A 60,948-nucleotide genomic window follows, 5' to 3' on the forward strand; every position below is an offset into this window, starting at 1 on the left:
AAAACTAAAAAAAATCCAAACCCTTACTCACCTCTGTCATCCCTACCACCATGACTCTTATATATAATGGATTCTAAGTTTTAAGGTTAAGGGTATTTTAATAATTTTCATCATCAAAACTAAAAAAAAAAATCTAAACCCTTACTCACCTCTCTCATCCCTACCGTGACTTAATTTAAAAATAAAATTTAATAATAATAAGAAGGAAAAATATATAACAGAATCCTCCAATCAAAAATCAACAATCAAAAATCAACATCAACATCAACATCATCAATTATTTTATTATTAAAGTGAAAAACAAATGAACGAACATAACAAGAACAACAAATTGCGGTATCGCGGGTTGTTATATGTGGATGAGAGAGAATATGGAGATGAAAGAGAAACAAATTGGATAAGTGAAGAAGATGGATTAGAGTTTGGCAATTTTTTCAATTAGGGCTACAATAGAGATGACAGAGAAAAAGGTTGAAGTGAAATGAGAGAAGTGAGTAAGGATTTGAGTTTTTTTTTAGTTTTGAGAATGAAAATTATTAAAATACCCTTAACCTTAAAACTTAGAATCCATGATATATAAAGGTATTTCTGTCTACTAAAATCCGGTACACATTGCTAAAATGTACCACCAGAAAAACAGGCGTACACAGGCGTACTCGCGTTAACAAATATATATATATATATATATATATATATATATATATATATATATATATATATATATATATATATATATATATATATATATATTCACTTATTTTAAGGAAGCCCAATCATCCATTTTTCTCAAAATATTTTTTTTGTTTTTTCAAAATATTAAATTACTTAGTTTTTAATTTTAAAATGAGTAGTTTCATATTTAATTTTTAACAAAATAAAATTAAAAAGCTTAAGAATCGGATAGAAAAAAAAACCAAGAAAAGTAAGTTTGAAAAAGTGAAGAGAATAAGCAAACATAATAATATATTTGCGTGGAGAATGAATGAATGAAGACTTAAAATGAATTAGAGTCGTAAAAAACAGAAAATCTTACATGATTACACGGTGAGTTAGAATTGATGTTGGACTCCATGCCGGTGATGGAACTGGCATATTCTCGAGATTTATTGTTCGGCTACAGCAACATTAAAGAGAAAAACCGTTTGGCCTATCAAACTGATGTCGATTTATTCTCCAAATCCTATCGAGCTCATTACACTGTATTATCAGGCAGGCTGTCCCTACACGTAGTAGCATTCACATCTATTAAATGTTAGCGGCTGATCCAATGATGTATGCTATCATATGCCAAAAGAAAGTATAATGAATGAAGAGGATATTAAGAGCACTTATTGCTCAAATTCAATACTAATAAACGATTATGACTATGCCCAATCAAATGTTGAGCGAGAGAAGAGATTCTCTCTCACCATCATAAATGTTGGTGTTGCTATTAGGACATTGTTGATTGGCCTAATCCACAAAAATTATCAAAGACAATCAATCACTTACACATAGGAACGTTAAAGCACGCGCGTGAAGTAGAGCGTGATTGAAAGATTGAAATAGAACGTAATGTGAACAGATACTGTGTCATCTCCATCAGCCAGCATCTTTCGTTCTTAGCATTGCGGTGCTGTCACGGCTCTTGTATAACCCTAAAACAAAGCTTCATTTCTAGCATACACGTATCATCACATTATGTTATTATTCGCACATACACCGCCCAAAAGTAACAGTATTTAAGATCTGGAGAGCCAAGAAAAAAACAGCATCAGCAACAGTTTCTCTGTTTTTGTTGTTTTCTTGTTTTCCTGAAGCCCGCTTAGTAAGACGAAGTGGGAAGGAATGGGAGACGCAAGTGAAGTGAAAGGGGAATGTTCAGGCAGTGGGAAGGGGAAGAAGATGTTTGAGGAAGAAGAAAATGAAGACAAGTTGTTGGCAGGCGTAGGATACAAAGTGTGTTCCTCGGACATGGTTGACGTGGCACACAAGCTCGACCAATTGGAGATGGTAATGGAGGAAGATGGGATTTCCCATCTCGCCTCCAACACTGTGCATTACGACCCGACCGATCTTTACGGTTGGGTCCAGAACATTCTCAACAACGCGCCCAATCACACCATCACCACCAACAGTAACAACGCTGTCATTCCATCGCCGTTAATCACTGTCCCCGAGAACGATCTAACAGCGATTCCATTGCCATACGTCGAAGATTATCCACAAACAGAAAATCAGAATTGCCACAAGCGATTCAAGAGTTCTTCATCTCCGTTGTGGCCCGCGATTTCATCGGACAACATTCTTCCGGTGGTTCTGGTGGAGGAAGCCGGCGTGTATCTCGTCCATGCACTCATGGCCTGCGCGGAGGCCGTTCAATTAGGAAACGCGAGCCTCGCGTCAAGCCTTGTGAAGCATGCAGGAACCCTCGCTGTGTCGCAAGGAGGTTCAATGGGGAAGGTTGCATCGTTCTTCGCTCAAGCTCTCGCTCGAAGAATCTATGGATTCTATCCTTACGAGACTCTAGACTCTTCCTACTCCGACATGCTTCACACACATTTCTACGAATCGAGCCCGTACCTGAAATTCGCGCACTTCACGGCGAACCACGCAATCCTCGAAGCATTCGCCACCGCGGACACGGTGCATGTCATCGATTTTGGCCTGAAGCAGGGGTTGCAGTGGCCGGCGTTCATGCAAGCACTAGCGGTCCGTCCGGGGGGTCCGCCAGCGTTCCGCCTCAGCGGGATCGGACCGCCGCGGCTCGACGACCCCGATTCCGACACGCTTAGTCAGGTCGGTTTGAAACTGGCGGAACTCGCTCGAAAAATTAGGATTCAATTTGAGTTCCGCGGATTCGTGTGTAACAGTTTAGCTGATCTAGATCCGTCCGTTCTCGACATCCGAGCAGGAGAATTCGTCGCGGTTAACTCTATCTTCGAGCTTCACCGCTTGCTGGCGCGACCTGTTGACATTGAAAAGGTGTTAGCCACGGTTAAGAGGATTAAACCGGAGATTGTTACCGTGGTGGAGCAAGAAGCGAATCACAACGGTCCGGTTTTTCTGGAGCGGTTCACGGAGGCATTGTACTATTACTCTAGTTTGTTTGACTCGATGGAGGGATCGGTGGCGGCGCCGAATGAACAGGCGTTGGTGATGGCGGAGATGTACTTGGGGAGGCAGATATGTAACGTTGTGGCGTGTGAGGGAGATGAACGAGTGGAGAGGCACGAAACGCTGGGTCAGTGGAGAGCGCGGCTCGGTTTGGGCGGGTTGGAACCGGTTCGCATGGGTTCGAACGCGTTTAGACAGGCGAGGATGTTGCTTGGCCTATACCCTGAGGCGGGAGAAGGGTACAGAGTGGAAGAAAACAATGGGTGCCTCTTGCTCGGGTGGCACACGAGGCCACTCGTTGCCTCGTCCGCGTGGAGACTCGCGCCCAATGGTTTGCACCCAGTTAGAGATCAGAATGAGATGAACCAAGATTCCCGATACTGTTAAGTCAAAGTAGAGTGACTGAATCGTAAGAGAGTTCCAGAGACACAGGAAGGGTAAATAGAAAGGTAAAAAACCAACTAAAAGATCTTAATTATAATTACTCTGCCATAGGTTACCCTTCCTAGTATATTTTTTTTGTTTACCTCTTAAGTTAACGAAAGACTTTCAATATTTTTTATTCACTCTTAAAGCGTTCCCAAATATAATTTATTTGAAGTTACAACAATAGGAACAGAAAAATAAAATCCATTAAAATTCAAAAAACAATCATTTTACCCATTTTGTAAAAGTAAAAATTTTGCTATTATCATGACCGAAATTGAAGACTACAAAAAACTATATTTAATCATTCAGATCATTTATATTTATGTTGGATTTTTTCTAAAAGATCTTTTTCTTCTTTTTTTTCTTTTCTAAATTTGATCATAAAAGTAAAAAATCAATACAATTGAATCTCTGTGTTAAATTGAGTTAACATAGTTAAAATGAAGGTGAGGTGAAATCATTAATTAACCTGAGTGCATGATCATCACATTAAGCTGAGTTGTCACCACATTTTGTCACGTCATCATTTTCAACCTTTTCCCTAAACAAAAACCCTAACAATCCATGAGAGCCACCGAAAAATGTCACCATTAGCCTCCATGCGTCGCCACACAACCATCACCATTGCAAAACCATCTTCTTCCTTGAGCTAATCAGAAATTGCAAGTTCTTTCATGCTTCCATTGCATCAATCATCTCACGCCACCATGAAAACCTGTGAAGAAACTAGATTCAAAAAACTCAAAAACAGCGGCAAGCCTTAGTTGCGATCATCATCATCACGAACCTCAATCCAAAAAAACAAAAGCTCATATAACAAAAACTCAATCGCGACGCCATAATAACGAGTCTATCCATCATTGCACGAGATCGAACCACTCGCAACAACCATGGCGAACCCATGAGTCCAAAACTCAGGTCAAACGTAACCATGAGCATAAACACCTTCGCGAGCCTCATTTATTCTCCACCATGGGTAACTCGCACTTCATCGTGATGCAAACCAGCAAGAAAAGCACACTAGAAAGCGAAATCATGCACCCTAATTATGTTTTCTAATTCGCACATTCAAATCATGGACTCAATGGAAACCCAAATCCCTTTGCGTTCTTCGCGTTCCTGTAAAGAGAAAGTCCAAAAACATAGAAAGCTTCAAATCCCTAACAACCATAATCACATAAATCTCGTTCTCAATTTGATTTTCAGAAATCTCGTTCCCAATTTTAAAAACCCTAATTTGATTTTTATAAATCTCATTTCCAATTTGATTTCCAGGAATCCTAATTTCGATATTTAAAATTTAATTTCCAAAAACATTTTTATTTAATTTTTTAATCTAACCTATTTCACGTAACATATTTTGATATCATTTGAGAAGCAAAATAAAAAAATGATCTATTTGAAAAAAAAAACCCAAAATAAATAAGAAGTATAAAAATATTAAACCCAAAAATTACTGTGTAACTTTTGAAGAAAATTACTGTCCTACCCTCCAAGTCACGGGCTGTGTACTCCTTTTGGCTTTTGCTATTGGTCAGAGTAGTTTGGTAAATGAAAATTTTGGTCAGACCATGATTCAAGTTGGGTGAGGTTCTGCGTTTTCCTAAGAAATCGAAACGTTTAGTAAAAGTTGTAATTTTGTTTGTACGATACTTTTATTCTTAAATCAATCAAATCACATCATTTTGAAATCATCTCGCCGTTTCATTTCTTTTTTATTTCTATTCAATCAAATATGTTTCATATTGAATATTACTTTTTATTTATTTTTTTTAATCAACTTATTTTTCAACCAAATGAATTTCATATTTAATATTTTTCTTACTAATGTCTCTTTCTCTTCAAAGTATTTTTGCATACTGAAGGTACAGTGTGGTCAAATAATAACTTCAAAAGAGTAATGTTTCAGTACAAAGTATCACCAGCTTTTTATGTTTAATCATTTCAAAATTCACCAACATGTACGTAAATCTCAAATCGTTATAAATGAGTTTGATGTAGCCCACAAAATAAGGCAATTAATGGCACAGCTAGGTTCAAGTTAAGCCTTAAAAGTTTTATTAATTGTTACTTTACCTGTTTACGAATGCAATAAATGATACTTCAAGGATAAAAATGGACCCAAACATAACACATTTATACAGTTTTGCTTTTTCGCAGGGTTGTTAAATACTTTATTATTATTTATATACATAATACAAAAGATATAATCAATTATATATTACTTTTAAAATTTACTTAATTATTAAAAAAATTATTTGAAATTTATCTGTTTTATAATTTACTTAATTTATTAAAAAAATTATTTGAAATTTATCTGTTTTATAGTGGGTCGAGAGATTAACTATCTTCAACACCAAATTTTAAATAATTTTTAAACTGTCTAGTAATTCAAATCTTCACTCCAGGACTCCGTAATACTATAGGGGTTATCTGGTATTCCAATGCTTAAATTAGTAGATGATCATACTGTGATCAGAGTTAATTTTTAATCATGCAATAAATGTGATCACTTACATCCTTACCTTAAACCTGCATTTATAGATTTCAAAATATGTTTTTAATTAGCATTGACTTAATAACGACTCAAGAGTTGATAAACATACTTTACATGTAAACATATTTAATTTACAAGTCTGATCAATCATTAGGGTAACTACCGATCAGTAAATGATTTTTCAATAATAGTAGTTCGGTTTTTGGAGCTAACTTAGGGTATAAAGAAATTGATTGCTCAATCTACTACTAACTGAGTAGTCATACGGTACACAAGCCTCCTAAGCCCGAGCTTGAAACAACTGGCGATGGGGTTTGTGAATGGGTGATGGCGTCTGCTCGATTTGGTGGGCATGAATAGTACTAGAGGTCGTTCATCCTATTGTAAAAATGACCATTGGAAAAGAGGCGTTAAACGCTTCGTGATTTGTAAGACCCTAGGTCATAGGTGTCCTTGAATATGTGATTGCAATTTTATCTAATAATAAAAGAGAATATATTTTATGTAAGGCTTAAATTCTTACTTCGTCTCCATGTTAAGAGGTGAATTTCTGTTTAGTACCCAGTTTTAAAATGTAGACATTTGGTTCCTATGTTTTCAAATTTGTATCAATCCATTCCTATCCGTTAAGTTGGTAGAAACGGCGTTAACTTCACGCTTACGTGACTGCACTTTTTTCTCTCTCATCTACTCTTCCCTTTTTCTCTCTCTTTTCTATTTCTCTCACCGTTAACTACCTGCCACCTTTTTCTCTATCTTTCACCATTAACTTAGGAAAATGATTCTTTGACAACAAATTTTTGCCAACTATTTGACAACGCCATGTGTTGCAAAATGATTAGCTTAATTTTTAAATGGAACCGACTTGTTCATGAGGGCATTTTTGAAAAGAAACAATATTCAGAAACCCTTTTTGGCGGATTGAGTCTTCTTCTTTCGAAGTTTAGCACATTTACAAACTCGGTTTCCGTTCTCTGCCACTCTTTCGATTCTCCGGTGTGAGTCTTCTTCTTTCAAAGTTTTGCACTTTTGCGAAGTCGGTCTCCGCTCTCTGTCACTCTTTCGAATATCCTGTTTGAGTCTTTTTCTTTCGAAGTCGCTCTTCGCTCTCCACTCTCTTGAGAATCTCCGTCAGTCTTTTATGACTTTCAAAAATTATTCAGAAACACCCGTATTGTGTTTTCGCATTGTCTGACTTCTATCATTTCCCCCTATTTGGATGTTCGTCGGTGGCAACGTTTTGGTATTTCGTACACACCGGCGAGGTGGAAGTTGGTTTTCCGCGCACACCGGCGAGGCATGGATTACTATGTTGCTACTTTACTATTGTAATGTTTTTAATACTCAAGTGCTTTATGGAAATTTAAAGTTCTCATCATGAATGTATACATCAACCTTTTGCGGATTATTATTGATAAATACGTACTTGAATAAACCAAGTTCTGTAATAGACTTCTGAACAAAAAAATCGACAATAAAACAGTATTACTTTTGTGAATATTGGGGTGTCTAAACATGACTTTCCAGCCTCTGCTCACACTTAAACACTAAAATCAAGTGAAAACCAAAGGATTTATGCCAAAAAATTAAAAATTTTGACTATGGCCACCTAGGTTACCACAACTGACTCCTCTAGTACAAGTTTCTGTACAAATCTTGGATTTTGTTCGTGTAATCGTTTACCAAGCATCTATAAACGATTACAGGTGTATTCTTTGGTGCAAAAGTTTCAAGACTTCATCTAAGTTGTTCATCTCATTAAAATTGTTCCTTTCCAAAATCATGGGGTGCCCAAACATGACTTTCCATCCTCTACTCACACTTAAACACTAAAATCAAGTGAAAAGCATTGGATTTATGCCAAAAAATTAAAACTTTTGACTATGGTCACCTAGGTTATCACAACTGACTCCTCTAGTACAAGTTTCTGTACAAATCCTGGATTTCGTTTGTGTAATCGTTTACCAAGCATCTGTAAACGATTACAGGTGTATTTTTTGGTGCTGAAGTTTCAAGACTTCATCTAAGTGGTTCATCTCATTAAAATTGTTCCTTTCCTCAATCATGGGGTGCCCAAACATGACTTTCCAGCCTCTACTCACACTTAAACACTAAAATCAAGTGAAAACCATTGGATTTATCCCAAAAAATTAAAAATTTTGACTATGGACACCTAGGTTACCACAACTGACTCCTCCAGTACAAGTTTTTGTACAAATCTTGGATTTTGTTCGTGTAATCGTTTACCAAGCGTCTGTAAACGATTACAAGTGTATTTTTTGGTGCAAAAGTTTCAAGACTTCATCTAAGTTGTTCATCTCATAAAAATTATTCCTTTCCTCAATCATGGGGTCCCCAAACATGACTTTCCAGCCTCTACTCACACTTAAACACTAATATCAAGTGAAAAGCATTGGATTTATGCCAAAAAATTAAAACTTTTGACTATGGTCACCTGGGTTACCACAACTGACTCCTCTAGTACAAGTTTCTGTACAAATCTTGGATTTTGTTCGTGTAATCGTTTACCAAGCGTCTGTAAACGATTACAAGTGTATTTTTTGGTGCAAAAGTTTCAAGACTTCATCTAAGTTGTTCATCTCATAAACATTGTTCCTTTCCTCAATCATGGGGTGCCCAAACATGACTTTCCAGCCTCTACTCACACTTAAACACTAAAATCAAGTGAAAACCAATGGATTTATGCCAAAAAATTAAAAATTTTGACTATGGTCACCTAGGTTACCACAATTGACTCCTCCAGTACAAGTTTTTGTACAAATCCTGGATTTTGTTCGTGTAATCGTTTACCAAGCATCTGTAAACGATTACAGGTGTATTTTTTGGTGTAGAAGTTTCAAGACTTCATCTAAGTTGTTCATCTCATAAACATTGTTCCTTTCCTCAATCATGGGGTGCCCAAACATGACTTTCTAGATTTTACTCACACTTAAACACTAGAATCAAGTGAAAACCATTGGATTTATGTCAAAAAATTAAAAATTTTGACTATGATCACCTAGGTTACCACAATTGACTCCTCCAGTAGAAGTTTATGTACAAATCCTGGATTTTGTTCGTGTAATCGTTTACCAATGAGTTGTAATCGATTACAACTGTGTTTTTTGGTGCAGAAGTTCTAGGACTTCACCTAACTTCATCATGTCACAAGCATTGTTTCATTCCTCCATCAAATACATCAATACTAATCAAAGTGGTCACTTTATTCATTAACAATTCAAACAAAACCTCATTTCACAATGACAATAACAAAGGAAATTCAATTAACATTAATAATATGTACAATTTTGTATTACTTTCTCTTAACATTGAACAAAATATATTCCAAATTACAAACATTTGTTCATCTATGTACAATTTTGTATTACTTTCTCTTAAGAAATCTATACAAATATCACTCATATTTTATTCTAAGAAATCGAGTGTAAGGAGTCCTAAGCACTCTGCTCTTGTAATACCTTCGTGACCCCATCCTCACATAAGTCTTCATTGGAGGTGGGTTGGTGGACATGCCTCCCGGGAAAAAAAATCTAGTGTTCATGGACGGTTCTTCACATAAAACACTTTGTCCATCATCTCCGCAATTAGTGATCGGTGCTTCTCTGTCAAATGCTCGTTCAAAGTAGAAATATACTTTGTTAAAAAGGAGTGACTAACCCTCAACAACAAACAAAATAACCAAAACATAAAAGCCCTAAAACAAAAACAACAAATAATTTAACAAGGAAAACCCAAAATCCAAACCGAAAACGCAATGTACAAAATGAAGGAAGAATGCATTTACCTTGCTCGTCGAAGGACCATGGTTACCGAAACTTTCCATTTTGCACAATACACTCAACAAAGAGGACGACATTGACCAAAACGAAGAAATGTAACGAAAACGTAGAAGGAGAACGACAAGGGAAAGCGACAACCACAAGGAAGAGGAAGACCGAAAAGCAAAAGGGAGAGCTAGAATGAAGATGGTGAACGAGAAGGAAGAAAGAGAACGGTGATTTCTAATGAAATAGGACAATGGGTATATTTAGAATCTCAAATTTTCTGAAGCTCTCAATAATTTCGATGTCACAATTTCAGAAATAAAAGAAAAAGAATTGGACCAATGCAGCAATGACACCTGGCGTTGTCAAAAATGTGTTAAAATTTTGTTGTTAGAATATCACGATCCATTAACTTATGCTCTTCGTCCCACCATTAAGTACCATAAATTGCACTTTCTCTTCTCATTTTAAAGTACCCTACTTCCATTTCCCTCCTCTCCTTTTTCATTTAATTGATTTTTCCATGAAGGTTCAGTCTTCTGCGTGTCCGCTTGAAGAAACTAATTTACTTGGTTCTATTTTGGTAACACTTCACTCTCTGTAACGATTAAGATAAACAGAGAACGAACCTCATTCAACGAGTGACACAAAGCTTCCTCTCCCAATGACGAATATATGGTCACAACTGTCACATTCCTCCTGAAGCATCCCTGCATAAGAAACAAAACCATGAGAAACACAAATATCGAACGAAAACTCGTCCGAATCAGAGAAGCAAAAACCTGCAGTGCAATAAACCAACGATCTCTGGTTTTAGCGAATATAGCCACACGCTCTTCCTTGCGATGAACGAGCAACGCCAAACCGGAAGCGAAACTCGTGACGGATTCGAAGACTCTCCCGTAAGTAAGCTAGTGCTAGTCCCCCAAGTGAAGCTTCTCGAGTCTTATACCATAAGAGTAGTCCAGTTCACACGCGATCTCCACGCTCGTGCCATGTAGCACACAGTCATGATGCTCCCTGCATGCGCCCTCGAAGAGCTCCGCCAGCGTGGTGACGCTCTCCCAGGCAGAACTGAGTGGTGAAGTGAAGCGGTGGTTTCGTAGCGCGAGGCCGCGCTCGCCGCCAACGTCGGCTGGGAGTCCGTGGCGCTTGGTGGAGCCGCGGCGAGGAACAACGATACCGAAAATATAGGCATTCATTATTCTCGATCCAGATAGGTCAATTCAATTGAAAGCAATGTGGTATTATTTTGTGGTGGCGATCGGAGGAAACAGTGAGGCCCGAGAATGGCGTTTGGTGCAATCAATAATATGGAGGATCGATTAGTTTTTGGTTTCAGTTTTAGGTTGCATTGCGATCAAAGAACAAAGGAGTAAAAATGCATGAGATTTTTTAGAGTACTGTGATGGCCACTAAGGCGGAGAGACCAAAGGCTATTCTGGTTTGGAATTTCAGAACTTCTTATACAACTTCCTTTTTTTTTCCTTTTTCTTTTCACAATAAATGCAAATGCATTTACGTGTTTGAAATATATGCTGCAACCATATTCAACTAATAAATTATTCCAAATTTATGTCAAATTTAAAAAAAAAAATATCATTATTATTAAATAACACTACTAAATTATATAAGGGTTAAATATGTTTTTAGTCCCTAAACTATTGGCCGTTTCTGGTTTTCGTCCCTCTTTCAAAATAAGATACAATTTGGTCCCCATTCTTTTCGAAACGTTTGTTTTAGTCCTCGAAAACTAATACCGTTAAAAATTTGGTCCTCATTTAGTCAACAAAACGAGAACTAAAACCAAAGTTTCGAGGACTAAAACGAACGTTTTGAAAAGAATGAGGACCAAATTGTACCTTATTTTAAAAGAGGGACGAAAACCAAAAACGGCCAATAGTTTAGGGACTAAAAACATATTTAACCCATTATATAATTGCACTAGATTAATTTTTTAATCGTAAAATCTTATGCTTAGATGATTTAACTAGTGATTCAAACACGTGTGGTGTATCTTGGAAGAAAATATTGATTGTGAAAGAGAGTGTTGGCTTCCACAATAACCATGTGGAAAAATTAGGTATCTATATTTGCCAAAATTAGAAAAACTGTGGCACTGACATGTAATGTGTAACTATAAATAGGGATATCACCCTTAGTGAAATAAAAGTGACATTCCCATATTTAATCTCAGTCTATATCATTTTATGATACTTAACGGTGGCAAGAGGAACAAAAGTTAATGGTGGAAGAGAGAGAAAAAGGTGGCAGGTAGTTAATGGTGAGAGAAATAGAAAAGAGAGAGAAAAAGGTGGTAGGAAGAGAGTAGAGGAGAGAGAGAAAAAGTGCAGTCACGTAAGCGTGAAGTTAACGTCGTTTCTACCAACTTAACAGATAGGACTGAATTGATACAAATTTGAAAAAATAGGGACCAAATGTTTACATTTTTAAAACTGGATACTAAACAGAAATTCACCTCTTAACATGAGGTCAAAGTAAGCATTTAAGTCTTTATTTAATTACCATGTGATTATTAGCTAGGCCTTGTGGTGGTGGGGTAAAGATCTAGTGTACATGTATTTGAGATATGTCGAAATTGTTTGTTTAACTTAAAATGTGAAATTATAAAATTTGCAAGAAAGAATAAGTTAAATACAAGTAAAAAGAATATGATATTAGTGAAATAAGCTTGGCCTAGTCGTGTGTTTTACTTGTGTTCATGGTTGAGAAGTGTGATTTCAAACCCTGTTGAGCAAGATAGTAGTTTTTATTTTGTTTCTTACATTACTTTTTTTACCAACGTGCTTTATATTTTTTAATATGTTTGTTTAGAGCGAGCAAGTGGCTCAACCATGTGAGAGGGAAAGAGGCTTATGCGGAAACTTGTGAGACCAAAAAGCGGAGAACCTTACTTCTTTCTCCTCTTCTTTGCCTGCTTCACATTTTTTTTATCCCTTTTAGGATAAAACCCTAATAACTAAGAGCATGGGGGTTGAGAGGCAGCCAAGAGTGATTTTGCATGAGAATGGTCGTTTAAAGGCGCGAAGGGGATCCTAGGTAAGGGCATCGAGAGTTTACAAGTGGAAGTGAGGCATGAGTGTGGGTATTTAAGGTTTAGGAGGAGGTGAAAGGAGTGAAAACCCACACAAACATTCCTTCTAGAGCGAAAACAAGTGAGAATTGTGTGTGTATGTGTGTGTGTGTGTGTGAGAGAGAGAGAGAGAGAGAGAGAACACATGACGTGGTAAGAAAGGGAGAAAAAGCGCAATAGAAAGCTAGCCTAAGTAGAAAAGGAAGGAATGACCAAGGTATAGGGAGTTAACCTTGTGCTTGATTGTTTATTGTTTGAGAATCCAAGTCTTCACTTCAATACTCAGTAATATTGTTCAACGGTTACCTGCAAAAGCTACTATGATGCTTAAGTCAGTAAATGATCATTCGGTGATCAGGGTCAATTCTCAACCATGTAATAAATACGATCACCTACCTCCTTATCTTAAATATGTATTTATAGATTTCGGAATGAGTTTTTAATTAACATTGGTCTAATCATGACCAAAAAGTTGATAAACATACTTTACCTGTAAATATGCTTAATTTACAAGTCTGATCAATCATTAAGGGAATTACCAATCGATCAGTAATTTTCTAGTAATTGAATTATTGGTGTATTGTATGACAGAACTCCCAAAGGATTTGGCACCACAACGCCGACCAGGCCGACCACCATGATCAGATTATCAGCGATAATGACTCATTAAGCCCATAAGGAAAATTAAGGTGTGATTGGGCTGTCATTAGGCCAACAAAATGTAAAGGTCCATCACAACTACTACAAATAAAGATATCATATATGGCTTCACACATCATGCACACAATATGCATTTTTAGCCATTTGAATGGTCACCTATTGACTTAAGCATCAAAGTGTCTTTTGTAGGTACCCTCCACATGCTCTAGATGAGTGGGACAAAATGTAGTCAAGCTTCCCAACAGCTCAAAAAGTCTCCTTAATAGCCCATCTAGTTTGCTACAGTGTTCGGTCAACCTCCTATACATCCTTCTTGGTCTACTACAAGTGTTCGGTCAGCCTCCTGCACTTCCTTCTCCGTATGATACAGTGCTCAATCAGTCTCCTGCACGTCTTGTCCAGTTTGCTATAGTGCTCGGTCGGCCTCCTGTACGTTCTACCCGGTCTGCTATAGTGCTCGGTCACTCTTCTGTATGTCTTGTCCGGTCTGATATAGTATTCCTTAAGCATCTCCTGTAAGACCCTTGAACCTCATGAACTTACCTAGTTGTAGAAAGTTTAAGTTATAATGTAAAAATAAAGTGTTGTCAGACTTGACATGGTTCACTATTTTAATTATAACTTTTTGTGGAAAATATCAATTTAGCTGATTCTTCTTTTATTAGATAGTAGACTCAAAGAGCTTCGATTTGAGTACTCATATGCGTATTTTCGACTTCGGTAAGGGGTCAACCGGACTGTCAAAGTTGCGATAAATTTTGCTGCTGGGGATTTGCGTGAGCAGTAAATTTTTTTTGGATTGTAGACAATGTGAGCTGGCTTGGCTGCGGTTCCTTTTGTGGGAATAATTTTAGGGACCCTTTCAGACATTCTCTCCATGTTTTGGGGCTGGAAAGGAGTATGGGGCATTGTTTTATTGAATTATCTTTACTAAATAACAATTCCATGGGTCCTTGTGTGTCTAGGAATCATTTCCTTTAATTCCAAAGCTGAATGGGTGTTTTGGACATAAGAGTAAGGCTCTTAGTGTGAGTATTTCGAAAATTCTAAGTGTGCTAAGTGTGGAGGTTGTCTTGGCTTGTGCAAGAAGAGAGGAATTCAAGGAAACTAGAGTTCTACCAAGGTTGTGGAAGAGATCAAGTTAAAGTGGTCAAGGCTAAAGGTAAGGGGGGTTTAACTTGGGATATAACATAGTGTATGATGGGTAGAAGGTAACCATATGAAGTTGTTGTATGCTTTCTTCCTTGTGTGTTGGGATTAAATTTAACATGTTGAAGCATGTGTTTTTCTTCTTGGTTGTAAGTTTTATGAGTTTGAGTATAACATGAGTTTTGAATATAAAACGCAGAATCTAAAACTGAACTGTTGCGATTTTTCCCAGATTAATTTGAGACCCTTCCCGATGTCCAAAATAGTTGTAAGAGTAGTCAAATTAAAGATATTTGAGTCTAGTTTCCAGAAAATCAAGAATCAACTCAATTGGAGTTTGATAGAGAGAGTAATGAGTAAAACCGTAATCAAAGGTCAGAACTGAGAAGACCAGAGTGTGGTTAAATTTTCCGCTTTTTAATAATTTTACTGCAGTTAGCCCTGTAGTCCACAAATTTAGATTTATATGTCCAAAGAAAGATATTTGAGTCTAGTTTCCAGAAAATCAAGAATCAACTCAATTGAAGTTCGGTAAAGAGAATAATGAGTAAAACAGCCATCAAATGTCAAAACTGAGAAGACCAGAGCGTGGTGAAATTTTCCGCTTTTTAATAATTTTACTGCAGCTAGATCTGTAGTCCAAAAATTTAGATTTATATGTCAAATTAAAGATAATTGAGTCTAGTTCCCAAAAAATTAAGAATCAACTCAATTTGAGTTCGGTAGAGAGAGTAATGAATAAAACAGTAAGCAAAGGTTAAAACTGAGAAGACCAGAGCGTGGTGAAATTTTCCTCTTTTTAATAATTTTACTGCAGCTAGATCTGTAGTCCAAAAATTTAGATTTATATGTCAAAATAAAGATATTTGAGTCTAGTTTCCAGAAAAGCAAGAATCAACTCAATTGGAGTTCGGTAGAGAGAGTAATGAGCAAAAGAATCAGCAAAGGTTAAAACTGAGAAGACCAGAGCGTGGTGAAATTTTCCGCTTTTTAATAATTTTACTGCAGCTAGCCCTGTAGTCCAAAAATTTAGATTTATATGTCCAAAGAAAGATATTTGAGTCTAGTTTCCAATGAAAAAGAAATGAACTCATTTGGAGTTATGTACAGAGATTTATGAGTAAAATAACAAGCAAAGGTCAGTGTGGATAACATTCAATTTTTACTCGTTGGGAATACTTATCTACACTCTTTGGCCAAGAGTGTGGGTAAGAGGGTATTGTGATTTCTCTTCCATTTTTGGAAGAGGAAAGAATGAATTATGAGAATGAGAGGAGTGAAAGAGATGTTGGGTGATGTTTGTGAAGGTAAAATTGTGCGAACAAGCGGTCTGTCATTTCCTTAGAATTCTTGTCGAATCGATGGTGTTCGTATTGCGATATGATAGTGTGTTGAGTCTCTGCGGAGACTGAGATTCGAGTGTCACCCTTTCCTCGTGCGCGGGGACTAGAGAGGGTTGAATGTCTCGCCCAATGACTTCGGCTCGTGTGAGTATAGTGCTCGGTGGGTGCGCCTAACCGAAGTTTTTACTCGTAATTCCTTGAGAGGTCGGGGAGATAGGTCTGAAGTTGCGATGGAAGACGGCTCGAATCGCCCTGTTTTGCGAAACAGGTTTGGTACGACAAAAATTCAAGGAAACAACAGAAGCTTGAGTAAATGATTGAGTCGTGAGTTTAATACTGTGGTGTATTGTAATATTGTGACCTTGATAGTCTGAGTAGTGATGATCTGAGTTACGAGTTGAATATTATGTTGTATTGTAAGGTCGTGAATAGGATAGTCTACGTTGTGATATTTTGATACTGAAATTATATACTATGTTAGGTTCTTCGTTACTCACCCTGAAATGTTGTGGTTCTGGTTTCCACCTACGATGATCGTACTTGTACGGGAGTAGATGGCGTTGCAGATGAGGCAGAGATGAAGTAGCACGACGAGAGTTATGGGAATAACTATGGGGAATTTATCATGTTTTAATGTAATTTTATGTCTTTGAATAATGGATTTGATATTTGTAAGGTTTTAACCTTATGTTGTAAGACGCTAAAACTTTTGATGGTTTAGTTTTGTGACGTTAATATAAAAAAAAATTTGATGTAAAATTTTGGATTTTGTTATTTTTTAGTGGCACTCCGTAAGGGGTGTTACATCTCCAACCTCGAATTTGGCATAAGAGCCACCGAAACAAATGGTATTATATTTCTTTGTCTAATTTACGTGTTCTGCTTATGCAATAATAGTAGTTATGAGTTTTTTAGAAAAGGAATTATATGTATTTTTATCTTTATTTTGCTGTAGAAAGTTTAATGATATTTAACGAAAATAAATATCATACTATATAGAGATTAAATTATATAAGTTATATAAAATATATTCATAACTATGCAAGCTAATTAATTATTTTGTTTATAGAGAATGTAAAACTTGAAATGATATTTAAGAGGATTGATGTCTATTAAAGAGAGAAAATAATAGAATGGAAACGAATAAAGTTTTAACTTGAATATGTAAATTGGAGAGAGTATCCAACTACACTTCCCAGATCTCCATAATACTCAACACCAAAACACTTAGGATTGTCATTCTGTATGCTTGTCTGATGTATTGGAGGTCCATAATCTTGTCTTGCATTTTGAAAGAAGACGTGTCTAAAATAACATGCATGACTATAATTTCCATCTGGAAAATATCCGGATCCCATTGGAGGACTCGGAGTGTTAGCATAAGTTATTGTTCTTCCACCCCAACCCACTTCATCATCATCAGCTGAACTCATGTTCGAGAACAATTTCGATGGAAAATGTCCAATACTTTCACCCTTGTAATTTAACCACCAATTTTGTGTCTTTGAGTCCTGAAATATATAACCTTTATCAATTATGTCTAACATTACATCTCTTCTTATAATGACACTTTTATGCCATCGAAATCACCTGTGAAATAGAAATTAGAAGCTCAATCATTGTTCCACCATAGGTAGATATTTTTTCCAGACGAGAACCGAGATATTTTTCTGGATGAGTTTGAACAAATCCTGAACAATAAAGATTGTAGCATCCTGTTTTTTCTTTTAATTATCGGACTACATTCCAATCAAATATATACTATATTAGATTTTTAAAAAATAAATATGTTTAAGATTAAAAAAAATGTAAATAAATTTCTTCTTACTGTCCATGCTGCGAACATATAAGTTGCCCTTTCACCATAATGTCCTGGAGCCACTTGTGTAAATTGACACACAGATTAAAATAATAAATATATAAACTAGAACTTGTTTTATATATGTAGAATTAAAATAATAATAATAATACCAAATTAAAACCCACATGCCATTCGAAAGCGATTTTGTTACTAGCCTCTATAGGTCCATTTCGAACCCAAATATAAGAAAAACTTATTTGATCCTTTGTCTTAACTTGTGGATTATAAATGCTATTAGTTCCACCGACTTTGTAATAAGGACTAAGAATTGATACGAGATAAACTTCTCCAAGCTACATAATTTGGGACATTCAAATAATTATTCAAATTAAAACGTTAGATGGTTAATATGAAAACAAATTAACATTTTCAATTTTATTATACAAGAAAAAACTTACATGAATACCAGGAATATTTTGAAGCAAGACATGATCATTGAATAATAATTTGCTTTGAATGAGATTATCTTTTATTGTTCTTCTTATTGGAACACTTCCGGGACATTCATCTTTCTCAAGTCCAAATATGAATTTAGTAAAAGAATTCTCCACACTTGTATTTTCAAATGACTTTTTTGAAAACTGCGTTTTCTCTATTATTAAATAAATTATTAAATATGCTTTTATCTCATAACTTTAATGTGAAATTAAAATTTTTCCATGTTTGAAACTTAAATTTTGGTTACCAAATTTTACAAATAAATGAAAAGAATTACGTTAAAAAGAATTAATTATATTTATTTATTTTTAAAGTTTTGAGACTAAAATGTGTCAAAATTTTGATCACTCACAAATTTTAATTTTGTATCAAAGTTTAAAGACTAAAAACATATTTAACCTTTAAATGAAAACAAAAATAAATAAAAATAGATAAATAAATCTAAAAATTAACTAAATTTGAAAATGTTCAAAATAATGTATACCTGTAACTTATGATTATTTAACAAAGGATATCAAATGCTGGTTGTTTATAAATATCAATACAGTTAATAATGTATCCATATTTTGTCTACAAAATAAAAAGTGCAACATATATGAATTTTTTTTTTCAAAGCAAACAACAACATCAAATTCAACTAAAGAAAGAAAAACATTAATGAAATGTATGAAAAAAAATATAAAATATATGAATGCTCTTCACAGGAGATTTGTTAATGAGTTGAAATTGTCTTTCCACCTCCAAATCTTCTTCTTAGAGTGTGCGCTGAATGCCATGAACTCTATGACTATCATGGCTATTCACTAAATAGAAAACAAAGAATAATATATGGATCATTTCTTCTATCAAATATAATGAGTCATGTTAGAAAAAATCATGGAATTGTCTATTTTTATAGTAATACCACAAGATAAATAATAAATATGAAATTCGATAAATAAAGTAAAAAATAAGAAAAATAAATAAGAGGAAAAATTACTTAAATTAGCCATATAATTAACATTCAAAATATTAAAAAAATGGTACAGAATTTATAGAGATAGAAAAAATATAATTTTTTTAAAATTGGAAAGAAAATAAAATGAATGTTTTATTTTTTTTCCCATATCTTTAACTATACAAGAAATAATAAAAAAAACAATTATATATATATATATATAAACAACTCAAATTCACTTACTAGTTAAAGCTTCATAAAATTATTTTAATTAGAAATTAATAATTAGCAAATTGTGTTCTCACTTATCAATGTTTTAAATAAGAGATCGACAAAATCATTTCATTTTGGTCTTTTCATATTGTCTTTTAAGTTTTTTTATAATTTTTTTAAAATCTTTCTTTAATTATGTGTTTTCTAATATGTTTAACGTTTTTTTAGAATTTGAAATGTTTTATGAGAAAATATTATTTTGAATTAGAATATTTAAAAGAAATTAAAATTTTAGGATTTCGTTGGATTACTTAAAATTAATGACTTTCAAATTCTATCTAAAAAAGTAACAATTTAAAATTCTTTATATTCTCAAATTCAAACAAATATTAAATAAATTATTTCATTTATTATTAAATGTAAAAAATATTCTAATATTAAATTATTGTTAATGGTGAAAATATATTAATATCGATAATAATATTTTTAATTGAATTTTAATTAAAGTTCGTCAAGATTTTTTTAAGTGAAATTGACAAAGTTTGTTTATTCGTTTAATGTCAATTAAAATTATTTTCAATTAATTTTCACTATAATTATTTAGATTAATATTAATTGAAGTTATTCTTATAATATTATAGATTTCAGTTTTCTTTTGTCAATTTTTTTCATCAACATTTGTTCACTTTTTTAATTGATATTAAAAAAAAGAATCCTAATTAATATTGATAGAAAATTTAAATAGAAAAATTCTAGATGAAATTTATAAAGACTTAAAAAATAATATAAAGACTTAGAATTTATACTAATTTGAAAATAGTAACACTCGATTATTTTAATATTAAAAGAATTAGTATAAATAGTTTTGTTATAAACTAGTTTTATTATTTTAAAATACATTATATCTCTATAAATTACCTTTTTAGAGTCCTTTCACTTCTTTCTTCAATTTCTCACTCTCAGCTTGTTTGATTGAAGAATCGAGACAATAGATTGATTATCACAATGAAGTCTTTAATTTGGACTGACCAATTTCTCGGTTTGGGTAAGTTGAGTTTCACTTCTTTTCTTGGTCTACTTTGGTTTTGGTTGCATATGAGTCTTCTTCATTTTGTATGCATCTTTTTAATGTGATGATAACAATATGTCTTGATTGTCTTTGTGATGTTTCTATGGGTAGATAGATAATCTTGTGGGGAGTTAAAGGTGTTTTGGTTGTTTAAAGCTATTTTTGCAGGTAAGGGAAGATAGTTTGTGTTTTTAATTGTTGTGAAATTGTGATTGAAATGGATATTGCATGAAAATTGTGAATTATAATTTTGGTGTTATTTTTGAAATCTAAATGGAATGTGCTAATATGGTGTAGCAGTGTTACGATAAATTCTAACTTTTTGCAACTATGTGTTGTTAAAGATTTGACGAGTTATTAAATAAGAGAGCTATAATACGAGAAATTGAGGAAATTAGTACATATTAGAATGTGTTTTAGAACTGTGTGAATCAAAGGAAAAGTAGAAGGTACTAATTTGAGCAATTGAGCAGGTCACACTCCTTCCTTCATAACATTTTTTGTTATGGCGTTGGGTGGTAGTAAAGGGGAACTGGGCACCAACTTCATATTTCGAGGTCTATGAGCATTTCGTTCCAGGGCATTGGTAGTAGGGAGGCACCACTAGACGTGCTTTGACAATAGCGTCTGACTTGGTTTTCACTAGGTGCGTATGTACTCCATTGGGCGAAAAGTCTATGAGCTCATTGACTTTGTGTCGTTAGGCACCACCTTATGTCGTTGGACTCCATTTTTATTTTCATCCATAGGTGTTTTGGGGTCATTTTCTCGTTGGGCACTAATGTTTCTCGTTAGGAGCCAAGCCCCTAGTGGTTGAGCGTTGGCCGCACCTCTAATACTGTTGAGTGCCATTTATTTTGCCTTTTTTATTGGTTATTTTCCATGTTTATATGATATCAATTGTTATATAAATGTTGTATCGGGTTATTATAGTGAAATATTAGTATAAATTAATGGATTGTAGTGCATTTTTAGGGAAGAAATCTCATTGAATGTGATAGGTCTTGGAAGGTTTATGTCAGAAAAAAATAGAAAGAACAGTTAGTAAGTGGAGGTTGGAGGAGTTTTATAGCAGTTAGCAGTAGTTTCTTTGTCAGTTGTGTTTTGTTTATGTCTTTTAAGGAGTTTGGGGTGTATTGGGTTGGTTGTCGAGTGTTTTATTTATAAAACAGGATCTGTGTTGTGTAAGGGAAAGTTTTTCCCTTGACTATTGTTGATTGCTTTCACTATTTCCCATTCAGTAAAACTGTTTTTCCCTTCTGAGAATTCATAAACTTGTTGTGATTATTGACTCTAAGATAGTATCTAGGTTACTTGATACCAAGAAACCTAACAGAATGTGTGTATTTACTAAGGTGTGCCTTAAATTAAGGACCACTCCATTTTATGTAGTCATCCTGAACTCTACTAATCATTCATGTCTATGTAAAGGAAAATTATTAGGTGGTGAGAGTGGCAAGAGATCTTGTCATAAAGGACGAGTGCAAGGCTTTTATGACTGTGATGGAGTCTAATCTTGACGCTTGATAGAGCGGTATTTCTACCACCACAAGTGCATGGTTTCACTAGTCTGACTCAATGGCACATGTCCAAATGTGGATAAATTGAGTTGTATAAGAGTTTGGTTGTATGTATCATTTATGTGATAATTGAATGACTCATTATATTTTAGACATATGTTATCTCTTTTTTCCAACTAACTTATGTTGTGTTGTTTTCTTCTCTTTGCAATAATCACTTTATTTGTGTAAACAGATGAAAATGCAAGTGTAAGGGAATCTCTTGTGGATGAAACAACTCTTTGAGTCATGAGGTGATACTAAATCACATTAAATATAATTTTAAAAAGTGTGATACCTTGAAAATATATATGTGTGATATTAATATAGTTTTATATTTTAGATAACTATATTAATATATTAATATATGATATATAATGAAATCTGTTTTTCTGAATATTCATTATAATATATCTTATTTTAATAGTATTATATTATTAAAATAGAATGTTACGATGATAGTTATTTTTCAAATAGACATCAATTTTCAAAATATCAATAATTTTAATTTTTTTAGTTTTATGTAATTTAACTATTATAATGAAATGTTTTTTCTTTAATTCTTTACTTAAAAAATATATTCTATTATAAGTTTTTTTTTCAGAAATAAACCACTCACTTAAATTTTTATATATAAACACATTATTAGTTATTAAGGAATTTTGTTTTTAATTTCTTTTTACAATTTTGATTTCTTAATTTTTAATTATGAGCCATTTTGATATCCAATTTTTTTGCATAGTTTTTATTATTTAATTTTAAATTAGTCTTCATGCCGTTCAATTTTTAGTTTTAAAAATATATTTAATTTTGTAAAAAAAAAGTCAAATAACATTCTCTTCCGAAAGGTCGTGTATAAATTAACAAAAAAAATAACTAATAATGAAATAAAATTACCTATAATTAAAATTTACGAGATCAAAATTTGCGTAACAAAAGATTTATAAATCAAAATTCCATATAATTACAAAAATTAAGGGATTAAAATGAAGAATAAAAATTATGGATTTTTGCAAAATATATGGAACTAAGTTATAACTAAGCTCATTGATATGTTAATTTTTAAACTAAAAAAATCTATTAACAATTTATATTTGTCAAGTTATAGTATTTCGCTAGATAGATAATGAACAACGTACTTCATCTATTATGTAATATCACAATTGAAGGATTTTTAATTCTATAATCTTTTATATTTCAAGGAATTTTTTATGCAGATTTCTTACAAAATTTTGAAAGAAAAATATTTATTGCTGTTTTTCTTACAAATTTTAATTTTGATAGGTAATTACAGTATAATTTAAAAATTAACAAGAAATGTCTTGCAACATTTTCTATGAAAAGAATCGTAACAAATTTTCATGAAACAAAAAATTATAGTAATTTTTATTGCAAAAAATCAATTTAAAATATAACAAGTATTTTTTTTTAAATTTCACAACTAATTTTCTTATACATTTTAAAATTTTAAATTCGCAAAGTAATTTCTTGTAAAATCGAATTTGTAATTATATTTTTTATATTAATATTTTGCAAACAATTATACAAGAATTTGTTTTATAATAAATTTAATTATTCTTCAAGGTCTAAGTCCTGAAAAAATACAATTGTAAAATAATGAAATGATTAATTAAGTTTAAAATATAATTTTTAGAATGAGCAAAATGATTAAATAAGTTATATAATTTATTTGGTTAGAATACTTTGATAATATATTAGATTCAATATTTACCATTCTTTTATTGTTATGATAGAGCATTCTAACATAAAAGTATGCTTAAACTTAAATAGTAATTCCTAAACTTAAAAGAATATTAAACAACATTAAGCTTAGATAAAGAAACTAAATTTTTAATGATACTAAACATGTAAAAAAGTATCATTAGGTCTAAAATGATATCCCATATCAAGATTAAACAATAAGTCCCAACAACTTTTATTGAAACTTTTTCTTTATTCTTTATGAAGACAAACTTCTCATTTGGGTTTATGATTCGAGTTGAAAAGAATCTCCCACGTCACATTAAAAACACAAGTTGTACATTCAAAATAAATATACAAAATATTAGGGGAAACTTTAGTTAAGTTTAATTCAATACATTCGTAAGCATTATCCTCACCTTTCTTTTCGAACCAAGTTCTACGATTTAGGCTATCCTTTTGAAAATTTCCAGACTTCCCTGCAGAAATGACATTTGTCTTTTTTCTTCTATCTAGATTTTGGTAGAAGACTAGTCAATTTTCAATGGTCATTTACCTTTTCCATGTTTTTTTACAACTTTTTTTCTAGCTCATTGATTCCTCACATAATGAAGAGAGTGGCTTCCTACGTTCTTGATTCTGGTCTCCTCTTGAACAAACATACATGTAATTCATGCACATTCCACTTGTCATCCATGGTGTTATAGTTCATCTAGAACAAACCATACTCAAATGGTAATGAGTTCAAAATAAATTGCACAAGAAAACTTTCATCCATTGCCATTCCCAGAGACTTGAGTCTTACTACGACGTTTGTCATCTTGATTATGTGTCTGTGCATAATACAAGAACTATCAAACCTCATGGTTGTCAAAGTACTCATTAATGTCCCCAACGAGAGACTTATTAACGATTTAGGAGTTCTCTTCCATAAATTTCATAAACTCTTTTGCATTCTCAATATTTAGAAGAGCATACTTAATGTTGTTTGCTATGTTCATTCGCATAAACATAAGGTAAGTATGTTTGACCTTTCCCTAACTTTATAATGAACTTTCTCTTCATTGCTACTAGCATCGGTGATAGTAACCAACTTTTTAACTTGAAAAGCTAAATCAAGATCCAACACACCTAAGTGAAATTGGACTTGTTCACTCTAGTAAGGACAATTCAACCCATTAAAGACCAAAACAGATATAGTGAGAGAATGTAATGATTAGGGATGACAACGGGTCAGGTCGAACACAGATAGTGCATACCCGCAACCCGACCAGCAAAATTAAAATCCGACCCACAACCTGTCCATTATCTACGTGGGTACCTGTTTAAAAAATATCCGTAGGTAGTTTAAAGCTCGTGGATACCCGCAAAAATTTTAAAAAAATATTTTATACATTTTAAAAATAAAATTACAAAATATATATATATATATATATATATATATATATATATATATATATATATACATACATACATAATATAAAATAAATTAAATTAAATATAAATTAAAATTTAATTTTAATTAAATTTAACCTAATAAAACATAAATTAATTTTATTTTTAATTAAATTTAATTTTGAAAAATATAAATTAAGTTTTTTTTGGGTAACAGATATCCACTGGTCGGATAGTATAATACACACCCAACCCGTTTAAAAATGGATATTAAAATACCTAATACCCGTTATCCGCAAATAATAAATATTTATTGATAATAACTATCTATCCCTAATTTTATTCACGGATACCTGCATCTGTCCATTTTTTTTTTTGTCATTCCTAATAATAACACCATAACATATACTACAATTAACACATTTAATATTAATACTTTGAGTTATAAAATTAAATATAAATACAAATTCAAACATAAATATTCATTCTATTCTATGCATACTAATGTTCTCATCTAACATTAAAAAAGCTTTTCATTCAATTCCAAGCACATGTTCATCACGTAACAGGAGTTTTCACTTTTCCAATTATGCCATTAATTTGCAACCCACGTCATATCAAACTTTTATTCAGTGAAATTGCCTTCCAATTTCCAATTCAAGAATTTAAACTTCAAACGTGATGCGTTAAACTTTCACCTATCGTAAATCGGATATTTTCAATATTATCAATACATTCAATATTTTCAATTCACGGAAAATCGGATAAACGTAACTGGAAAATTATTTATCCTTCAAAGCATTTAGTTTTGGATTCCTGTCACACTTACAAATATTTTACAATTCAAGCATACGCATTCTCAACCCAGCGAAATTAACATGATTTGCAATTAAATTTCAATTGGTTGTATCTCACACATTAGAAATGCAGCGGAAAGATATAAAATTCCTAAATTCATAATTGAGATTTATCTTAATTAGAAAAAAAACATAAATCAGGGTTCATATATCAATTTCGTAAAAGAGTCTCTAAATTTCTTAGGTTTCATACTAATTTAGTAAAAAACTTAATTTAGAAGAAACCTCATAACAAGATAATTATAAATTTAACAACATATGCCATGATAAACATAAAGTTATAATTTTTTTAATTTTATTCCACAAAATTACTTTAGGATATAAAGATTTGTTATCCTCATATATTAATATAAATCATAGCAATGAGATACTAATTTTATTCATGATTAACTATAAAAAACCTTATAGTTTAAAATGACCATAATTTCTTTTATTAAACAAGTACATCAGGTTGATTACTGTTTGTTTTTATTTCATTTTTATTATGATTTCTTATATTTACTAATAGGTCCTTGTATTTTCATTAAATCACACTTGTTCTTATCATGAGTCACATAATTAATTCTAACAGCAGCTACATTTATATGATTACTACTATAATTGAAATAGTATTTAAGAATTGTAATTGTTCTCAAAATTTGTTTTACATTCGAGTTTAACTGACCACAATAATTTAGTGACCTAATAATACATAGTATAGGCAAATCAACAAAATTACTGGTGTTATAGTACAAACTACATCCCTTACTCCATGTCCTGGCTTAACTACATCCTTAATTAAATTTTTTAAAATAAATAGGTCATTATAAAATTCATTCGTTACATATAATAATTTCCTGTAAAATATTACTAAAAAAAACCTGCATACAAATAAATGAATTTCTTACTGCGTAAATTATTATCTAACAATAATTCTAGTTTAAAATGGTCAACTTATCATTATTTTTTTGTAATCGAAGACAAGACAATTCAAGAAATAGTCATTGACATCGAATACGTAGATGACGTATAACATAGTCTCGGTTTAAGAGATGAAATTGTGTCACATCCAAAACGCAGCACAAAACACAAACTAATCCTGTAAAAGCTCGTCAAAAGAACATCAATAACCATAACAATAAAACTAGTAATAAAACCATAACATTCAACCTTAACATGGTTTGGCCTTTCGTGACCCCAAGTTTTAATTCCAAAATGTGACTGAGCAGATCCATTACACTGCTGATATTACCAATTTACAGTTAAAGCTGATGGAAAGATAACACGCACTAGGCTAGTGGTCAAACCATGCCAGCCTATTACCCCCCTCAAGGAAACAACAACGACTTCACACAACACTGGGAGATGTCTTATCAACACAGACGTGGGAATATAGATTGTGTCGTACGAGGTTCTCCATAGGTTGGTGTCCAGATATCAAGCATAGAGTCAAATTTATTACATCATCACTGTTAGCTTCACCCTTTTTTCTGTCTCTGGGACACCACCACAGGTTACCCTCTCCATTCCCTTGTTTAAAATCTACTAATGGGTTATCAAATTTTAGAATGATACATATAAACCTACTTTCCAAAAATATCTATTACAAATTTTAGGTTCCTTCTATATCATTGTGTAATTCTACCATTTTCCATTAAAATTTTACTGAGATCCACCGAGGATAATGAACAAAATTAATGTCTGAAACAAAAGCCCGTTTTTTTTTCTTTCCTTCCTCCGTCACGGTTTGCAAGTTAGAAGATGACACCACAACATAAGAATTAGTCCAAGTCACTGTTCTCTTTGATAATTAGAAAGGAAAACAAACAAGAAAGCCTCGTAGTAAGTCAGCTACACTACATAATTTTACAACGAGATTACATCAACACAGAATCTAAAATCACACCCACCACTTATACAGAGTAGGAACACTACATTTGCCACCCAAATAAAGAAACAATCCTATAAGTCAACACTCACTTCTCTCAACTGAGGCTTTACCTTAGGAGGCCTACCCCTAGGCCTTCCGCTGGAGACGGTGGCCGGCGCCACCGTCGTTGCTGGTGAGCGAGGAATTTTCCTGGGCCTGCCCCTTGGCCTGCCACTTCCCGGGGTGGGCTTAGGCTTCGGGGACTTTGGAGGAGCATTCGGGTCCTTTGGGGGACGACCCCTTGGCCGTGGAGGGGACACAACGGTGCCTGGTGACACAGGGGCCTTTGGCTTTGGTGGCCTTCCACGGCCCCTCTTTGGTGGGGCACTTGGGTCAGCCTTTAGGTAGTTGTTCTTACTGAACACAACTTCTCCACTGTCTTTCATCTTGTTCAGTTGATTCCCCAAAACGGTTGAGTCTGGCAACTCACCATAGGTCGATTCTATGTACTTGGATATTGCTGATTTGCTGGATCCACTTGGTTCGTTCAGAGCTTCAAGCGCTTTCAGTATGAGCTACATCAACACCACCCAAAGTTAACAAAATACAATTGTCATAAACACCAAGTCTCTATCTGTAAATCATAGCTCGTGTCTTGACTTTGCAATAATACAGACCAAATAAATTAAAAACCCTTTTTTTCCTGATTTGTTAAGTTTCTCAAACACTTAATTTCTTTTCCAAAAGTGCTAAAAATGGAGCAGGGTAGACAAAACAAGAAACCCAAGTCGGTTAAAATGTATAGATCAGTTAGATCAGTGAGAAATCTACCAGGTTTGCTAGGAAATTTGTTCGAAAATTTCATTTAGGTAAGAAAAAACTGAAAAGTAGAATCTGAATTTTGGTGTAAAATTACCTCGGGGTATGGAGGAAGTGACTGAGGCTTATTAACCTCTTCAGTGGCCATTGATGGTGCAGGCTGTGAAGATGTTGAAAAGCTTGCACAGTACCCTCAACGAACCCCACCAAAAATCTGCAAACTTTAACAGAGGATGGTTAAAAAAATTTAAGGAAAGTGAAGAGTATGATATGGATGACTCTTTCAAAGATCTGAGAATTGAATTTAAAGGAAGATAAATAAATTAAAAATTGGAAAGAAATTTAATTAAAAAGATAAAGGAAAAAATTTCATGCCTCTTTTACAACTCCCTTTGTTCATCTTTTTTAGAAAATGGACGGTTAGGAATAACGAAAAAGATGATTATCCGACGGCTGATGATATATTATGCTGAAGGTCACTCGGATCGATGACGTGGCAGGAATGTGCTAGTTCGCAGAAACATTTGAAGGTAGCCCGTTGTCTCTTGCTTCCTTCTTGTTACCCATTAGGTTTTATGATGGAGACCATCCCAACTTTTAACTCTTTTTCATTTTTTTATTTAAATTTTAGGAGAGTTGAGAATTGAAAGTCTACCAGAACTTTTTTTGTCTGTTTACAGTAATTATATTTTAAATTTAATATTTTACATCCGTTGTAAAATATATATATATATATATAATAATTTTCACTAACTTATTGATTAAAGATGTTTTATAGAGTTAACTCTAGGTTTTACTATATAAATAAAATTTATATTTTTTTAGAAAAAACCTATCATTCTATCATCTAAATTTTAGATTATTATAAATAATTAAAATTTTATTAACCTTTAGGTGTTAGAATTTATTTATTTTTTAATATTATTTTTTTATTTAAAAAACATTTTATTTAGATTAATTTATTTAATGACTACTTAATAAATCTTTTTTACAAACTTATATTATTTAACTTCAGTTATATAAAAAGATTAATACTAATATAGAAAATATTAAAAATGGTATGTGCAAGACTTTTAACAATGCAATTGTTAGTGCAAGGACTAAGCCTATAATAAACCATGATGGATGACATTCGATTTTACATGATGAAAAAATGGACAAAAAATAGAAAGAAGATAAATTCATACTAAGGCGTTATTTACCCTCAAAATTAAGAGTAAATTGTAAAAGGAACCATAAAGAACAAAATATTGAACATCAAGGTAGCAATTACATATGATAGTGATTTATTTTTGTGGCTATCATAGTTATTTCATATCAAGTAATTGTATATAATTGGTATTGTTTGTGATTTATTGATTATGAGTTTTGTTTGATATGATAGTTGGGCAAGACACAAATTGTTTCAAGTCAGACACACCTCAGTAATTGAGGAGAATTTTGTGGTGAACATGGACAATAGGGAATGCAACTGCAGAAATGGAGTATAACAGGAATTCAATATTATCATTCACTAGGTGTTAAGAATTTTTATAATATGAATGAAGAAGACTTTACCCCTCACTAGTTTAGGAGATTAACATATGAAGAAACATACATTTCAATTATATACCCATACATTTCAATGATATACCCTATGAGCGATCGACACGTGTGGAAAATTACTTCTTACCTTAATGTTTTGCCTCCAACTAACAAGGTATTTCCTAGAAGACCAAAAAAGAAAAGAAAACTATAGCCTTGGGACTTAATGAAGGATGAAACACAATGGTAAGGTGGTTCACGCAAAACATGTGGGATCTGCAAAGAACTTGGACATAAAATTAATTGTTGCCCATAAGCCACTCACTTAGAACAACCTTTAAGCACACCAACTCTATAACTTGAACCAACTTCAACAGACCCAACAATATCACCTCAAAGAGGTTAGATTACACCCACATCACAACTACCACCAACTACAACATATTCTCTTAAACCATGCCATCTACCAAATGAACCATCACACCCTTCTACACCACATCACCCATCACAAGACAGACCCAATATTAGGCAAAAATTGACATATATGAAAGACCCAATTTGAAAGTTATGACACTTGAATTATCTACATTTTGGAGTTTCAACCTTTGTTTACAATTGACATTTGAAAATATAATTTGGAACTTAATTATGTATTTTCTAGCTTATTTTTGTTTAGGACGTTGAATAATGTTGTCTTTAACCAAGTCGTTTTGTTATGTAATTTTGAAGAACAACATTTTCTTTTTAAATGTATTTGCATAATATTTCATATGTATTTGCATAAAATTTGAACATATATTGTTTCTTTGCATATAACTTAAAATTTTCATTAATTTCATAAGATTACATAACAAAACACTACAACATTTACATCACAACACAAAAATCCAATACACTTCAACACACATACTACATACTAAGTTAATTACAACCCATCTAACTTTTACAACATATTATGAAATTTTCAACAACATTGACTCGAGGTTTATGTTAATCAAACCAACAAAACAAATCATCCATATTAACAACTTTATCCATTTTTTTCTAAAACCTTAAGGGATTTCTCTAGATTGTATATCTTTCTCCTTTATCTCACAATAGTAACATCCTTTTCATCCCTGTTATCTTCACTGCACCATTTTAAATAATTACACCCTTTAAAATCTCCACTTCCACTTTGCTCTTAAAAAAAATTAAAAAAAACAATTAAAATTTGTTACCAACAACTCTTTTTTATTTTCAAAAACATAAACTAAACAAAAAAAGACCATGAATCTAACCTTGTAGTTAGGCAAACCTCAAAACTATTCTTCGTCATTCTTAACAATTCTAACCATTCTCAACATTGCAACCTCCCCAAATTGGAAAATTGATGTTACACCCACCCCGTAGACCCACCACCATGAGAGGATATGTAGTGGTTTTGTATTCCCCATGAATAGAATGAACATGACTAACTACAAGACATAGCAAACTTCAACAACTAAGAAATTGAGAGGGCCATATTTCAACAACCAACAATTGGGAAGAAGAAGGCGTAGATGGAGATCCCACACCATTCATTAGGGAAAACAACATATTCTTCCTAAAAAGGCCAAAGTTGACACGTAACCTGCTACATTGCACATCAAATTTAAAATTTTTGACATGTATCTGTTACACTTTGCCACATCACAATCCTCTAAACGCCATTTTTGGAAATATAACAGAAAGATCCTGATTGAAGCGTCTTAATAGTATTTGAAACAAGAATATAAGTAGGGAGTTACTAGAAAATTTTCAACCAAAACTTGAGACCAAAGGAGTAATTAGGTCTTTTTACAAATAACCACAACTTAAACTAGTTTGTCTCAAAAGTAGTAATGTAACACACAATTGACAACTTACAACAAGTTTAATTTGTTCAACTATACAAATTTCATCTCAAACATTAAGAAAAGTTCAAACAACACACAACATTCACACAACTCAAGATGTTGCGACTATGTCACCTTCAAATTTAGATCATTTATCTTATAATTCTATTTAAAACACAAATAGTTTTCTAACCTACAAGGCCTATCCTCCAAGCAAAATTTTCAAATATTGGTAAAGCTACTTAAAACTTAAGTACTTACTGTAGGGAGGTTCAACACACATACATAGATCTCCACACTGGTAAGATATTGTCCGCTTTAGGCCAAGCTCTCACGGATTTGCTTTTGGTACCACTCCAAAAACCAAGGGAGATATCTTATGTGTATATAAACTCATGTCCATCTCTTATTTTATCCGATGTGGGACTTTGTTTGTACCCAACTTACATCAAAGTATCTAAATATAACAAAATTTCAATATTTGATCAAAACAAGTTGAGATGTTCACTTTTCTTAACGAACTCTACAAAGATTGATGAAAAAAATCATAAAAAGAAAAATAAGAGAAGAAAAAAAATCTATAAAATAAATAAAAACTTACTTTGTTTGAAAATCTGATAGTAGAAATGTTCTTTAACTTCTCAACCTATTATGAAGTGTCATCAAATTTTGAAAGAGATGGGGATTAAAAGTTATAGTTGTCAAAACGAGTCACTTGGCTCGATCCTACCTTACCCATCAAGGGTTGACCACTTAGTGAGACAATCCAACTCGACTGACTTATTAATGAGCTCAAGAATTCGAGTCCAACTTGACCCATCACTAGTTGGTGGGAACGGGTTGGCTTAATTAATTAAAAAAAAAAATTTTTTTCAACCTCTCAATTTTGAATTCGCAAAACCTAGATCAATAATGGCTGAAATCTCTGATTCTCCATCAACTTCAAAACTCATAGAAGAAAACACATAAACCTCTATGCCATAAATTGACTCCAAAACTATGCGAAACACAAAACCTAAAATCAAATGGCTCATTATCTATGTCTAAGTGATCCTCTCATTCATTCTAGGTCCTTTCTTCACTCTATTTCTCACACTTTTTTCGTCTTCAAATATTTTATTATTTATTAATTAATTAATTACTATCAGTTTAGCTGAGATCTTTGTTAAGGTTTTTGTTAATGAAGGGGATGAGGAAGGTTTTGTTCGCAATGAGTTTATGCATGTTAGTGCTAAGGGGAGGATTATTTTGTGTTTCAGTTTGCTCAATGCAGACCCTCGAGATTGGATATATGATTGGTATGGATTGTGAAGTGGAATTTTAATGAGAATATTATTAATTGATAAATGGAATGATCGAGGTGTTGTTTCTATTTTATAAATAATTGATGTGTGATTTGATTCACTGTGAGTATTGTGCAGTTTCTATTACATTGTTGCTTGTCATTTTTACAAATTAGGTTTTGAGATGAGTTTTTTTATATGCACCAACTCGGTTCATCATGGATTCAATTCGACTCATGTTCATTTTTAATCCATACTTAAATTTGTATATTTCTTTTGGCTTAATACCTCTTTTGATCTCTCGAAAGGGGGAATGTTCAAATGCGTCCTACCTTTTTTAAAAAGTTAAATAGGGCCCCAACTTGTGAAAAAACTGTTCAATTTAATCATTTTCGGTCACGGCGTTAATTTTTTAACGGTGCTGCTAACAGCGTGGACTGAACAGAACGACGTGTCTATTATAGGTGAATACGTGGCTGTCAGAGGGTAAATTTGTGAAAATAAATAGGGATAAAGTGGCAGTGGTTAAAAATATAGGGGTTAGGGTTTGTGTTGCAGAGAATTCGTGAATTGGGATTAAGCATTGTGGAGGAACTGTGTTCAAATTGGGGTGTTCTAGAAGCTGAAATCTGTAGAGCGAATTGAAAAGCGCAAATCAGGTTAGTGTTTATGTTTTATAATTTATGAAATTGTGTTATTGGATATGGTATATGTGTCATTGTCGTGTTTTGGGGGGTTTAACTACGGGTTAAATTGTTGTGTGTGAAAATTTGTCTTCTTTTGATGGTTGATAGTGGTCCCATAGGTCTTAGTTTAACTTAATTTAGTGGTCCCCGTTTGCATTTGCTGAGTTCGGGTAGGGATGTCTGATGACATGTTTTAGGTAGTGGTCTACCACGGTGAGACCTTGATCAAAGAAGTCCCCTTTAAGTATATAGGCGGGGAGATAGTTTATTGGGACGTAGACCCCGATAAGTGGTGTTATTTTGGAGTATTAGGTTCACTTAAACATTTGGGTTACATGGAAGTAAAAGAATTATATTGCAATACCCAACATGTTTTACATAAGCTTGATGATGATAAAGGAGCTATGAACATGATGAAGGTGGCTAATTATTTTGGGAAAGTGAACCTCTATGTTGTGCATGGGGTGGACGAACCAGCTATTGTAGAAAATGATGAGAATGCGATTCTTTAGCTATGTGAAGGTCCTGTAGAGAGTGGTGAGGATAGTGGCGTTGTAGGAGAAGCACATGTTGAGGGTGGTGATCAAGGAATTGGGGACGTAGTAGAGGGTGCAGTGGAGGTTGAGAATGAGTATTTAGTGGATCTTAAGAATGAGGATGCAGTGGAGGTTGAGAACGAGGATGCAGTGGATGTTGAGAATGAGGATGCAGTGGAGGTTGAGAAGGAGGATACAGTGGAGGTTGTTAATGAGACTACAGTGGAGGTTGAGAATGGGGATGGAGTTGAGGTTGAGAACGAGGATGCAGTGGAGGTTGTCAATGAGGCTGCAGTGGAGGTTTAGATTGAGGATGGAGTTGAGGTTGAAAGTGAAGAAGTAGTGGAAGTGGACAATGAGAATGGAGTTGAGGTTGAAAGTGAAGAATTAATGGAAGTGGACATTGAGGATGGAGTTGAGGTTGATAGTCAAGAAGAAGTGGAAGTGGACAATGATGATGAACCAGGAATGGATGATCTGAGTGGAAATGAATACGTGGTTGAAGACTGTGATAATGAAACCCAACAACAATGTAGGGGTTTGTCAGATTTAGATTGGGAGTCTGATGTGCTTTTAACTCCTGAAAACAGTGGAAGTGAGGAGGATGACAGCGAGGATAGAGTATTTGTAGGTCCTTTTTCAAAATATGCAAAACAGAAGTCCATGACAGATTACAAGTGAGAAGTGGGCACCATTTTTAGCACAAGGAAGACTTTAAGGATGCCATTAGAAGGTATGTTGTTCATGCTGAGAGGGGTCTAAAATTTGTGAAAAATGATAACCATAGGGTGAGGGTGAGATGCATGGGTGGTCAAGGTAAGTGCCCATGGATAGCTTACTGTGGGTATTTGCCATCACACAAAATTTGGCAATTGAGGAAGATAATTTAGACGACTATTTTTTGAAAGGTTATTACAAGGGGGAGCTGCTTACTACTGTTGGTAGGGACCCAAACGACCAAATGCTACCCATTGCCTATGCAGTAGTAGAAGTGGAGAACAAAGATAGTTGGACCTGGTTTTTGCAATTGTTAATTGAAGACCTCGGGGGTAGTGAAGTGGGTGAGGGATGCACGTGGATGTCAGACCAGCAGAAGGTAAATGTAGTACTTATATTCATTTTTAGTTAATGCTTTGTTAAAGGATCTGGTTTTATTACTAAATGTAATTGTGCAGGGGTTGGTCCCAGCTATCCAGGAGCTTCTGCCTGGGGCAGAACAAAGATTTTGCCTCAGGCACCTCTATGCAAACTTTAGGAAAAGGTTTGGTGGCAAATTATTAAAAAATCTTATGTGGAGGGCTGCCACATGCACATATCCCTAGGCCTGGGAGAGAGAAATGCTGAAAATTAAAGAAGTCAATGTTGAAGCATATAAATACCTCATAGGCATTCCCCCGAGGTAACCCATTGGCCATTACATGCACTTTTCAGTCACTAATGCATTGTAATTCATTTGAGAAATTTTTGTGCAACAGGTTTTGGTCAAGATCTCGCTTCACGTGTCAAGAAATGTGTGATACCTTAGATAACAACATAAGTGAAGCTCTCAATAGTGTTCTTATTCATGCAAGAGGAAAACCAATTATAACCATGATGGAGGATATCAGAGTTTATCTAATGAAAAGATGGGCCACCAACAAAAGTAAGGTGGCATCCATGGACTTCACAATATGCCCAAAGATAAAGAAGAGACTTTAGAAGGAATCTAATTTGTTAAGATTTTGGGTGCCATGGTAATATTATCATTTATATTCATATACATTTTTCATTTATCTTCATTGTTGATGTGCTTTATGTATTTCAGTTGGTCTACATGAAAGATTTTTTAGGTTAGGCACACTTCAGCCGTTGGGAACAAGTTCATACTGGACCTGGACACTAAAGAGTGTAGCTGTAGAAAGTGGATGATCAGTGGCATCCTATGCTGTCATGCAATCGCAGCAATGAACTACTCAAATGTTGATCCAGAGAATTTTATACCCACTTGCTTCACAAGATCCACATATGAAGAGGCGTATGCCTCCATAATTTTTCCAGTCAATGGCCACCTACTATGGGAAACTACAAATTGCAATGATGTACTACCACTGGTGATGAGGAAGTTGCCTGGGAGGCCAAAGAAAAAAAAAGGAGGTTGGAGGCATGGGAGCTAACTAAGGATGACACTCAAATGTGTGTTGGTGGGCATAGGAAAAAAATGTAGCATTTGCTGTCAGAGGGGGCACAACAAGAATAACTCCCCTTTACGGCCCCAGCCAGCAGCAACAACCCAGCCAGCAGAAACTACACAGCCAATGGACGAAACACAACCATCACAGCCACCTCCAAGTTCCCAAACCCCTTTACCATCATAACCACTAAGTCCCCAAACAACACGTCCACCAATGTTGAGGACAAAATTAGATGTCAGAAGAAAAGATAGTTAGATGAATTGGATGTATTATGTACTCTCATTAAGAACTTCATGTGTTTACTTTGATGGTGATGTATTATGTACTGTTATTTAGACCAATTGGATGTATTATGTACTGTCTTTATTTTGGTCACAAGATGAACTAATATTTTGATCATGTATTGGTAATATTTATGTATGCTAATGAAGGAAAGTGCTTTGATAATATTTTGTTCATAACATGTACTCATAACCTGTACACATATTTTGGTCATAACTTGTACTTAGATTACTTATTTCTACACAAACTGGTAATATGTATGTTTTGTCATCATCATATACATTATTGGGTTGACCTATGTGAATATTTTTAAAGCAAATGGGGGACTAATTCGAACATTCTCCACTGAATTTAACTCATTAAAATAGTCAATGGTACGTAATACATTGCATTACTAATCTTACACCAATCAAAACACTTCACATTGCCAACCTACTTTTTTCAACCATCCTAATACATTACATGAACGTAAACAAACACCCAATTTCCCCATCTAACTAAATCAACCTAAACAGAACCTGAATATCATAAGGTCCAGCGCAATACACACACATAAAGCTACAACTAACAACTTCATCCTTTTATGCAAATCCTTCACTGCATTTTCCAGCTCACTTATCCTCCTCACAATTGTGGAATCTTTTTCATCAACGTTCTCTTCAGACAACCACTTGAAAAAGTTACAGGAGCTCCCAATTGAAGATCCACCCTGTTATTCACCAAGTCAGGGAATTTATCAACAAATCCATCAAGTGAAGAAAACATAAACTCAGAAGGGTATACTTCAAACCTTGTAATGAGGACATCCCCAAAAATTTCTCCCAGCATTCTTCATAGTTCTCGCGACTTTGGTTACAGCAATATCACCATAGTAACAAGTAGGGATTATCCCACCTCCCCTCCAACCACCACCATGGGACGAACAAGAAGATCCTTTGGCCCAACTTTTCGAAAACGAACAATACCCTTGGGAAGAAGCCATTCCTATCTCGCCCTAAACATTTTCCTCACCTCAAAGACCAAGTTCTCTACAACCCAAACCCTAACCCCTATTTTTTTAACCTCTCTATTTATTTTCATAAATTTACCCTCAGACAGCCACATATTCACCTATAATAGACACGTCGTTCTGTTCAGTCCATGATGTTAGCTGCATCGTTAAAAAGTTAACGTCGTGACCAAAAAGGAGTAAATTGAACAGTTTTTTCACAAGTTGGGACCCTATTTAACTTTTTAAAAAAGGTAGGACGCATTTGAATATTCCCCCCTTTCCAGGGACCAAAAAAGGTATTAAGTCATTTCTTTTAACACAACTCGACTTAAATCCATGGTAGATCAAATTGATTCATTAATTTTAACCCATTTAACAATTTTGTTAAAAATAAATGTTTAAAGAGAAGTGAAAAAAAGAAAAAAAATGAAGTAAAAGAGAAAAAGAAAAGGACGGGACAAAAGAGATAGCTTACAAATAAGACTCTAATATGATATATTCTAATTGAATTTAAAATATATTTATATTAATATGAATAGATTGTTTCTATCTTGTATCATTAAAATAAAATAAAATGGTTGAATTATGCTGTTGTTAATATGTGTATTTGAAAATAAAAGAGACAAAATATCATTAATTAGGCTTTATCATCGTGTTAATACATGAATATGAATAAAGGATTTTTGTTTCTAGAATGGGTAGATATGTACAACTCTTAAAAAAGGGAATTTTAATAGATGAAATTATTATTCTAATGTAATGGACTTCTAAAAGATGAATTGGTAATGTTGGCATGTGGCTTAGATGTAGAAGAAATTTAAATTAAAGATGATAAAAATAGGTAAACCTGTCAAGTTTGACTCCACAAAAATGGTTACAAGAGGCTGGCTCAGCGTAGTTGTCAACTTACTAAATTTTTTATTTTCCTAATATATATATATATATATATATATATATATATATATATATTATAAAGTAATATTTTATTAGTCTTTAACTAGTTCATTAATATTTTCAATTAAGATGACACTTCTATATATTAAATTATTTAGTTATAATTAATCAATTAAATTTAATTTATAAAAATTGTAATTATTTATGATTTAAATTATAATATTAGTGTATACTTATATCTCTCAAATAATATAATCCAAAATTTTTAATTATTTAAATTAATTTTAATTTTTAACAAACGAGACAACCAGTCAAGAACGATTAGTGAGTTAAAGTTACGAATATGCTTCGCCAAATTAATGAAAAGCTAACTCAATCAAGTCCCATTAACTTTTTCATCCCTAATTTAGATTGAATAGAAGTTTTAAAAATAGTCCATGATGGGAATAAAAAAATTAGAAATACAGAGTGTAGACTTTTGTGCATTTCTTAGGCCTTCTTAATCATGTTTCTTTTCATAAAATATAAGTTCTTATATTTATTTTATTCTCCAGTTCAACCACATAATATCTAAGAATACAATTGGCATACCTAATTTCTTCTTACTTATTCAGGGTCTTAATCATATCAGGTTTGGATTTAAATTAACTGGATAAGCTAGTGCCAATAATTCAAATTATTCTATAGTAGTATGACTTATCTGAGAATATGAAACATGGCTTACCACAAACCACAAATGTACACCAAAAACAAATAAAAAAACCATAGACAAGATAAGAAATAGATACAGATTATACATCATGATGGATACATGATTTTGCTTTGAAGTTTACAAACCCAAACTTTTAACACCCCATTCTTCACCTACAACTTTACTACTTTCCTTTTCCCACCTAATAAACCTAATATAGGGTAAGGAAATGAAAGAAAAATAAAATATGCAGATATGATGTTTTGAGAAATAGGACCAAGTTGAGGATACCAAATGATGTTCTCCTTAGTCCTGCAAAATTTTGGGCCACACAACTTTTTGCAGATAGCCCATCAAACTGACACCTTATGTATGAACAGACTTCAACTCTCTTCTTACCAAATTAACAAGCCATCATTTGATACCAGAAATTCCTCCCTCCTTTGGAGAAATTTTCTGACTTCTTGCAAGAAAATTTGGTTAAGGTAGGTCTACACAGTGCAGAGTGAGCAATGGCTTCTCACAAATCCTAAATGTGGACATTCATCATGAAGCAACATCTGCATTGAACAAGGAGTGAAACATTTCAGTATTTTGCAACATTGATGTTGGGGAGTTAGGATGATGTTTTTTTTATTGAATATGTTTTTAGTTTGGGTAGTAAAATTAAAATTTATCTATATTCCAAACTTTGATATATTGGTTCTTAAACTTAAAAAGTGAATAAATATACTTTTATTAATCCAATTACTATAATTTTTTTGGATTTATTAAATAATGTTTAAGTTAATATTTGAGCTGGAACGAGTGAAGGTAAATAATTCAAATGTTATTATGACAGGTAAAAAAATTTAACTTATAAAAGCTATACTTATCCATTTTCAAAATTTGGAAACCAAATTGTATGAAAGTTTGAAGCGAGGACGAATTTCACTTTTGAGTCAAAGTGTAGGCAGTATAAAAGCTTACCTTTTTTTTGATGTGCATATTATGCCTCCTTGTTTTTGTTGGTGAATGCAATGTTCACTATAGTGGATCATTTCCCAAGGTCTTCAATCGGAGTTCCACATCCTTAAGATCACGAAGATGCTGTAAGATTTCTTGAAGCAAATCAACTCCTTTCTCCCCACCATTTTGTATGGAACCCATGCAGTGTTGCAGAAACTCCTTATCAGTTTCAAGAGCTTGTAGCCTCTCATAAACGCGATCAACCTCCTCTTCAATGGACGTCTTCATGCTATCCATTTCAAGCAGAGTAACTGAGTTTTGCAAATCAGATGATTCAGACTCCAATTGTCTCTCAAGTGTGTAAGCTTCCTCAGTCTCATTTTCAGCTGCATCTAAATATGGCAGTAGCTTCTTTGCCAAGGAACCTATTGGAGATTGTTTATCATCTGAAAACCCATTAAAATATCCATTCTCATTCAAGTCTCTGTCACCACCATACATTGATGAATGCTCAATCAGTTTGATATCATCAAGGAGTTCCTCGTTATCTCCCAATGAAATAATTTTTTCCTCTAATGCTTTGAGTTGTTCTAGAATGGAAGCTCTCTCTTCCTCAAATTCTGCTAATGTGTCATCAAGAGTACTCACATGCTTTACACAGTCTAGTGCCATCTCCTCCAAATTAGAAACTGTATCTTCAGATGCATTATTGTGACTGCTTTCCTCATGGTTGAATAAAACATTATCTTCGTCACGCACCTCGCGGTTAAGATCAATGGATAGATCATCACTGTAGTTCATGTTGCTGCAAGAAGAAGAGGTGTCTCTACTTCTTACACTTCCATCTTTCATTCTTCTCAGCACCCTCAGTTTCTCTTTTGCTTCGTATTCCATTACCTTCTGCCTGTACTCTTCCAACTCCTTCTCAAGCTCCTGCTTCTCTTTCTCCCTTTTCATCATCAACTCATTCAAAAGCTGTAAAGCTTCCTGATCATACTCTGATTGTTCTTCCATCATTCTCTGGTATTGCAATGCTTCCATCTTCATTGCGGCCTTTTCTTCTTGCAGCCTTGTGATCATTGCCATTGTCTGGTTGGCAGCTATTGCTGATGCACTTCTCTCTTCTTCTAGTTCTTGATATACAGCTGTTAGGGCCCTTCTTTCAGCTTTCAGAACCGTTTTTAGCCGATCAACTGTGGATGCTGGATCGCCACATTCTACCTCACTTGCAACGCTACCATCCATAGAATCATCTGGTACTGGTTCTCTTTTAAGCAGGTACTGAAGGCCATCTACAGATCTAGGAGTCTCAGGAAGTTTATCTTCTTCTACTTCATATGGCTCTGAGAACTTGGAAGATTCATTGCTTGTTTCTTCATGATTTTTCACAACTGCTGTTGTTTTCTCATTCATCTTAGCATTCTCGTTATCATTTGCACCTGTTTTATCTGTACCTACAATGTCACAGTACAATTAGAGTTTAAAGACACTGAACTGAAAAAGGAAATCTTTGCATTTCTTATAGAATTAAGTGCTTCATACCTAGACAAGGTAAAAAGAAAACTGCTATGCTAACCGTTGCTCGCCAAAGAATGAATAAATAGAAAGTTCTTTTGTTGCCAATAGATAGCAAAACTGAAAGCATCACCATCACCATAATATAATAAACGAGGTGCTAGATGCAAAACTTACAGGGATTATTCTGGGTAATGAATTCATCAAAGGCATTTGGAGCTTCAGGGTTATCCTCACTTGTGGTAGATTGATCTTCTGGTATGGATTGAGATGAGCTAGCTGGTTCTTCAGATGGAGGATGATTAGCTGTGTAAGAAAATACTGAAAACATTAATTTTTAGACATTGTCTCTCAAGTATTCTAAACTAATTTCCTTTTTTTCCCACTGCATATGAGGTTATAATTATCGACCTAGCCAACTAGAAGACATGAAACAAGATTCATTCATGTACCTCGTGTATTTTCTGGTTCTTCCATATCTTCTTCTATGCTTTTATAATCACTGGACAAACTTTGAGGCTGAATTAGATGATTCTGAGCAATAAATGCATCAAAGGCATTTTGAACTTCAGTATCATCATCACTTGATGAAGAAGATTCGTCTTCTGATATGCATTGAAGAGAGCAGGCTGGTTCTTGAGAAGGAGGCAACTTAACTGTGTGAGAAAATGTTGAAGTCACATAAACACTTATGATTAAGTATGCTAAGTTTTTTTTCTTCTAAATATGCTATCATTATTAATAAACAAGCCAACTATGAGACAAGAAGCAAAACAATTGCAAAGAGACAATGTTTGATCTTTAAAATTCATGTACTTCACTTCCTTGTACCTCCTGGTGGACTTTCTGATCCTTGCATAGCTGCTTCCACACTGTTGTCATCATTAGATAAACTTTGAGTCTCACTAAGATGATTCTGAGAAATGAATTCATCAAAGGCATTTTGAATTTCAGCATCATCTTCACTTGATGAGGATTCATCTTCTTGTGTGCAATCACTAGAGCAGACTGGTTCCTGAGATCGAGGCAGATCGACTGCGTGACAAAAAAATGTTATTTTTTAAAGTCATAGTGTACATAATAAGATCACCCAACAGAAGCATACTGTGCCTTTTGTTTTCTAGGACTGACTTTAATAATAAGAAAAAGAAGAAACGGGAAACGTGAACAACACTAGTGTTAATAAGTAAAGAAGCAGAAATCCTAAATCATGCACTTCCTTGTACCTTGTGTATCATCTAGTTCTTCAGTAGCTGCTTCAACACTGTTGTCATCATTCAGCGAAGTCTGAACTTCTATATTGGTAATCTCTGAATTCGGTTTCAACCCTTCAAATTCCCAAGTTACAGAATTTTCCGAGCTTTCAATTTCTCTCATACTTTTTTTCTCTGCATTCTCATCCAATGTGAGTAATCCTTCCCTTTCCAAGATACTTGATTGTGCTTCAATTGGTGAATCGTCAACAAAGGTCTGAGTCTGAATCTTTTGTTCCCTCTCCCCCAAATCCTCATCCAGTTTGCATGTTTCAAAATTCAAAGAGGTAACAGAGTCTATTAACTTGACAGGCACCAAGCGGTGGCTATCACAAGCCATATAATTCTCAAAATGCAGATTGATGACTTCAAGTGATCTATCTTCCCAGACTGAACCCTGCATGGTGGAAGTGAATTGACAAGCAAAATTGTCATCACCATTTGGATCCAGCTCAGTAATGGTGAGATCATCTTCCTTCTCATCTTTTTCCGCATCCTTTTCATCCGAGTGCAAGTTTGAAACAGAACTTGAACGATCCTCAGCAACCTCTCTGAGGATAAAACTATCAATATCAGAAAGTATCTGATGCTCATCTGCCACCCCTTCATCATCATGACCCACCTCGTTGTTTCTCTCAAAGTCGAGGTCTTTATCACTTTTTTCATCATCTATTGCCTCTTCCACAATCAGGGACCCTTTGCTCGTGTAATTCTCATCGCCCCATGAAGGCTTCAACAGCAAATAAGGAGGGTAAAGCTGGCTGCTCAAGCTCTCATTGCAGCAAGAGCACCTTCTTATCAAGCTATCTCCACTTTCATGTCTGCCGTGACTACTCACCCACGAAATGAAAGCGATTCGGTGCCTCATTCCAAAGGAATTTTCATGATAGTTTGGCCGAGAGGCCAAACAATCCTCACACATGCTGTTCGTTTCCGCCAGTCTTTGATGATTTGAGCAGTAACCAAGCTTTGAAATCTCAGCTGCATGAGCCTCACACACGAGATCCTTGTGCACATGCGCGCCATTTTCTTGCTGCAGCACGTGATCAACCCTTGAACACCAAACACATGGTGGTTGGAGGCCAACCCATTTGGCAAACTTTGTGATGAGATAACTGAACAAAGAGTTAAGAAGAAGGAGTGCAATCAAGACCCATTCAAGCACTGCATACACTAGAATCACCACCATCTTGTTGGTGTTTCTGTGCAGCATGGTTGCAAACTTACTGGTTGTAGCCATAGTTATTTTTCCAACCTTTGTTTTCCTTGTGACTTGTGTGGTTTGTGACACTGAGAGATTCAGATATTGGGAATGAAAAGTACAAAATAGAAGCGAAAAAAGATGGAGATAAAAAAAAAAGGGTATGCTTCTCTGGTTTGGAGAAGAACAAGGAATGAGTAATTGGCAGGAGAAGCAGACTCTGATAAACGTGCAAGTAGTGGATTGATTCTGTCACACTGTATCAGTAATATGCACCGTTAAAGTGGATCATCGCAGTGACTTTGATCGTAATATTATATTTTATTATCTGAGGTTGTTTCAGTGGCAACCCGACATGATATAATAACCTGTTATGTATAAAAAAAAAATACTCTTTTTCATCTGTCAGCACCATATTCTATTATGCTCATTTATCCATCCAAAATTAATGCACTCTTTCCCATTGCTGAAATTGCAGATATGATTTGAGATTACAACAATGACGCCTCTTTCCACAATAACTATACAATTTAGATTTAATGCAAACGTTAATCAGTGTTTCACATTGTCGGTTTTGGATTTTATTAAAATTGTTGGAACTATATGTTCTTCATGTTTTTTAAATGCACTTTTAACAAAAAAAAATCCTCCTTCTTTAACAAGATCCTGGTTTTGATTCACTGGGTATAAAAAAAAATTATAACTTTAATCATAATTTTTAAAATGGTTTTTCTGTAAATGATAATATAACACTGTTAGTGTATTTTTAATTAAACTTATAATAACTATGGACTCGTACAATGCTATGTAAACATGTATGCAAATTAAAAATCATCTTGTGTACGAGTTTTATAACAGCTTTTATAAAAATTAGCAATTTATTTTACATTATGGTAAACATTAAAGTTAAACCTCGAGATCCTCACCTAAACTATCAACACTATTCATTGAAAAATAAAATTAACTGAAACGAGTAAAAAATAAACTTAATATCTCTATGTAAAGAAAATAGTTATACTAAAAGTAATTTTTAAGAAAATTGTATGAATTAAAAGGGAGAATTAGATTAATCTAATATTCTGATGAAAGGTATTTGCTTCTATCTGATCATCCAACGTACGTGGATGTTTTGGTTGTCCACGCAGTCTCTTAAGACACGACTAATTACTGCAAAAAGCAAAAGAGAAGAAAGAGAAACACTAAACAAACCAATGACAGAGGTTGTTGTTGGATGAATTTGGGTTGGGCCACACCACGCGCAAGATGGTCCCCACCACCATCCATGAAAATGGCTGGTAGGTCATACACATATGTGATGTGTTACTTTGCCCCCACAACCGTTGCTAATCATAAAACATACGCTCTTACCAACGGCATAAACTTCTACAATTCATTATTCAATATCATTTTCTATACAAAATGTATGCTGTTTTCTCCTTAATGTTTCATCCTTTTCATGTTGCTATCATTGCTCTAATGAGGTTTCTTCAGTTTAGGCTCTCTTCACACTCATTCAACTTTTAATTCAAATTATTAAGTTAAGATAAACAAATAGTATAGAAGGAAAAACATGGTTAGGAGGTAGAGATGCAATAAAAATTATCAGTAAATTTTTTTAAATAAGAATTAGTCATTGACAAAGTTGATCGATGTTTTTTTTTTATCAATAAGGAAGTTATCTAAGAAAGATTATGTAAGCATTTAGTTGTTCAGGATAATATACATAATACTCTCCCTAATGAGAAAAGGAAGAAAACATCATAAAGAATCGTGGGTAACTTGGGATTCTTCTATTGAAAATTTTAAAGTGAAGGGCAGAAATGATGGAACTAGGGTGCAACAGTGGTTGGCATGATAAAAAGGCTAAAATGAAAAGAAAAAGTGAGTTGAAAGGAGGGAAGGGATTGAATCAAATTGGGGGGCTGTGACAGTGATTTAAGGTCTTTTGTATGAATAAAGATTGAAAATAATGTAATGTGGGATCACGGTCTTGCCTCACACAGCTTTTGCTTTTTAGGTCCCGGTTTTCTTTAGCTTTTGAAAAGTTCATTCCTGGATTTAAGATGCAAAGACATTGTTAGTGAAATAATCAAATCATATCTCACCAACTGATACCTTAATGAAATTAAAGCATGGTGAAGACAACTTTAGGCCACGTTTACTTGCCCGGAACCATGATTAGGATTTTGTTAAAACCGTGACATAGCATAACAAGGCCTGGCCCACATGAACCCAGAGCAACTCATTCAGGGGTAAGATGAATTAAGTTACTCTAAGTAATAGAAATCAATGATAATTGCATAACATTCACAGAATGTGTAATCTTTTGTGGTCAACTGTTCACGCTGTCTTTCAAGTAATAGTAAATAGTGTATCCTACTGGTGTTATTCATGATCTTTTCAGAAACTATTCTTTCTAGGCTGCAGAATTTTGTTGAAGAGATTCTCAAAAACCTGATATCATTGTTACCCTATCAGCCGAAGTGTCTGGTTATGATTTATCAGCAACGGTGGCAGTCAGCTCAGGGTAATGGTTATTTATGATCAACAATTTTCTTGGGAATTATGTTCAATATTCTTGTTCTGGTTCCCTATGGTGCCAAAGATGGCATCAAAACATCCAAGTCAATGATTATAAAATGCTCAGTAACATAATGAAGGGGTGAAACAAAACCTCATTTTTTGGCAGACATTTATTTCAAGAATGATTGTCCCAAGCATCAATCTAATAATGTTCAAATAATCTAACATCAAGGGAAGAAATTGCTCTGCAATGCTCAAACAACCTTGGTACTGTTGTACTACTAATAATGTCCACTATGCAGCGTTTAAGGTGCCTCCATCATGTATATTATGACAATGAACGGCCCAACCCCAGTGCTGTAGCAGACGAAAGAGCAACTGAGCATTGTGTAGTGTACGGAAAGCTCCTTCATACAAACAAGTATAATCACAAATATGCATCTATGATCTTTGAATATATGAAGAAAGCTCTTCATTTTATGATGCACATACCCAACACATTGCCATCTTACACTAGCAATAGTTTTGTTTCTAGTGATTGCGAGGGTTAATCCTATACTAGTTAGTATATATGGGAGGCAACTATGCTGTACAGTGCAGTGTTTCAATTATTTCTCATTTGTTATCTTCTTTATTATCAGATTCTCTGCTTCCTTTTTCTTCCATGGTGGTGTTTTCATCCATCATAAACCTCCAGCTATCACCTTCATCTATTTCCCATTGTTTTTTCAGTTCATAGATAGCTTTGGATGCTGCAACAGCAATGGCTGGGTTGCTATCTTCTGCCAGTCTCTGCAATTGAAACCAAAGGGAATAAAATGAAGCCATATTGGCTGTGAAAAGTACTTGTTGCAATAAAATTATAATCACTTACCTGTAGGGCCCCCATCCCTGCATTTCCAAGAGTCCACATGGATGGTGCGGCTGCCAGTGCATTGGCTAAAGCACGCCTAGAAAATGCACATGACACACATGCACATATTCAATAAAAAAGCCAACAGGAAAATGAAAATAAACAAGGAAGAGCATAATTAAGGCATTGATTAAGATCGCATTCTTGCATTTCTTTTCTTTGGTAGTTTTATTTTTGCAAGTGAATTTTATTACCCTATATTTCTTTAGAATTAGAGAGAATTCACGAGAAGGTTTGCATCATATATTCATCTTTTTTTACCACTACAATTTTATTTAAATCCAATATTGCATAACTTAATGTGAAGGAAATTTTAGTTCAATATTTGTGAATGTTTGCAGCTAAGATAGAACGGTGAAAATATGCTAAACATGAAGAATACAAAACCAATCATGAAGCCAACCAAATCATCACGGCGTATGGAACCACTAATAAAATAACCTTCCTATTAGTTATACATTGCCAGAAATCCAAGAAGAAAGTACAAAAAAGGAGTAGAAAGTGAAATGATTTTGTATATTGATTAGTGGGATCGAAGGTTAAAGGTGTATGTGTGTGTAAAATGGAATAAGCATCCCTAACAAAAGAATAGAATGTGTATAGATATGGAAAATTGATCCTTTAATTACAAAAGTTGTTTCTACTTCCAATTTCAAAGGATTGAATATATAGGTGGGTCCGACAACTTTTTTCATCATTACCCTTGTAAGTACTACCAAATAATGGAAGAAAAGAAAAATTGGTTATTTCCCTCCCATCCCCTTTTCATTTCTTCCACTTTCATGCCTTCCAAAAATACCATAAAAACAGAACTTGACACAGAAAAACATGGCTTTTCACTTTTAAGTCTGCACATTAAAGAATTCAATCCAATTCCTAGAAAGATTGTAATATCATGTTAAGCATACCTAGTGCTGACATCAGGGGAACTAGAGCACTCTACCAACAAAGATACACTTTGTTTACCGTCCATTGCATCCAGATCTATAAGCGTTCTGATCAACAACTCAAGCTGCTCCCAGTACAAAAGAGTATGTAATTACTTAAATAATGATTGAGATCAGAGAAGCAATTTAATGGAGAATCAAACCTCTTCAGGATCAGTGTAATCTATTCCATCTGCTTCAGAAAGTGCTGATGCCATACTCCAGTATGCTTCCTGCACGCCTTAAAATTTTAGAATATGATTGATGTATTTTTCCTGATTCAATTGATGTATGCGGACCAGGTTACTTATAAACAGAACTAGAGCAAAATGGAAAAGACAAATACCTGAAGAGCAGCAATCCTTTCTGTGGTCACATCCCCTGGAAAGGAATTTGTGGTTTTACCATTCTTTTCAAGCATTATTCGACCTCTTACACTGTTTTCCGAAAGTGAGCCTTTATCTCTGCGAAGTGGACTACATGCCAACATCATATGAAACATTTTAGAGGTTATTATGCATATAAGCAAGCATTCGAAGTTTCTGGACTTACAAGTTATACATCTTGCTCACCATCCTGTCATGGATGTTTTTTATAAGCTGCAAAATTTACAAAAAGTAGAAAGTAGAGTTATTCCTTTGGAGCATAAAAAAATGAGCATGATATTTAGAAATAAGTAAAGAATTAGAACGTTTATTAACTACTATAGCATATGCAGTTAATAAACTACTATAGCATATTCACAAACTCGTAATTGGGAAATTTAAACACAAGAAAGTTCAACACAAAACATTTGGAGAGCATAAACTATCACCTCCAAGGCCATAAAGGCATCTTCCATTGCGCGCTGCTTAGCACGGAAGTCAGCGAGACGTAAATCAGCCTGACAGTTCAAGAGTTATGTCAATAGAAGTCTAGTATTTCCTGGCTATTCATACATATTTTGTGTAATTAAACACTCTTGAATTTTCATGATGTAAACTTGCAAAAGGATCCAGCAATTCATACAATAGGAAGGAAACTAAACTGAGTTTCTATAGTAAGCAGCTCTGCTATATTCAGTTAAAAAAGATAAAAGCATCATTTCATTTAAGATAAATTCCCCTCTAAGGGCCTGCTTGTTTTAACGCCCCCAATCAATTCCTCCCACTCTGCCACCCCTTCCAATGTAAAGACTGTGATTGAGATTAAAATTAATCCCATAAAAAATTCGGGCACACATCTAAATTACATTCAATGTTTTAAAGTTACTCCAATAAAAAAATTCTAGCCAACTTTAAAACATTTGGGCCCAATCTCCTCAAAAATTGATTTTGGTCAATCCGACAAGAACTAACAGTAATTCCGTGTAGATAGTGCATACGTAAGTTAAAAATAAAAATATGCTAGGGATCAAATGGTTTGCTGTTCCTCTTTTCAAAAGGTGCATTATGTACTCAATTTTGTACCTTGATGTGGTCCAAAATATTTTGAACTATAAGTTGAGAGCATGGAAACAGGTTATAGTTGCCCGAGTTACTATAACTGCTATGGATGTTAATATATTATGCACAATATCAACATATTTTATGTCCACATTTATCATATAGCAAAATACCTTGTCTTACATTATCATTTATGTCCACAAATGAATTTAGTTCTTTGTTAAATAAAGATACTAATGTCAACGGAAGAGAAAAACAGGTCCATGTTTAAGATATTTAGCAAAAAAAAATTCAACCATAATGCTGAATGATAACTAACAAATAATAGTTCAAGAAAAAACATTGACAATCACAAACCCTATACGTGCTTCAAAAACAACAATGATAGTGCCAGGGAAACAATAACAATGGAGTACAATACAATACACACACTACATAGATCAAACAATGCCAAAATGTTCTTTTTATCGGCACCAAAATGTTTTAATGAAAATCATGACAAATAATTTTACAATCTTCCCTAAACATACTTCAACTATTTTTTTCCCACAATAGGTGCCGTCTAACTTTCTCTTTATTACCTTTATTCTTAATCTTATCTTGTATGGTCCCAACAAGATAATAGAAAAGAAAAATATCAAATTATGCAAGTTTTACCATTAATGATTTTATACTACCAAACTAATCACAAATAGCATCTTATAGTTGAAAACTATGCGATTAAATGAACAAATTTACCTCTAAAGCCCCATCGCTCCAATGCTCATCAGCAGCATTTTTCAATCTGGACTGAGCTTTATCCTTCAACAACTGCAGAGTAAATTTATAGATTAAAAAATAATTTTACCACATGTCTGTACTCTTATCTTCAACTAGCAAATTTAAAGATCTAGATGATACAGACAGTAGCAATACGACTAAGCCAACTAGCTTTTTCCTTCACATTACGGTCAATTTTTTCAGTATCCTCTCTAGCACGAGCTGTGCATCAAAAGAAAAGTAAATGTTAGTGGACCTTATAATGGGTACATGTGAATAAATTAAATACAAAGTTGCATCTCTTGAACCTTCCACTTAAGAAAAGGAAATCGTTGGAAGACAAATTCAACACATATCCAGTGAAAGAATTACAATAAGTAATCACCCTTCACTATGATCGAATTATATACTTGAACTACAGATGTTTGTTTGATAAACTGCCTATATCGTTTGACTTCTTTGTCACTTCCTTTTTGTTGGAAAGAGAGGAAGGACTGGGAGGATATTACTGTCCTTGTATATGAAATGCAATGACTGACTTGTAGTGCAGATAATTTGAAAATTATCATTACTAACTATGAAAAATTGTTTCATTGCATGGAATAAGTGAATAAAAAGTTAAAGTACAATAATACATTGTTTGGGTAGAGAGCTAACCATCCAGTTTGAGAAATTCGGTTCCAAGAAAAGCAACATCTTGGCGTGCACGAGCATCAAGCCTCATTATGCCTCTGACGAAGCAAGTATTTAACAGTTATTTTTTGCATCAAGACATTAATTTTTACTGTTATTTCTTGAATGAGAAATAGTTAATGGTGTATATTATACAACTACAATGAGAGTCCATGTTACAATTCCTCATGTCTTGATTACTAAAATAAAATGTCTAAACCAGTTAAAACAAGTTCTTTTTTTTGAGTAATTGAATGTATAGTGATGGTTCATAAAAAGCAGAATCATGAGAAGTAGTGGAAGCAAATTTCCAATAAAAATAATATTTTTTGTAGATGACCAAAAACAGGTTAGTGGCAATACCGTGAGAGAAACTTTGCATCGTTACAAACAAATCTACATGCATCAGCCAAGCCATGAACAACAAGAGTGTGATCATTTTTGTCGCCTTTGGTATGTGCCCTGTACACATGAAAGGATCTCTAATATGTAAATTAGATCTCAGAAATTTCATTGTGAGGGTATAAAAGATATATTCTAGTTTGTCAAAATAAAATTGGCAACTGAAAGACATTAATAAAGGGGTACATGTTCAGAATTAGGAAGCAGAAAAAACTGCAACAGATGTACCATCTTTATCTAATTTTCTTACCTAGTTAAATCAGTAATGTCATCATATGTTCTAATACATTCTTTCTCTTCAGTATTATTTGCTCCTGTTGATTTACATGAGATAGAAGATTTCTTGGAGATTAAACCAACTGGTTTTCCATTAATGAACCAAAACCAGTCACTGAATATGGTTGATCTCTGTGTGTGGAGACATCTATGATTCAGATGTCTAAGTTCCACTCTATGCTTTGAAAACTGTATTCTATTGATCCTTGTTGATGGGGAAAAATAATGTTTTTCATGTGATTTACAGAGAGCTGTTCTTTTAGTCACAATAGGACTGCTTGAAACTTTGTTTGCAGCAAGTGCCATTGGAAAGATCAAGGGAAGAATGAGATAGGCCCGGCGTTCATTTCACTTAAATATTTCAATTCTGTAACAAACATTGAGAGAAAAAAGTCAGAATTTAAATAGAAGTAGAGGATTTTACAATGAGTACTCATCTTACCAAAAATTTCACTCAAGTAGGAATATCAAAAGAAAAAGGAAAATAGGTATGCTTTGTCTTTTAAAAAAATGCAATTGAGGATTGATTAACAAAAAAGACAAAATAATCGGAAGTCCATTAGCGTTAATCATGACTGGATCATCATCAACATCAAATCAAGACTGGTATAAATTAAAGAGTTTCATTTCATACATACTTAAGAGTACGTTGGACAGGTTAAAGTATTGGTGAAGTCTATACCACCTTCTAGTGGATTATTTATAGAAATAATAGTTCAATAAAGAGTAATCAAGACTAAGCATGCCTTCTATGGTTATTCTAATGAATTCTGCCTATCCACCTGTGGTATGAGTTATTTCAAACACGATAATATCAAAATTTATGCAACACTCTGCACCCTATACTCCCATAAACACATCTATTCGATAAAGAGGCACGGCTTAATTAACGGTAAAGTCTCAATTCCCATTAATCAATCGTCTTGTTTCAAAGCAACATATTGATAGAGAGGTTTGGTTCTGATCACAAATACCATTATTTAAAGATATTTGCAAATTTAAAGTAGGAAAGAAAACTCAAATGTTTGAAATACAAGGATCTAAACAATTGGATGAGCGCAATTTCCATTTTTTATATAATTATATAACTACTGAAGTCAATTGATAACCAAAACCCTGCAGCAGATGAAAGTGTTGTTCGTCCCTTTTTCAATATCCGGTACTAAATACTGATACTTGAACAATATCAACACTAATGTGATTACAAAGAATTAAGGTATAAAGTTCAAAACTACAGATGCAGATTATATCACTAATTTTCATAAATACAAATCCCACACTCTTCAATGAAATTAGCCCAAAATTGACATGCCCAACAACAATTTTCATCATAGCAAGAGGAACCTCAACATTTCAACATCAAAAAATCAGACAGATGACCAAAAAATAGGGAAATTTCCGACACCATCGTACTCGTCCCCCTATGATGCCCTAAAGTTTTCAAAACACAAAGAAGCACTCACCGTTGAACACATCCCCAAGAAGAAGGGTAAATGACAATACCCAATTGATAAAAATGGTAGAATGCGTGGAAAGGTAGTAACTTACTTGTGTGAGAAAGACAAAGGGGGAACAGGAAGCAAGAATTATAGTGGGTTAAGGCGCACCATCATATATGTATGATATCAGAGTGAGTGATGGAGACTGGGGAGTGAAGGAAGGGCGAAAAGCCATAGAAAAAATAGAGGAGGCATGAGAACCACAAAGTGAGGTTGTGGTCCTTTAAATGCCAACAACGAAGAAACAGACAATAACTGAGAATGGTGTTATAGAGACAACAAGGGATGGAGCAAAGAGTGTTTGAGAGAGAGAGAAGTGAAATGAAGCTCCACGTCATTTGGGTTCAGACATTTTTCATAATTGCCCTGTTTCTTTGGACAACGACCCAACAACCCTATCCATCACAGATGAATGCTGTGTGGAATTTAGATTTCCTAAGAAGGAAAGGAAGGTGAAAAAATTGTTTTACATAAGGATAATTTATACTATTATATTATATCTATACTATTCTATATGGATTCATCCCTTTCTGTAGTGTCTGTATGTATTTTTTTTTAATTTTATAACCATTTTTATTTAATTATTTTTTTAAATTAAATAAATAAAAGTTATTTAGGATTGAATTATAAAATTTATTTATTTATTTTTATAATTATAATTTTGTTTTTTTTACAGTTTAAAAACAGTAAATACATAAACACGAAATGTGTACTGTATGTGTTTTCACTGTTAAATATATAAAGAACCGTAAGTTACATTTGTTAATCAATTTGATAAGATTAAGTTATATTTAAAAATTATTTTTTACAATATTAAATTTGTTTAAAATATATTTTAAAAGATTTAGCTTTTTGTAAAATCCATCAAACTACTTAGATTTATAATATATAAAAATGAATTTAAAGTTTATCTTGTCAATCATTTATTAAATCATCACATCATTTAAAGTTTATTAAATCAAGTTTGAATAGAAAAAGAATTCAACATGGAAATTCAATCAAATTTGAATCAGTTTTCATTTTTTGTTCATTCAAGTTTATACTGGTTAAATTTTTAACCCTGCATTATTGTGTTTGGATATTGGTAAAAAAAATGAGTGAGGAAAGTTAAAACATTTTGGACCAATGTTTTTTTTATACTCAACGTCCTTATCCCATCGCACAAGAAGTAATTGTCCTGCTTTATTAATTGCATAAAAAAACTAAGTTATTCTGTACCTACCGCTAAAAAATTCTTTATTTTTAAATTTATTATGATAATAATAATAAGTTATTTTTTATTATGTGATGTAAAAGAGTTACGTAGAATTAATAAGGATGACATTTATTATCTTTTTAAGAGTTTTATTTCTTTTTTTAATGCTTGATTAGACTCAGATAAATATGATGACATTATTTCATGGACAATATATTGTCTAGCATAAAATTTATTAAACAATACATATTCACTATCTTTGATCTGATTCTTTTATCTTTTTAATTTAGTTAATTGTCTCCTTCTGATTTATAGATTAGAAACACATCAAATATTTCATCTTTATGTTTCATTAAGTACACTTTGGTGTATCTAGAATGACCATTTATAAAGGTTATAAAGTAATTTTTATCGCCTCTAGATATGGTTTGTTTTAAATCAACTAGATCAATGTGAATTAACCATAACAATTCTGTTTGATGATCTACATGATAACAAATTTTCTTTGTTATTTTAGATTTTATACATATATCACATTTAGTATTTTATATATCGTGCATATTAATTAATCTTGATCGTTGTAATTTGATAACATATGAGGAATTCACATGTCATAATCTAGCATGCAACATATCATATGAATCAATAATATAAGCAAAAGGACAAGATTCAATAATATTTTCATAAATATTGAGTACAAAGAAACATTGCTTACAATATCCCTTCCCCACAAAAACATTATTTTTTGTCATTACAATCTTGTCAAACTTGAATAACACTTTAACCACCATTTTTTTCAGTAGTGCTACAAAGATTAAATTAACTCTAATTGTTAGTTGGATATTGATGGTGTCAAATTGGTATAAAGTTGATAAGGAATGAACTAGACTAAGTTACAAGCTATTTTTGGTTTAAAATAGAGGTGTTGATAGGTGAAATTTTGAATTAGGAGTGAAAAGAGAAAATTGAGTTTTCTAAGGTAATTTGGAATCAATTAAGACTTGTTGGGGTTGTTAGTTGATAATAATCTATAGAATAAGGTGTGAGTAGTTAATATGTTGATTTTAGAGGGCTTTTAAGTTTATTTTAGGGGTTTTGACTAGTGAGATTTTGAATTTTAGGTTCTATATCAAAATAGTCATTTTGAAGGGTGTTGGTCAGTCATTTCTGATTTGTTAAAGTTCCTAAGTTGAGCAAAAATGAGCTAGAACTTGTAGAATTTAATTTTGGTCTCTAAGGTGAGGTTTTAGTTGTTTTTAAGTTAAAATCTTGTTGTAAAACAATTAAGAACTAGTTTAAGTTGGATGATACACATTTGTTTAGGTCTATAGTAGTTTAGAATACAATTTAGGAGTGTTAGAAATTGGTAAAAGTGTTTAGGATAAGTCATGAGGGGTTAAGGATGCAAATTATGCAGTTTTGATGTTGCAGAATTATGCAGTCTCATTGAGTGAGTGTAGCCGTTGAGCGAGTAAAATTATGTCTAACTGAGCGAGTGTAGTCGCTAAGCGAGCAAAACCCACTGTTTTTGTGTCGCATAGCAAGATATGAGGCTGAGCGAATTAGTTTGGGGAAGAAGTTGGTTGTAGCAGTGCATGGGCGAAAGTCTCAGCTAAGCGAGAAAGTTTTCTTTTCGCTAAGCGAGTGTGGGTGCTGAGCGAGTAGGACCATATCTAGCTGAGTGAGTATGGGCATTGAACAACCAGTCCAGAACATGTTTTGACTCTTTCGCTCTTTTGTTTTCTGGTAACTTTGAACTATGTTAGGACTTTGAGGATGGAGTAGAAGTATCTATTATATTACATGATGGTTTATTCTTGAGGTTATGTATGTATTTGAAGTATGGTTGAAAGGAGTTTCTAAGGTGAAATTCTTGGTTGGTTGTTTCAAGTATCATTAGTATGAATGTAGAAAACTCAGTCTTGGGGGTTATCCTAACACTCTAATGGTCATTAATTCTCAAGTAGAGAGGTTTGACACATGTGGTGAGAGTAGTAGGAGGTTTTAGTCTTAGGCGCTTCCAGTATGGTCTAAGGTGCGTTACAGACTAACATTGTGACTGTGGTAGGGTGAAACTCTTTGACAATGACTTTGCAAAGCAGTAGAGACCACCACAAGTGCACGACCTACCATAGCTCGACAATCATTCTAAATCTGGATAGTCAATGTCCTTGCACATTAAGATGTTTGGATTGATGTATGTTATATGTGATTCATGTTTGTTATGTTATAAATATTATATTATTTCTTTTGTATCTAGCTTACCCTTTTGTTTGTATATTGTCTTGTGTGTGCTTGTACTTCAATCTTAGCCATGATCATCCGGTGAGTGTAAGCAGAGGGTGATGAGGTGATAGTGGAGCTGGTTCTTAGTGGTGATGTACCTGATGCTTAGATAGAATTGTAGTTATCTATAATAGTTCTGTCTCCTTTTGGTGATTGAGAATATTACTCTTGTATATAGTTTTGACCCAAATATATTGTATATAAAGTTTAATTTATGATTATTTTGGATGGCTGAAAATCTTACTTTACAATCTTGTCTTTAATTGATCTATTATATTAAATTTGTGATGGTTATTATATGATTTAATGTTATATTTTGAGATTTTATAATGATACTCATGCTAAAATTGTCAAGATAAATTATTGATTGTAATCACAAAAATAAAGTAAATTAAAAAAAAAAAAGAACTCGTGTTTATGAGCCTAAAATTTATGGCTTAATTGCTTTCTTGGTCTTCACATTAAGAATTTTGTGTCTCTTTACTACCCGTTTTTAAAAATGCCTATATTTGGTCCCAATGTTGTATAATTTGCACCAATCAAGTTCACTCTATTAAATTGGCATAAACACATAGTTATCAAATCTGATTTTTTTATTCTCTCTCCTCTAATTTTCATGCAACGCTCAACTTTTTCTCTCTCTTCTATCAATATCTCGTTGTAAGGGTTTTAAATTTACCATTCTTACCATATTAATATTTTTACGCATAAATGAACAAAAACAATAAATAGAACTAGGTTAAGGTAATATGACCTTATTATTATTATTATTATTTATTGTCATTATTATTGTTATTATTACTATTATATTAATAATAATATTATTATTACTATTATATTAATAATAATAATAATATTATTATTATATTAATAATATTATTTTTTATTATTATTATTATTATTATTTAAGATTTTGAATTAATCGTAAAATTAGTATAAAAGAGTTTTATATTTTTTAGTGTAATTCATTCAAAATATTCAAATATATGTCATAAAGCAGCTGTTAAGGGAATAATTATAGTCATCCTCTGACCAATTAATCCGATGATTAAACATAATTGAGTTGTTTTTTTTCAAATGGATGCAGCAGAGAAAAGTGAACATCTTTGCTTAAATTATAACTAATTGATGGTTTTATAATGTTAATATATTTGGTAAGATGGTAATGGCTTGACCAATGAGAATTTTTGTCACCCTTTTAATGTTGAGAGGAATAAAGACGAGAGAAAAAAAAAGTGCAGTCAAATTATCATGGAATTAACTCCGCTTATGTTAATTTTTCGGAACGAACTTGATTTATGGACCAAGAAAGAAATGAAGCTAAAATTTATTCATTCCAAAACAAAATGCCTAAGATCATTGCTTTAAATATTGTAAGGCATGAGATGGTCAGAGGTGCCACGTGAGTCTCTACTCTCTCTTTTCCAAAGATGTTTCCAGAGTTCACAACGCTTGGTTTTATTTTTATTTTTTTACAATGTCCCTTCTTATAGAGTTCAGTGCTCAACCACTGTTTTTAACAAAAATGTTTCGGTATGGATGTTTTTCGGTATGTCTTTGTTACTTCCAAATGTTTGGGATGTTCGCTTCTTCTCAATTGTTGTCGTTCGCGTTCCTTCAGCTCGAGCGCTCGTCCACTTTCACCAACAGAGGAGAGAGGTACCTGCGAAGATACTCCAATGCTCAAGTCAGACGTGAGTTATGGAGCCTCAGCTCTCAAGAAAGTGATTATATTATCACTGTAGAATATTATCTAGAGTCCATCTGGCGTAAGTGGAACGTACCTGGTGTTTGACTCTGTCCTTCTATTTATAAGTGTTTCATAAGTCAAATAAAAATAACCTTAATTACCTGAAAATCTAGTTAGTTACTCATAAATATCTTAACCGCTTAAAATATCTAAGATATTTTATCCAATAAAATATCTTACTATACATAATGCCCCCCAAGTCCGAGTTAACCGTTCGGTTTTATGGACGGGTTAACTATAGGACTTGTGAGTTTGAGGGAAGTTGTATCCGCTGTGTTAGGGAGTGTGTTTCCGGTCGTTGCTCATCTGTGGACTGAACGACGGGCTTTATGGGTTCTCTTTGCCACAGGCCGAGCGGTTGAACGTTTTAACACCTGAGGCCAAGGATGACCGAGTGGTGGAGGACGAGTGGCCGAACGTCAGTGAGGCCGAGTGGTCGAACGTCAGTGAGGCCGAATGGTCGGATGCTGGAACGCTTGAGGCCACGGGCGGCCGAGTGGTAGAGCCTGAGTGGCCGAACGTCGGTGAGACCGAGTCGCCGAACGTCGGTGAGGCCGAGTGGCCGAACGTCGGCACGACCGAATGGCCGAATGCTGGAACGCTTGAGGCCACGGGTGGCCGAGCGGAAGAAGACGAATGGCCGAACGTCAGTGAGGCCGAATGGCCGGATGCTGGAACGCTTGAGGCCACGTGCGGCCGAGCGATAGAGCCCGAGTGGCCGAACGTCGGTGAGGCCTGGCCGAACGTCAGTGAGGCCGAATGGCCGAATGCTGGAACGCTTGAGGCCACGGGTGGCCGAGCGGTAGAAGCCGAGTGGCCGAACGTCGGTGAGGCCGAGTGGCCGAACGTCGGTGAGGCCGAGTGGCCGAAAGCTGGAACGCTTGAGGCCACGGGTGGCCGAACGTCAGTGAGGCCGAATAGCCAAATGCTGGAACGCTTGAGACCACGGATGACCGAGTACCTGCCAGGTTCCATAATAGGTAGATTGACTTTATACTGGCGTGCGCCAGGTGTTCCTCGGCGAATGTAACCTAGACTAAGGGATGGTCCTCTAGGTTTAACGTTTTGGGTGTTCTAGGGCGAACATCTACCAGAGGGAGTGTATCCCTTTATTCAATGCGTTTGGGTGTTCTAGGGCGAACATCTACCAGAGGGAGTGTATCCCTATACGCAATAAGTTGGGTGTTCTAGGGTGAACATCTACCAAGTCTTGGAGTGTTTCATTGGTTGAGTGCCTAAGCACAAACGGTTATCTGGCGTCCGTTCTTGTAATTTGTATGCAAGATGTGATTATAATTGATATGAAATTAGATTGTGTTATACGACCGGTTGGCCAAGCAAGTAAGACCGTTTGATCTTCGGTTGATTGTCTCTTGCGACCTGTAAAATAATATCAAAATATAGACGTGGTCGTTCGGTCTTAATTGAACGTTTGAAAAATGCATATTAGAATTGATCATGGTCGGCCGGAATGTAACATATGAGTTTGTAGGTGTCCTCCAACCTGCATAAAAGAACAATTGATAATAATTGTATGGATACACATTGCGCGAGAGGCGTTAAATAAAGGTTGAGAGGCATCCGGTTGAGGCTCGAAAAGGAACTAAGCCTTTGGAATCTAGTTAGGCTGCCACACACTGAAAGGGCGACGGATGATGCGGAGGCGGAACCGAATGGCGAGGTGGATGGCACGGGGGCTGGAATCCGCGATCTGTTTGGCGATCTCTCGTGTGGGAGTCTA

The 60,948-nt window shown here is 33.9% G+C and overlaps 4 protein-coding genes across 6 annotated transcripts; 1 reads left to right on the forward strand and 3 right to left on the reverse strand.

The window, feature by feature from the left end:
* The first annotated feature begins 1,654 nt into the window (after positions 1-1,654).
* Positions 1,655-3,662, forward strand: LOC108336351 (DELLA protein 1). The gene has a single exon (XM_017572773.2). The coding sequence runs from the start codon at positions 1,828-1,830 to the stop codon at positions 3,481-3,483; it is 1,656 nt and encodes a 551-aa protein (XP_017428262.1). The 5' UTR covers positions 1,655-1,827; the 3' UTR covers positions 3,484-3,662.
* A 24,181-nt stretch (positions 3,663-27,843) lies between these two features.
* Positions 27,844-29,053, reverse strand: LOC108337377 (HMG-Y-related protein A). The gene is made up of 2 exons (XM_017573900.2): positions 28,849-29,053; positions 27,844-28,507 (listed from the first exon to the last, which is right to left on the reverse strand). Exons 1-2 carry the CDS (start codon positions 28,897-28,899, stop codon positions 28,025-28,027), a joined length of 534 nt encoding a protein of 177 aa, XP_017429389.1. The 5' UTR covers positions 28,900-29,053; the 3' UTR covers positions 27,844-28,024.
* A 10,671-nt stretch (positions 29,054-39,724) lies between these two features.
* Positions 39,725-44,882, reverse strand: LOC108338080 (myosin-binding protein 3). 2 transcript variants are annotated; one of them, XM_017574772.2, is made up of 6 exons: positions 43,355-44,882; positions 42,960-43,163; positions 42,581-42,784; positions 42,306-42,434; positions 40,635-42,061; positions 39,725-40,225 (listed from the first exon to the last, which is right to left on the reverse strand). In XM_017574772.2, the coding sequence occupies exons 1-5, from the start codon at positions 44,619-44,621 to the stop codon at positions 40,692-40,694; spliced, it is 3,174 nt and encodes a 1,057-aa protein (XP_017430261.1). In that variant the 5' UTR covers positions 44,622-44,882; the 3' UTR covers positions 39,725-40,225; positions 40,635-40,691. The 2 variants fall into 2 exon arrangements, with proteins under 2 accessions (XP_017430261.1, XP_017430260.1); XM_017574771.2 differs by having other exon boundaries at positions 40,635-42,067.
* A 2,363-nt stretch (positions 44,883-47,245) lies between these two features.
* On the reverse strand, positions 47,246-54,253 carry LOC108338081 (senescence-associated protein AAF, chlorolplastic). 2 transcript variants are annotated; one of them, XM_017574773.2, is made up of 13 exons: positions 54,026-54,253; positions 52,452-52,844; positions 52,163-52,261; positions 51,785-51,858; positions 51,273-51,349; positions 51,107-51,178; positions 49,759-49,827; positions 49,497-49,543; positions 49,291-49,420; positions 49,109-49,177; positions 48,927-49,030; positions 47,980-48,055; positions 47,246-47,897 (listed from the first exon to the last, which is right to left on the reverse strand). In XM_017574773.2, the coding sequence occupies exons 2-13, from the start codon at positions 52,781-52,783 to the stop codon at positions 47,721-47,723; spliced, it is 1,326 nt and encodes a 441-aa protein (XP_017430262.1). In that variant the 5' UTR covers positions 52,784-52,844; positions 54,026-54,253; the 3' UTR covers positions 47,246-47,720. The 2 variants fall into 2 exon arrangements, with proteins under 2 accessions (XP_017430262.1, XP_017430263.1); XM_017574774.2 differs by having other exon boundaries at positions 53,941-54,253.
* Positions 54,254-60,948: the final 6,695 nt, after the last annotated feature.

Source organism: Vigna angularis, chromosome 7 (genome assembly GCF_016808095.1).
Source record: "Vigna angularis cultivar LongXiaoDou No.4 chromosome 7, ASM1680809v1, whole genome shotgun sequence".
Lineage (NCBI taxonomy): Eukaryota > Viridiplantae > Streptophyta > Magnoliopsida > Fabales > Fabaceae > Vigna > Vigna angularis.

Coding starts and splice junctions, on each gene's coding strand:
- LOC108336351 (XM_017572773.2), top strand. CDS start 1,828: ATGGGAGACGCAAGTGAAGTGAAAGGGGAATGTTCAGGCAGTGGGAAG.
- LOC108337377 (XM_017573900.2), bottom strand. CDS start 28,899: ATGGCCACTGAAGAGGTTAATAAGCCTCAGTCACTTCCTCCATACCCC. Junction 28,508..28,848: donor CACTTCCTCCATACCCCGAG/GTAATTTTACAC, acceptor GTGTTGATGTAG/CTCATACTGAAAGCGCTTGA.
- LOC108338080 (XM_017574771.2), bottom strand. CDS start 44,621: ATGGCTACAACCAGTAAGTTTGCAACCATGCTGCACAGAAACACCAAC. Junction 43,164..43,354: donor AGAACTAGATGATACACAAG/GTACAAGGAAGT, acceptor TTTGTCACGCAG/TCGATCTGCCTCGATCTCAG. Junction 42,068..42,305: donor CATTACCCAGAATAATCCCT/GTAAGTTTTGCA, acceptor GTGACATTGTAG/GTACAGATAAAACAGGTGCA.
- LOC108338081 (XM_017574773.2), bottom strand. CDS start 52,783: ATGGCACTTGCTGCAAACAAAGTTTCAAGCAGTCCTATTGTGACTAAA. Junction 51,350..51,784: donor CGAATTTCTCAAACTGGATG/GTTAGCTCTCTA, acceptor TTTGATGCACAG/CTCGTGCTAGAGAGGATACT. Junction 49,178..49,290: donor AAAGGATTGCTGCTCTTCAG/GTATTTGTCTTT, acceptor TAAGGCGTGCAG/GAAGCATACTGGAGTATGGC.